The 72,089-nt window shown below is 45.4% G+C and overlaps 1 protein-coding gene across 1 annotated transcript; it reads right to left on the bottom strand.

Moving 5' to 3' along the window:
• Positions 1-25,068: 25,068 nt before the first annotated feature.
• Positions 25,069-69,582, bottom strand: LOC119177874 (kelch-like protein 10). The gene is made up of 8 exons (XM_037429061.2): positions 69,290-69,582; positions 60,563-60,853; positions 48,995-49,276; positions 46,826-47,018; positions 42,090-42,259; positions 38,265-38,373; positions 29,113-29,445; positions 25,069-26,512 (listed from the first exon to the last, which is right to left on the bottom strand). Exons 1-8 carry the CDS (start codon positions 69,580-69,582, stop codon positions 26,237-26,239), a joined length of 1,947 nt encoding a protein of 648 aa, XP_037284958.2. The 3' UTR covers positions 25,069-26,236.
• Positions 69,583-72,089: the final 2,507 nt, after the last annotated feature.

Raw genomic sequence — 72,089 nt, 5'->3', positions numbered from 1 at the left:
GTCAACAAGGGCTCGAGCGAAGCAAGATGGGGTTAGTCATTCGGGGAAGAATGCGATGGGGACAAGACGACCAATATCGCCGCCACGAATTGAACACTCGTATGAACGCACTCCCCCTACTTTCGTCCGTTGTCAGCTTGTTTCCGTGAGGTAGGTGTCAACCACGCCTGTCAAGCCGTAGCACATGGGGCTCGCGCTCGCTCGGCGCCTCGGTGAGCATGTTCCCCTCTATATTCCCCTCCACATGTTCCCCTCTATGCGACAAGAAGAACCGCGTGGTCCGGTCGACTGCATGGGAGCGGGTGGGGACCCCCGCAGAAATTTCCGAGCCCGATTTGCTTCGCACTCGCTTTCCGCGTTGGCCCTGTTCCTTGTCTAGGTCTCGGAAACCTGGCAATGTAGTCAGAGTCGAGTGGCCGAGAAAACACGAGGACCAATTTTCTCTGAGCAACTGTCGGAACTTGTGCAAGCCATTGAACTCTTCATTTCATTATTGCGCGGTAAAAGGCGGGAAACGTGATGACACGTGAAACAAAACTGTTTGCGTGCAGATTGCTTGGCTGTCTTGCTCAACTATTTCTGCTAGCAATTGAGTATATATGAAATGCGCGGGCGGTGTGTTACTGAGCTTAGGTTGAGGATCTTGTTCGATGCGGCGTTTCTTTTTTGTCGTTTTTTGTCTCCGACAGGATGGCCATGTTTTTTTGTAACTGCAAGCCTCAAACAGCATATGTACTTGCAGTACCGGGAGCCTTATCAGGCGTACGTCTTTAGCTCCTGCACCATGACAATTAGTGAGTTCTCGTGTGCTTTGAAAAGTATCCTAAAAATTTTTCGCAAGTACACGGGGACACAGAAGAGAACACACACGTGCGCCCGTTTGTGTTCTCTTCTGTGTCCCCGTGTGCTCGCGCAAAACTTTGAAAATGGATATGTTCCAACTTGGCCGAGTCGCAGTTTTGCTTTGAAAACTAATATAAACTTTAAAGTAATGTGCCATACGTGTAGAAAGAAACATTCGTGCTTAGACAGGCACTTACTCCACCTGCGCAGAAATAATCGAGGTAGTTCATCGTACTACTGTGGTTGCAGCTTTGGTGCGCCTCATGAATTTAAAACGCGTTGTCCAAAAGTGCTTAAAATGGGAGAATGCATCAAAAAAGCAGCTTTCGCTTCTTTTTCTCCTTTTTAGGCACAACCACACGAAGCCGAGAAAATAGTCATGCCAGGAAAAAGTGCACAGGTGACATTTTGTTTTCCTATATGTCCTCGTAGTGTAGTACCTATGAAGTAAAGAGACTGGTGAGCTCCATAAAAACAACTTAGTGCTGTCAGGGTCCGAACTCGCAACTTTACAAGTACTCTGATATGTATTTTTTACAGCATAGCTTTTGTGCGCCAACAACTGATGAAGCAGCATAGTCCGAGTGTGTATTTTCTTATCGTACTGAACCCACCTAATGAAACCGAGCCGAATGGCAGTTAAGCCTACAATGGTACAGGGATCATTTTGCAGTTTCTTAACTCTGTTGTACTTATATAGAGTCATATATACGGCAAGGAATAGAACTATAGGCAAAAAATTACCATTTCCCTTTGTCGGTTGCCACTCCGCAACATTTTAATTACGCAACCTCCATATCTTAACGTATCACACAAATCGAACAAATCAACCCACTCGTCATTAGTAGGCTAAAGTTAAAGAAGGGAACACGCGAGTAGCGGACACCAGTCAAGACTTTGCATGAAGCACCGAGCGGCTGCGACAAGTCATACAAGACGATGCCCGCTGCGAAACGGAGATTGCTACAAAATTATGCGAGTACCGTCCTACTCTAACAGGAAATATCTAGGAAGCTTACACTAAACTCTTACGGGAATTTTCGGAGAGGCAGTGTTAATTTACTTGCAGGGCGCGTGAATAGCTATGGTTGAAAATTGTTGCCAACCTCTGTGACATGTGATAAAAACATTCGTAGTGGTGGTGTTGTGGGCCAGTTGGTATGCGATGACAAAGACAAGGGTTTCATGACGTTACAATGCGAGAACAAGTAGAAAGAAGCACAGGACGAAGGCATCCCTGGCTTCGCTCCTGTGCGTCCATCTTTATGGGCTCGTGGGTGCCATAACGCATTGAAACTCTACACTTTGTAAGCTTAATGGTATACATCTTCATAGAGTAAGAGGGGGGAGAAATTTCTAATAGATTTTCACTTTCCTTTACTGCCTACATAACACCTACATATCATCCTTTGAATAAATATAACAGCACCTTTTATGCTTTCTGTCGCCCAAAATTATTTCCCTTTCTTATCCATTCATGGCGCGGTCAACCAGGCCGTTTGATTCCTTTGCCCATGCAAAACCTCGTCGGTCAGCTGTCAGGCCATAAAAAAGATCGCTCTATTTGTCAGGGAAGATGGAAGAAAAAAGATAGGATGGCCAGCATTCACGGCAGAGTTTTGGAGTGGTGATCACTGATACTACCAGGCTCACACATGCACTGATATGTAAGAAACAGAAGTGAGGAATGGCCACCGCCAAAGATTAGTTGATGGTGCATCATGCGTGTCACAAAAAGGTGGTGGTTTCGCACAGGCGGCAAATTGTGTTATTTTGCCAAATATATGAGCTGCGAGGTCATTTATGCCATGGCGAATTCATAACATGCCCTCACCCGTCCAATGCACAGGCCGTCTGTTACCACGCGAAAGGCACATGAGGATAACAGCCGAAGGTTGGAGGGGGGAGGAAGAATAGATGCCACTGGTAGGAAATGCGTGCTTTGTCGGAGTGGGCCTTGTCGGCGGCAGTAGCACGCGCCATATCTTCAAAGGCGAATGACGGACGTCTTTTAGCTTTGAACATACTAGTATTTCACCGCAAAGTGCGCCGTAGCCACAAATATTATTAAGGCAACTACGTTCGCTGCCGAAACAACTGTTCCTAAAGGTGTGTGCTACGGGCCCTACTTCACAAAACATTCGAATTTGTAACTTTCGCATTGATTAGCTACGCATGTCACAGGCTTCCCCATAACATAACTAACAATTTCGAGAGACTCACAGAAAGGCACTATTGCTTGCACTCAGGCCTACTGCATCAAATGACCGCTTAAGCTTTTGCTCTACTTGACATAACCCAATCAAGCGGCCAGGCAATTAAAGAAACATAGCATAAGTGAAGTTATCGATCTTATTAGGTGTACTGTAGTAGGTACGGCAGAAATTAAAATGAATAAAGCGAACGAAAGCACAACGTGCCAACTCATCCTGGTTCAGGCTCTGCCAACGGAAAGTTTTTTTTGTTCACTATATTTAATTTCTATTTATGACTAAGTTCTACAATGTAGTTCATAAACACAGTTAACCTTATGTGTAGTTTTTGTTTGCTTAACCAATCCGTCGGCTCAACTGAGAGTACTGCACTAAATTTCAAAGCGTCATTGGTGCATTATACTTAGCGCGACGCCTATTCGTAGTGGGAGCTTTGTGCGCCAGTTGGTATGCGATGACAAAGACAAGGGTCTTTGTCATTATCAAAAACTGGTTAGTGATACAGGGAGAACAGTTACAGCAGACTGCCCACTGTGTTGTGGTTTGAGTCATGAAAGCTTTCGATCAGAAAGCAAGCCTTGCTTTTAGAAGCGAAGCTTTTTAGGACACGGGTCGTTCTCTCCTCTGTAGTCGTAGTAGTATAGTATGTAGTAACCTCTAGTTTATGAGTTGCGCAATCGATGGTGTTATGTGTATATGTCCTTGGGTATATTGTAACTAGATGGCGTTTGTGGTTTTCACAGCATATCCACGGAGTGAATGATGATGAGTGGGGCGATGCATCCGTTCGAATGTCTGTTTCCATCCGTCCGCCCACTCGTCCACCCGTCCGCTCATTCATTCATCCGTCCGTTCAAGCTGCCGTCCTCGCATCCGCGCTTTTATCCATCCGTCCATCCATCCATGAGTCTGTCCGTTCATGCTTCCGTGCATGCGTTCATCTGACCGTGCTTTCATCCACGTGTCCGTGGTTCTGTACGTCCGTCCTTCCGTCTGCCTGTTTGTCTGACCATGCTTCCCTCCATACGTGCGCGCTTTTGTCCATCCTTCCATTCATGTGTCAATGCTCCCGTCTGCCTGTCCGTTCGTGGTTCCATCCATCTGTGCGTCCGTCCGTGCTTCCGTACGTTTGTCCGCTCATTCGTGCGCTCGTCCGTGCATCTGTTTAGGCGCCCATCAGTCCGTCCATGCCTCCGTCCGTCCGTACATGCGTCCCGACGATGGACTGACTGACGCTTCGCTCCACTCATCATCAATTACTCCGTGGATATGCTTTGATTTTTTTTAACGCGGAGCTATCGTAGGTCTGGGCGTTATGAGTACCTTGTCTTTTAAACTCTGGTTCCCAGATACGCTCATAGCTGGTTTAACCGCTTCAGTGGGGGACGAAGTGGTGTTTCTAGGAGAGGCTTGCCGGAGAAGTGCACCATAGTGTTGATCATCTGTGCGAGGCCACTCTGGGTCCAGAAAGGGAGACACTGTGGCGGCGAGGCGACTGGCGGTGGCAATAAGAACGGGGGATTATGTTCACTGGCCCTTTCCGAAGAAGCAGTAAGCAGTGCAGTACTAATTTACGTAAAAAGCATTACAGAAGAGACATCTTCCATGTAAAGACACGTGAAGGAAAGGAAGTCCTTGAGGAAAGGCAAGGAGTTAAACTAGTGGTGAAAATGAGGTAACACTAGACAAGTTTGAAGATAAGGCAGAAGTTGTGTTAGAAAAGCTGGTCATGTTTTATACAAGGTGTCTGTGGCAGGGAGGGTACCTTAATCTTCGAGGAATGCCAAAATCAACACAATCCACAAGAAAATAGACTTCAACCTGAAAATCTATATGCCGATCAGCTTACTATCGGTTGTATAAAACTTACCTACAAACATAATAGCTAAAAGAATACAGACGACGTTATAGTTGAAATAATCACAGGACAAAGCAAAATTTTGTGCAGGCTTCCTAACAATACACCACATTTACACTACCAATTAGGTGATACAGAAATGCTCGGATTACAACCAGCGACTAGACAAAGTCATTGTAGATGATGAGAAGGCACTTGTTACGGTCGAGATAGCAGTGATGCAGGCACAGCAAAATCAGGTCATCGTTGAAGCATATACAAACGTACTGCAAGAAGTCTTCAGTGGATACACAGCCGCCAAAAACCGCTATAAAGAAACAGAATTCCTATTAAAGAAGGGTGTAAAGCAGGAAGACATGTTCTCTACAATCCTATTCATCGCGTGTTTACAGGAGGTTTTTGGCACCCTATATTGGAAAGAATTAGGCATAGGTGGTTGGAGTATTTTAGTAACCTGCGATTCGCTGGTGACATTTTGGTGACGAGTATTTAAGGCGAATATTTACAGATCATTCTTATAAGGTTGGAGAAGAAAAGAAAAAGAGTAATTGATTTGGTTCATATGTGGGGCTGAATGCCCTCAAACCAACATATGAGGGACGTCGTAGTGGGCGGCTTCAGAAATTTTGACCACCTGAGGTGCTTTAATATGTACCCATATTGAGTACACGGGCCTGCAGCCTTTTGGCTCCATCCAAATTGCAGCCAGTGCAGCCGGGATTCAATACCATGTCCTGGGAGTGAGCAGCCGAGTAAGTTACTCACTAGACCACCGTGGTGGGGTAAGCAGTAGAGTAGGTCAGAAAAGTAACATGCATATAATAAAAGTAATATGTAACAGTCTTGGGAGCATAACAGCGTTTGGCTACATGTGACGAGACACTGGAAGTTGCAAAAGATTAAAAGTACTTTGGACAGGCAGTAACCGCAGGAAGGTATTTAGGAGCGGCATCTTGCCGGTGCTTACCTACGGAGCAGAAGCATAGAGGTTTACAAAAAGGATCAGCCTAAATCAAGGACAACCCAACGAGCAATGGAAAGAAAAATAATCGGTCTAATTGTAAGAGACAGGAGAGCTGAGTAGAAAAGAGAACAAGTGGTTTGTAAGCATATCACACTTAGAAAAAAAAAACAGAAATGGACATGGGTCAAACACGCGGTGCGTAAGCAGGGCAAGCGTTGTGGTTAAAGGTAACTAACTGGATTCCATAAGAAACCAAACGCTTGAGAGGGAGACAGAAAAAAAAAGGCAGATCCCACGTACAGTGGAAATTGATGATATGCGAAGCACGAATAAAAAATATTGATATATCACTTTAAAATCAGCATAATGTTACGAGGTGGAGATAAATGATGCCGTACATGACGTCTGTGTCATGATTACCATGTTCGGATGTGTCGTTTATCTTCGTCATCTATTCACGTCACGTGATACCAAATTTAGTATATGTGGAGCTAATGAAATGGCCGCAGCACGCTATGAGTGTGGTATGTTGTCATGTTCTTACATGAAACGCGTGTCAGGATGATCGTGTTTGCATTAGTCATAAATTTTGGTTCATTGTCAATTGTGCACTGTAAAACCAGCAATAAAATGTTGGTAACTTCAACATTTCATATCCTCATGGCAACTTTGTTATGTGTCACAAAAGTTTTCTCGCTGTGCAAAACTATGTACGCTAACCATATTTCCGCATATCAGGGTATGATGACATAATACTACTATAATACTACTTGTACACGGGAGGAATCAGTAAACGTCACTGCCTCTATATTATGCTGTAACTGTGATTTTATTGGGAATTGTAGCTAAACAATAATGATCTATGTTGGACTAACGGCCTGGTGCTTTGTGATGGCGCGCACATAAACACGTAAAATCACGGCAAGAACAGGGAGATGAAAGCTTGAAGTGAAAAAAAATCGATAAATGGGGCTTGCGCGCCCGAGCCGAAGTTTTGACAAGTGTACTTGTCTTCTTCCCGGCTAGAACTGTCTATTTCTAGCCTTGAAGAGGACGAATCCACTTGACGAAGCATGGCCTGGGGCACCTCAACCCCCGCTTACATATTTACATGAAGTAACATACAAAATTCTGGGATTTAAAACCTTGATTTTCACGTCCCTACTCACGGTCTGCTCACGGCTATACGTGTGCTACCCAAAAGTAAGGTTCACCTTGAATACGTGATATTCCTTGTCTTTGCGTTATCGTATGTCCGTACGTGCCTCCCTGTAACAACGCTTTTCTGAAAATTCTATTCTCAAGTGCATTTAAAACGGTGATCACGTGGCGTAGAAAGTGTATAATAATGACAAGGCCAAGGTGTTTCCACTATCCCACATAGCCTGAGTTGCTACGGGTCGTTAAACCCTTTAAACCAACGAATGGCACCATTTCACTTTTACTTTTGAGCTTGTGATCTAGTATTACGTTACATGTCATACGTAAGTGGTAACGACGCCAGAGACGTAATGAGCGTACACCTACTGTTAGCGTTCAAGTGCAGTTCACTGGCGTTAGTATCCGGGCTAATAATAATATTAATAATAATAAAAGCAGTAAGTGGGGCCTTATTTTCTGAAACCATGATATAATGATCAAAGACACCGCAGTGGAGGCCTCTGGAACTTTTGACCATTTGGTGTTCATTAATGAGCATCGACATGGCCGCTGCATAAAAACTTTAACTAATGATCTTAGTAATGAGATCGCGCATTACACGGGCCTCTGCCATTTCGTAGCTATCAAAATTCGAGTGCCACGGCAGGAATCAAAATCGCAACCGTCGGGTCAGCGCCTGAGCGCCCTCTAGCCACTGATCTACCGAGATGGAGTCCCGTACTAACAAAGTAATGCTGGTCATAGTAGTAAACTACTAATCTCGAAAGTACTGCCTGTTTCTGTGACGGAAGTATGCAACGTTTTCGCAAACATTTACTACAGCCGAAGTATAGTGAACATGCACCACCTAACTTACGAGACTAGTGTTGCGTAATGTTAGCTAGTTTGGGTTATTGCTGGATTATATAGTGTGATGTTTGACATCGAGTGTGAAGAGAGTGTAGTAAGTAAACCATCTTGTGGTCCTTTACTGATTGCAAAAAATTTCGGTAGCACTTTACGCGTTAATTCAAATCGTAGCAATTGTTCTCTTCCTTTTGACGCATGTGTAAGTGTTCATTCATTTACTCATTCAATAAAATACTTTCAAGGCTCGAAGAGCACCGTAAATTGAGAAATTCGTTGCACTTGCAAACACAATGAAAATATTTGGGGAATCTTATAGAATAATTGCACGTGCTATAGGAATGTCCTCTATTTTCTTGCCCATGCTGACTTGAGGGGCAACGCGGCTTCTAAGTGTGCAATGGAAACCTAATCTCTTTTTTTGTCCACCATCTCCTCAAACTCAAAAACATCTCCTGTTGTCAGATCACTCTCATTTGCAATGTGTGCTTTCACACAATGCCTTAAACATTTAGCGATTGTCTCCATAATAGATGTCATTATTTTTTTATCTCCATGCACTTCAATGAATTGTTTTGTGTTGCTCTAGTAAGATATCCAGTATTGTCTCGCGTCAGTTAGGTTTAGAGCTCATTCAAGCGTGAAACAAAGTTTTGAGAACTCCGTGTAATAATTTTTGTAGTGTCTTCGGCCAACGCGTGCTCCCACTGATTTCATCTTGCGTAAGCTTATGCCAATTGGCAACAGCCACTCAGTGGGCACAGCTGCCGGCAAATACCACGAGCTTTATAGATACAAATACTCCCAGTAATCAGTTCTTCCGCTGAAGCACACTCTGAAACTGCCGGATGAATAGCGATAAGCGAATATTTCTACCAAATGCAAAAGTAAACAATGGCACGCATGCGAACCGTAGTTTACTTAAGCCAACCCTCGGATGTCATCATTTTTATTCGACGTTATCTTTGCAATAAGGTTGCGCACTTCTGAACACGGACGATGTTATGCTTATTTTGTGAGCAGCTCTTCGTGACGTTCAATGCTCGTATTTTGTCCGCACTAGCTGGTTTGTTTAACTATGTGTTCGTTTTCTGCATCCAAATTTCCGAACAATCCAATGCTTTCAAGACGATTTGAACCTTTCAGTGTGGGTGCACTAAGGAAGATACCCCGAGCGACAAAATAAGTTGACAAACTGGATGTAATTTAAGTACAAGCAAAACTTTCCTTTGAGTTGCCTATTGGCCATAATCTTTTTTTTTTTGAGAGCTTGTGCACTACTCTTGTGAGCGTCTATAGAACTTGCCTTTTGTGCTCACTGGAAGCAGGTTGGCGGCTTCGTATACGGATTTGACTTTCTCAAGCAGAAGCCGGTTCCTTCGATGCCGAACGGCAAGGGGCAAAAGGGGGCGGTCGCTGTCGTCGAGAAGCGAGGCTTAGTCAGCGTGCCACCCCTCGTCACCTGCCACTTGTCCCGATCCCGAGCACTCAGGGTACTGATCCCGATATCAGTGCGTGGACAGAACTTCTGTCAGAACAAAGGCGATCCAGAAGAGAGCGCACTGCTCTCAAGGCCACTTGTCCGCCTCCAGGGTTCAGGCCGAATACTTTGGAGAACGCGAATGAAAGACAATTTTCACGGCAGTTGTTTTTATCTGACGGAAGTGGTGTGCTTGTTTGTTTTGATGCCGGCAGCTCTGGCTTGGCGTGTGTACCACGGCACGCATCAAAACTTTCTCAGAGAATATCAATTTTCGTGCCTCCCTCTTTCCGCGCTCCTCTATTCCAGCAGCTGCCTTTCTTATTTACCCGCTTGAAATTGGGATTAAATTTGCGCTCTATTCGTTCATAGCTTCGCTTCGGAATCCAGTTTTAGAGCTGCAGTCCAAGCAAGTAGAGTAAGCGAGACAAAACAGCTGAACAGTTCGTACGTGGATACGCGTCTCACTATGACTTCAAGAAGGCAGAAATACGCGCATTTTTAGTAGAAATAATGACGATATTTGGGAAACTGCGTCGAAACGCAAGAAACACAAAAAACTGTGTGCATCCGCGTCTAGCCTATTTTTAGAATTTTTTTACTTATTAGTGTGCTTCTAAGAAAGAGATGGATCGTTTGTGGGGGCAGCTCATTTTGATGTGTTAAGCTAACTGGGCGAAGCAAAGGCAGTGTGATTTCAAGCAATAAATTGAATAAACAGGAGAAATGAAGTCACCTTTGAAACGTACAATAGATGTTGAACGACACATGATGCTGGGAGTGTAATACTAGCCAGCAGCCACTGAGTTTCATCGCGTAGTTTTGATGTATATTATCAGTGAGATGGCGTATACCAACATCACGCTCTTTTTTTTTCGCCTGTTGTTTTCGACGAAGTCGATAGCTCAGTAGAATTCTCCATCATGCGGCAGAATCACGTGTGTTTATTGCAGCACAGTCAACAAACGTACACTAACTCTTCCGACGAGGGCACACTCTAAAGCTGCTGCACAGCACGACACTATTCCTTTATTTGTGTTGCTCATCACCAACGCAACGAAAACCTGAGAGAATACCAGGACATCGTGCTTATTTACGGCGCCGATGCGGACAAAATCAATACACGAAATTTGTTGCAATTAAAAAAAAGCACTTCATTCCATGCCATGCAAGCCACTGTTTTTTTGTGTTCAGGTTTTACTCATGTAATAAACTTTGCGGCTGGAATATGCGTCTCAATTAAAGGTGCAAAATGTAATTTATTGAACAAGGAAGGCAATGAAGCTTCGCCAGCTGTGCCAGCTATGTCGTTTATGGTGTAGAAATACTTGTTGTGCATAACAATGCCTTAAGCGATTTCACCGCAGAAATCAAGAGTACTGGAACTAACTCACGTCAGAACTAATGAGCTTCTTCAAAACGAAAGAAGGAATATACGAAGCGCAACTTAGAACAACCAGGAAAATGCTGTACACCATTCCGCGAACCCAGCCTACAGAGAAAACGCAATCTGATTGTTTTCCGCCGCTGAAAATTCAGGGAGGTTTACCTTAGAATTTCAAATCAAAAGCATTCACTTTTTCTTCACACAATACACATCAACATTTGCATAACTAAGATTTGTTGTTATCGCACCGCCTTCCTTCCTTCTGATTTGCCTGGCCATTTCTGTAGTCAACGTTCACCATGAAAGCAAATGGTACACACAAACTTGTCTACTGTGCATGCTGCGACGAACAATGTCATTAAGCTTGCGGTCGTTTTCAAATTCAAGCAACGCTCGTTAAATGATGAATGGCTTTACCCAAGTAGAGAAATAAAATAAAGAGAAACCCCAATCAAGATACTGAGAAGAGCACTTCATCTTGGTCATTGCTCGGAACTTTTTTTTTCATAAACTCATTTCCGCTAAAAGTAGCTCGAATCCAGATGAAGGTTCTTTGTCTGTCCCCTGTTGTAACTAGCTTTTCTTATGCGTACTATTTCGACGGGTAATTTCACGTGAGGACTAGTTCAGATATGAGGTACGTCATTCGTTATCAAAGGAACAGGTATGCATGCCGCCTAAAGTAGTCCACTGTGTTGTGGTTAGTTTTTTTTAGGTATCCAATGCATCTCCAATGAATGATCACAATTCTTTGCTGTGGTTATCGCTGGGCATTCTTAGCAGTCTACTTCAGTGCGACGTTCTGTGGCATTATGAAGAGGCCGGGTGCGCATATTCAGTGTTTTCCTGAACCTCCAAACCTTGGTTATTTTAACATACTACTCGTTCTTCCTGTTTTCTGACTGTAATCGATGCCAGTGAGCTAAGAATCAGTAAACTTGCGAGATTTTCAATATATTGAATTAGAAATTTAAAATATGTAAATGATCTCATCCAGTTATGTGATTCCTAGCAATCTAGAGACGGAAAAGTTCCAAGTAATCATAAGCCTTATCTGGCGGAGAAGTGGAGCTGTGTTCTACATATCTGCCCCAAATTCACGAATTATCCCGTTATGCATCTGTGCCTCTTTTATGTAGTAGTAACAGTGACGACATTGCGTTCTTATAGTACGAAAACGGAGAAGGTGGCATACCGTTTGGTCGCATACGTGCAGTTTGGTTTACACCGAAACTTGCAGTACTTATTGGAATTTTCACGCCGTATACATCACGATAGTACTGAATTAGGGCCAAGAAATTAACACTGCGGTCCGCAATATCTAAATATTAATTGCCACATATAACCAATTTTAATGCCCTGCCGTGGTGGTCTAGTGGCTGAGGTACTTGGCTACTGGCCCGCAGGTGGCGGGAGCAAATCCCGGCTGCGGCGGCCGCATTTCCGATGGAGGCAGAAATGTTGCAGGCCCGTGTGCTCAGATTTGGGTGCACTCTAAAGAACCCCAGGTGGTCGAAATTTTTTGAGCCCTCTACTTCGGCGTCTCTCATTATATTATGGTGGTTTCGGGACGTTAAACCCCACATATCATTCAATCAAATCAACCCATTTCAATTTTATAGTGAAAACTGTTATGATAGCTCAACAAGCGTCGCATACGCCGTATGTGGTCTGGTACCACCACTCACGCCGGAGTCCAGAACACCTATCGAGCGAAACGAGAAAAAAAAGCAAAAATAACGGAAAGAATAGAAAACGTTCAGAATGGAAAACACCAAGGTCACTATGCGATTTGATTTAGCATCTCATGCGTGCCAACCCAGTGTGTTAGAACTGGGCCACGCCCGCACTCGCAACTTGGTTGCGCAGGTACCATAGACAGGCTTGATGTCCGAAAAAGAATCGCGTTATTATCAGTAATAAAGCGTCTTAGAACAGCCAAAAACATTCAGCCACTGAACAATGTGAATTGCGTAACATGTGGGTCGTTCATTGCTCCAATCCATTACTAAAGGCTGAGACATAACTTTTCTTCGCCGTCAGTCACAACATCCGAAAATTCCACAACATTGCTTGAGAGTTTGTGGCAGGTATTACGCTTTGCCGATGAATGACAAAGAATGGTGAAGTGAATGCCTTCCTGCTACACCGAATTGATCATGATTTATAACGTAGTGGGTACCCTGCTAGTGCGCTTATACCAGTTACCCAGAGTGTTTCGAAAAGGCTCCGAAAGGCTGTTCTTCCAGCTTTCGTTGCGACTGAGCTGCGTGTTGTGCGCAGGCCTGCCGATATATTCCCCTGGCACCCGCTCTATCCACATTCCTCTGAAAACTTGTGACGTCACTATGGCACCTTATTGACAAGACGATGTCATTACATGGCATCGTCGCTTCGTGAAAGGTTGATAAAAGGCTGACAAAGGTAATGCAAACCCAGGCGAGGAGGAGAAAGCTCTCCTATATGGTGGCAGAGCAGGACCAACTGAGAAGAAAAGTAGATGGTTTTTGTCTTCTGGCCATTTTAGTTAAAAACATGAGGTTAATTTTAGTGCTTTGGTAGCGAGAGCTACATTGGCCGCATTCTCGCAGTTTCTTTGTGGCCGGTGGCCGCACTGAAAGCTGAGACGTTGCCTAGCAAATACCACAGAGTGCAGTGCTATTCGCCGCGCCATCTGACACAAAGTCGGAGAAGAAGACGGCGTCGCGTCCTATTGGCCGCGAGATCGAGCAGAGTCGCCGCCTGGCGGCAACTGGTCGAAGTGGTGAAGTGTGGATTGCTCCGTTCGTCGTCTGCTAGCCACGTCGTGTTTCTATGTGCGCTCGTCATGCACGTTCTCAAAGTGCGGCTTGTCCGGTCATGTCCGCGCGAGTGTACCTGTTTCTACGCATGCCTGAAACGATGTACGAAAGCATTCGGTCTTGCTCGGCTGCTAGTGCAATGAAATAAGATCGGCGGGTGGAACTTTCTAGAGTGTTGCTTATTGTCGTCGTAGCGTCTATTCAGCAGAAAAATTTCAAAGTGGGTGCCGCTTTCTGTTTCAAGGACATCGACAAATGCTCTTAGTATCCTCCCCAACATGAGCACTATAAATGGTGTTTGAATGCAGCGTTTTATAGCCACTCGGTTGTAAAAAAAAAGAACACGCTCGAGGTCATGCACTTGCGCGCTGTTGATAGGTGTACAATTACGGCACTGTAGTGATTGTAGTTTATCGATCATGCGAGGAGCCCTAGTTATGTTTATCAGGCCATGGTACCACTACATAGAAATATTACTATCACATAAACTGGGACACATCGGTACTTAAATTGCATACTTAGAGCAGAGTTACCGTGCGCAACTGTGGGCTTAGATCGAAGAACGATTTGAAGAGCCCAGACATGAAGAATTATTTCAGACGGCATGTCTTATATAGAATTTCGTTAAAATTTCATCTTTCTTTAGATTGTCTTCAGCGTTTGTGTGGCATTTTCAGTAACCGACGGAAAGCAGTAGTCATGATTTGTGTGAAAAAAAAAAGATGCTTGTCTCATTAACCAGGCCTTTGCTGTAGCACTGTAATCAACGTAATTCATCGATGAAAGTTTTCTGCTGAACTCTCATGCAGGATTTTTATATTTTTACTGAAGAACATGAGCGTACACGTTGTAAACGCAGTGAAACGCAAAGTGCGGTCAGCCACTAAGCTTTCCTGACTAGATTATCGACTAATCCTCATTTCATGGTGAACAGAGTGAAAGAAAAAAAAATCATATGCGTATTAGGTGCGAACGGTGGTACTGAACTAATGGCACAGATATTCGGGCTTACTACAATCTTTATTTTTCTATTTTTTGTAGTATGCAGATGGCAATGATGTAAATAAGTAGTTCAGTCACGCTACTGCAGTGCGTAGAAGGCGGAACCCACGCTAACCACGTACAAACAACACAGCAAAGGCGTTATTTAGTGCGAAAGCGTGAAGGGAGTCGCCCAGTGCGAGCATCCCTATGAAATGCAGAATGGCCCTTACACGCTGGTAATGTTAACGTCGTTTAGGCGTCGTGCAATGATTAAGTAGAGAAGAGCGCAGATATGAACAGTAAACTGTAGTCAACGCATTTTATTCACCGACATTCAGCTGGACGGCACGCAACGAAGCGCTGCTAGATGTATTTGTATACGCGCTGCCGACCACTGATTCCCACTTTTGTCGGGACGGTGCTGCCACCTATAGCCCGATCTCGCCGCGAATAGCAGCGGCTGGATGGGATTCATCGGCAGACATGAAAAGTGAATCAGAAAGAATGAAAGAGCCACGCATTTTCATAGGTATGAAACCAAGAGGAGGCAGTGAGCCTAGGGGCCGGAGAAAGAACGAGCCGCATGCCTTGAGCAATAAAAATAAACGGTCAGGCATACGAAGCTGAACAATAAAGATGTAACTGTGCAGCGAACCATGCTCTACAATATGATTAACCGTGTCTCTCGGTGTATGTGCACACCCAGGCATAACTAAGTTAAGCGGCAACCAATTTTTATTTCGGAGATAAAGCTTATACATTGGGACTAGCCGGGTCGCGCGGGGTCTCCTCTGCGTGTTTCCTGGACCAAAGTAACGTTTTCATCATGATCATCATCGTCATCATTATAGTCATCTTCATACGGCTTTGCGTCAGCCTTTAACTGAGCAGGCCCGAACGGAACCTGCTACTTATGCTATGGAAGCATTTCATGTCCAAAGCCTTCACGCCTTTTTCTTCAGTGGATAACCTTCACTTACAATTCATGTTGTCTGAAGGAAGGTGGTCCACGAAAATAGTGCCCAGCATTTTGCATTTAATTCATTGTGGGTGCCTTCTAGCTGTCAACATATAACGTGTCGTAAGATTTTTCTGCCGTTTATCCGAACTCCATAATCGCTTCTTCGTTATCGAGGCAAGCGCTAATTTTCTTCGCTCCGCACTATACGATAGGCGAGGTGGTTTGGCATTCATTTTCATCGTTCTGCCCATCGATACAGGCATTCTGATGTACGCATAAAGTGGGGAAACATAGCCCTACGCTTGCACTAACGGCTTCATTTTTAGACAACAGTTACCTTGTAATGGAATAGCTCTTCGCAAGTGAACGCTGTTTGAAATGTCACGACAGTGGAAATGGTAACGAAGTGCATCACCCTTTTTTTTCCACTGCTTCTACAGGCCGTAATATTTGCGCTGAGCAATCGTCACTACTTTTTCCTGGATATTGAAGCATGGGCCGTAGAATGAGTAAACTATGATCCGAGTGCTTGTACAAATAAGTGACTAGTCAGACCATTTTTCTATTCGGTCATCTGCTTCATGTTCAATCCTTAATTGATTGTTTTTCTTAAACTTCATCGCGGTCGGCCCCAAACCATCGTATGAAATTGATTTTCAAGCAGCGTATATAGAAGTTTATTTAAATTTCATGAATCTTTGATCTTTAGGTCTTCTTCAGTGTTGTAGACTTATTCCACATCATATTTCACGCGACCTGGACAAGCAGAGCCTCGACAATTGTTCTTATCGTTTTTGTTCTTCACGTATACTCGCATACCCGCAGCGAATGGAGGCCTGCCTCGCTGTGATTGATGTGCCCCTACGATACCAAGCCCCGCGCATTGAACTATCTCCATCGGAAATCTTTGTGCCAACGCCCTCTTACGTAGTGCTTAACAACGATGCAGTGATGAAGTGTTCCTCAGTATTGTTGTTTCTAGAACGAAAGAGAGCGCTAACAGAGCTTCTGCGCATCGCTGGTTTAATTAACGACCTGTGATAATACTCGCGCGTCCATTCGGAATGTTAAATCATTCACGCATAGACATTAAGAGTTTCGCTGCAAGACAAACAAAAACACACATGGCTGGCATTTCTTTCAATAGAATAGGTAGAACACGACAGTGAAACTTGCCTTCACAGATGTTATTTAGTGTTTATTGCGAATTATTTCGACACAAGGACAAAGAAAAGAAGGTTATAACAACCAGTTTCAGTATCCCGCGAAGAATGGCAAGCAGCTGTAAACTTGCAGCTCGCTCCTTGCATCAGAAAGGTTTGCACAAAAAGAACATAAACAGGATGAGAGAGCAAATGGACAGCCGTCACAGCTTAACTCATAAAGCGTGCTGCTTAATGACAAAGGAGGACGCAAAAAACGAGCACACAATATGTATATACAGAATGAGCATGAACTGACATTATAGCCTGACGTTTAAGGTACCTAAACCGTGATACGATTATGAGAGACGCTATAATGAAGAGCTCCAGAAATTTCGGCCACCGGAGGTTCTTTTATCTGCACCTAAATCTAAATACATGGGCGATTGTGAACGGCGACAGTTACTTTTGGTCCTTAGCGGCTAACTTCATTCGTAAACACGGCCGCTGCAGCAGGCGGCGTGACATATGTGCTCTGTGCCACTACTTTAGGGGCAGCCTCACGCTCATGACGCCATGTCGCTTATCATAACGAGAACACGCTAAAATTGCCCATCTCTGATTGATTGATTGATTGATATGTGGGGTTTAACATCCCAAAACCACTATATGATTATGAGAGACGACGTAGTGGAGGGCTCCCGAAATTTTGACCACCTGGGGTTCTTTGACGTGCACCCAAATCTGCGCACACGGGCCTACAACATTTCCGCCTCCATCGGAAATGCAGCCGCCGCAGCCGGGATACGAACCCGCGCCCTGCTGGTCAGCAGCCGAGTACCTTAGCCACTAGACCACCGCGGTGGGGCGCCCATCTCTGATTACCGCCGATAGTAAATGGTGTTAATAGCTCCCAGTTGGTACGCCAAAGAACGTTTGGTTTGTGACCGAATCATTTCAAAGCCGCGCGTTTTGAGCGAGAGGTCGTAGTTCGACTCCTACTGACAAAACTTTTTGCTGAAAGTTTTTTTTTAATGCGAAACATTTCTTAGCAAACTTCGGCGACTTTGAGCGTATCTATCTATCTATCTATCTATCTATCTATCTATCTATCTATCTATCTATCTATCTATCTATCTATCTATCTATCTATCTATCTATCTATCTATCTATCTATCTATCTATCTATCTATCTATCTATCTATCTATCTATCTATCTATCTATCTATCTATGTATCTATCTATCTATCTATCTATCTATCAATCTATCTATCTATCTATCTATCTAACTATCTATCTATCTATCTATCTATCTATCTATCTAGTTGCCTACGACTTTTAGCTGTCCTGGCCGTTTCGATAATGGTATCGATACCAAACTTGGTATGATCTTACATGACTGTATGACGAACATAACTGACATGAACATAACATGACTTGCGGTGGTTTCGTTGACATGGCATGTTGCAAAACTGACATGGTATGGCATGATTGCATGGCGAACACAAGCAACAGATTGTAACATGAAAATCATGACATGCGCGTCATGTAACAACATGACTACATGCCACGCTCATGATGTGCTCGCGGCTGTTTCGCTAGCGTCACATATACCAAATTTGGTATTACAGTACGTGAATGGATGACGAAGGTATGTGACTGGTGCAAACATGATATTCATGAGGTGCGTGTCATGTAACAACATGACTACATGCCACGCTAATGATGCGCTGGCAGCTGTTTCACTAGCTTCACTTATACCAAATTTGGTATTACAGGACGTGAATAGATGGCGAAGGTATGATACTGGTGCAAACACGATAAACATGAGATGCGTGTCATGTAACAACATGACTACATGATACGCTCACGATGTGGTTGCGGTAGTTCCGCTAGCTTCACATGTACCAAACTCAGTATTATACGGCATGAACGGACGACAAGGTAAACGACACATCAAAACATAATAATCACAACATGCGTGTCATGCAACATGACTACATGCCACGTTCATAATGCGCTCGTGGCCGTTTCACTAGTCTGGCGACCTTCCGTCACGAAGCTAGACAGGCGCGTAGCTGTCTGGGTAACAGCGACGGCGCGAAATGCAGAGTGTCGCATTCCGCACCGGTTGCCGCCAGACCTTGCCGACAGACGCTGGTCGTACCTAGCGTCATCTTATAGAGTGCTTGAGGTTTGCTAGAGTAGCGTCGCTGCGCCCAGCGTGCACGGGCATCAACGCTACGCGCGCTCGCCACCGTTTCGCTCCACATATACCAAATTTGGTATTGCATGACGTGAATAGACGACGAAGATATATGACACGTCCGAACATGATAATATTGATATGCATGTCATGCAAAAGATGACTACATGCTACGCTTATTACATGCCCGCGGCCGATTCACTACTTACCCATATACCCAATTTCGTGTCAGGTGACGTGAATGGCTGACGAATGCTAATGACACGTCCAAACATAATAATGACATGCGTGTCATGTCAAACATGACTACATGCTACGCTCATAGCACGCTCGCGGCCATTTTGGTAGCTCCACATATACCACATTTGGTATCAGCTGACGTGTATAGATTACGAAGGTAATGACACGTCCAAACGTGATAGTCGTAACACAGAAGTCATGTATGGCATGATATAGCTCCACGTCGTAACGTCTTGCTGATTTTAAAGTGACATATCAACCTTCCTCATTCGTGCTTCGCGTGTCACAGATTGCCACTATGCGTGGGATCTGCCATTTTTCTTCACGATATAATTATATTTTACAAACACCGTATCCGTAACGTAAATACTCCAGTGGAGCCGGGGTGGACACCGCCATAAAACACCTTACAGTTAAAAAAAGCTGAACAAAAAATCGGTTCACTTATAGCACGAGAACCGGATTTGTACAAGTGCCCCTGTGCTCCAGCATGGATTAAATAAGGAGTAAGATGAAGACAGCTTGCGATAGCCACCCTGCGAAAAGTGAGAGGCCGCATCAACTAAGTTAGGCATCAGACGTCCCGAATGGCGATGGTAGGAGTTATTGTGTCTCGATTTCTTAAGCAGTGTTTGTTGCGCTAACTGGCTACGTATCGAAGTCTGCTCTATCCGAAAGTGAGACACATGACATTTCTTTTAGCTTTAAGCCTTCTAATGCAGTGCTTCAATCTTGGCCGAAGAAACGCAATGAAAAATATAACTGGCTCTAAAACCAGTTCGCGGGAGATCTAATGTAGCCTCGCAGTGGCAGGCGATTTTCTCCTACAGACAAGATCGAGGGACCTATAACGCAAAGTTAGTATTGAGCAATATAAGTTATAACTGCGACTTAGAATATTAAAGATGGTAGTCTTTCTTGGGAACTTAGACGCAAAAAACTTGGTCTGTCTGTCTGTCTGTCTGTCGGTCCGTCCGTCCGTCCGTCCGTCCGTCCGTCCGTCTGTCTGTCTGTATGTCTGTCTGTCTGTCTGTCTGTACTAGTGTCTGTTTGTTCACTCTTATCGTCACCTTAAAGTACACCGAAGTGACCTGCCGATACCCCAAATGACCGACCCCATCAGCAGCGCCCACCGATATTGCTCAACGTTCAGCGTTCATAGTTGTATGATTGTCAATTAAAAAGCAATTTTTGCGCATATCTGACGCACCATAACAACACGTCAATATTTCGTTTGTATATGTATACATATCACCTGAAAAATGCGCGCTGGGGGCGTTCACTCGCAAAGCAATGACCCCTTAGGCAATCTCAATCTGCGGGAGACCCATTTCTTATGTTAGGACCCACCGGTTTCTGGGCATCATTATTGATAGGGACCTCTGTTGGAGTCCACATGTGGCCTATATGAAGAAGCGGCTGACCGCTATTTCCCAATTGTTCAAGTTCCTGGCAGGAAAGACGTGAGGGGTGTCAGTAGACGCAATGATGGGACTCTACAGAGCCCTGTTTATCGGTTCCCTGAGGTATAGCTTGCCCGTGCTTAGCAATACCTGCAAGACCAATGTCCGTGTTCTACAGGCGGTACAAGCCCAAGCCCTGAGAGTGTGCCTTAGTGTGCCAAGATGTGCGTTAACAGAGACAACAATTACAATTGCTTGGGACTATCGAATACAAACTCGAATTGCTGTAGAAGTCCTGACAACGCACATCAGACACTATGCACGTGCTCCCTGTCATTACCCTGCACTGTTGCCTTCAGAGAGGCTCCAAGCATGGTTCGCTGAAATGATTGTGAATTACAACGAAAAACTTCCCTCGGGTTTCACTTCTGCATCTAAACCATCGACACCCCCTTGATGTTTTATTCGACCCACAGTGCATCTTAGTGCACCAGGAATCCAAAAGAAATCTGAGCTTTCATCGCCCGTGCTGGAACCACTGTCTCTTCTTCTTTTGCACGAGAAATATTCAGACAATGTACATATATATCTACGGATGGCTGCACGAACCACCAGTGCTCGTCAGATGCAGTAGACGTCCCAGCAAGAAGTGTTACCGTCAGCTTTAGGAATGGCCACTCCACGGCATCTACAGCGGCGGAACTAGCTGCTTTGTGCGCAGCATTTTGTGTGGTCAATCTGGAACCACCACAACAATGGTTGATTTTCAGCGACTCAAGGGCTGCCCTACAATCTATGCTCTCAGAATTGTGTCACGGGCCGTACGAACAGCTTGTTTTCAAAAATTTGATGCCTTCTCCACACTTCACACTTGAAAAGGCATCATGTGGTGTTTCAGTGGCTGCCAAGCCACTGCGGCGTCATAGGGAATGAACAGGCCAATAATGCCACGCGGGCAGCTCTTGAAGGAACACGAGAAAAAGCAATACCACTTTCGCGGACCAATGCAGCCAGTAATCTTCGACGACTCGCGCGTGAAATAACGTTTTCACTATGGTGCCCACCAACCAACGAGACGAATCGTCAACACCACCTGCCCTCTTTGATGACTCTCCGCATGCCCACTGGGATCGACCGAAGAGAAGCCACCCTTCTTCATCGCTTATGGCAATCGGAGTGGCATTTATGAAATCCTATTCGTTTGTTAGGAATGGCCGACAACGCTCTCTGCGATGCCTGTCGTTGCGAAGAGACGCTACACAGATCCTGTGTGACTGTCCGTTGTGTGACATCCAGAGACAGTCACTGGCACCCGTTCTTGCACGCATCGACGACAACCAAATGTCTGTGGACACTAGTCTTGCAAGTGCGCTAGAGAAGGCATTGCAACAAAAGGCGACAAAAGCTCTGTTGAAATTCCTACGTGACACGGACTTGAACAAGCGGCTGTAACAGCAATGTCACACACCGCGAAAGACAAGACTGGAGTATAACTGAGTGTGCGCGCGTGTGCTGCCGAATGTGGTGTGTTTATCTTTCTTCCCTCTCTGCTCTGTATCTTTCATCTCCCCCAGCCCCCTCTCATGCACAGGGTAGCAAACCGTCTGCCTATTGGCTGGGGAACCTCCCTGCCGTTCTTTTTCTCATAATTTCCTTCCTTCCTACCTTGTATGTATATCCTGTACTAGACAAAGCAATCATGAGCAATTCTAAGGACCATAGCGTTAATTCCGCTGCGCTGACCATGCAACGCTTGCAGGAAAGGCAAGTGTTTCCAACGCTTTGCTAAGACGACATGATGGTGGCACCTAATCCTAGCCTTGCGTTCTACAGCTTATCACCTGTGACACGGGCGCGCACGTGCTTCGTTTTCCAAGATAACTGCCAGATGGCGATAATGTCTCACGTGTGCCGTGACTTAATGTGCTCGTTCGCCTCCGCTGCTGCTCTAGGCACTCTAACGCAGCGCCTCCAGAATACCGTTCACCAATTTTCTTCCGCAGAACATCAAATGAACGTTTCGTTCACTCTCTCCAGACGCAAGACTACTGACTTTAGACGACATTTGCAGGGTAACATGCAGATACGGGGTCAATTGAAATCGAAGCATTTTTAGCAAACTTCGGTGATTTTTAACGTATCTATCTATCTATCTATCTATCTATCTATCTATCTATCTATCTATCTATCTATCTATCTATCTATCTATCTATCTATCTATCTATCTATCTATCTATCTATCTTCTATCTATCTATCTATCTATCTATCTATCTATCTATCTATCTATCTATCTATCTATCTATCTATCTATAATGGTATCAATACCAAACTTGGTATGGTATTACATGACTATATGACGAGCATATCTGACTAGTCAGATCATGAAAATCATGATATGTCATGAATGTCATGTGTTACATTTCATGGTCTTGCTGCTCTTGCGGTGCTTTCGTTCACATGACATGTTGCAAAGCTCGTATGGTATGACATAACTGCATGGCGAACACAAGTAATGGGCCCTAACATGAAATTCATGTCATGCGTGTCAGGTAACAACATGACAACATACCACACTCACGACACACTCGGGGCAGTTTCTTTAGCTTCGCACATAACAAACTTCATATTACGGGACGTTAATGGATGACGAAAGCATGTGACTGGTGCAATCATGACAATCACGAGATGCGGGTTATGTAAAAACATGACTACATGCCACGCTGGTGGCCGTTTCGCTAGCGTCACATATGCCGAAATCGGTATTTTGTGACGCGAATGGTCAACATAGTAAATAACACAATAATACATTATAATCACGAAATGCGTGTCCTGTAACAACATGACTACATGCCACACTCATGATGTGCTCACGGCCGTTTTGTTAGCTTCAAAAAATGGCAGCATATCCACGGAGTGAATGATGGAGAGTGGGGCGAAGCATTCGTACGTCCATGCGTCCGTCTGTGTGACCGTTCATGCGTCTGTTCGTGCGCTCGTCCCTGCGTTCGTTCATGCATCCGCCCCTGCGTCCGTTCATGCGTCCATCCATGCATCTGTCTGTGTGTCTGTTCGTCCATCTATTCAACACTCCAAGTCCCACCATCTCGCATATTTTTATCATATATTCCCCATATAGAAGCACCGCCATTCAGTGGACATTCCAAGGACTAAACGAGAGGTGGCACACGCACACTTTTTTACGGCTTGCGCTTCGGGTCTACTTCCCACCTTCAACCACCTTGAGTTCATGGTATATACTAGTTCACTGTATTCATGGAACTGCGGCCCGATTCTCGCTAAACCTTTCTAAAACCAAGGAGGTTACGCCCAGCGAGTATAACGTAGCAACCTTTTCCTGTCTGATAGTGCTCAATGTACATGCCAGTGGCTGCTAATGTGAAATGAGAGACAAGAGGATCCAGCTTTTAATTTCTTACGGCTTGCGCTTCGTATCTGCTTCCCCCCTTCAACCACCTCGAATTCATTCATGGTATATACTAGTTCATTGTATTCATGGCCCTGCGGCTCAACGCTCGCTAAACTTTTCTAAAACTAAGGAGGTTACACCCAGTGAGTATAATGTAGCAACCCTTTCTTGTCCAATAGTGCTCAGTGTACATGCCAGTGGCTGCTAATGAGGATCGCAGCGTGCGCGTTGACTAAAAGCCGAATGCTCCTGTTTCTCATTCCCCATTAGCAGCCATTGGCATGTACATTGAACACTATTTTTTATTGTTAAACAACGCACAGAAGAAATCTCTCACCGGCACCACCTTGTAGGTCAAATGTTATACTTATTTCGGGTATGTGCTACTGGTGGTTACGTACCACGAGGGACGCCCAAGCCACGTCATAAGGAGATTCGCCCCTAATATGCCAATTTTGGTATTACGTGGCGTCAATGGATCACGAAGGTATGTGATTGGTGCAAACATGATAATCATTGGATGCGTGTCTTGTGAGAACATGACTACACGCCACAGTCACGGAGTCAATAAATTTCGACGTGACCCGGCGCGCGTGAGCGCCGGCGTTCGTTTCACCGCGCCACACTGGCGTTGCCACGCCACGCGCCGGTCCTGCCATGTACTCGCAGGCGCGTGCTTCATTGCTTTAGCTCATGCGCGTTTAAGCGCGTCCGGCGTCCGTCCGTCGTCGTGAAAAGAGGCAGGCGCAGTGCTGTCTTGCTAATGCCATTGGTGCCAAATGCAGCATGTCACATTTCGCGCCGGTTGCCGTCCGGTTGCGTTTTGCTCGCGTTTTTCTAACGTAGCGTCGCTGTGCCCAGCGTGCGTGCGCGTCAATGTTACGTTGAAGTATATTGGGCTCTTCGTGAAGCAGTCGAGGCCGTTTCGCTAGCTCCAGATATACCAAATCTGGTGTTACGTGACGTCAATGAATGACGAAGGTTAGCGACACATGCAAACCTTCCTCGATTCGTGCTTCGCATATCATCAATTCCCTCTGTACGTGGGATTTGCTAATTTTTTTCGTAGCATGCGCAGTGCACGTTTACAAGTACAATTCAGCAGCACGTAAACATGAAAACATAGTTGTTTAATGTGTTCGAGCACGTGGCCGTGTACACTGTTGCAGTCTAATAGTCACGATTTAGTGTGAAAAGACCAACAGGACACACAGAGCCACACAACAATGGGGCTGCTACCAACTCTAATAGAAATCTGAAGTCTCTGAATACATATGCTCTTTCAAACATTTAGGCATAAACGTGACATCCGACACGCTGGGGGGGGGGGGGGGGGCATATGAACAGTGCCACCGAAAAAAAGGCATGTTTCGCGGTGAACAACACAACAGATGTCTGGCTAACCTAAGCACTACTAGTTTCTTTGATAATAAAAAAAACTATTCTAAATTTTCTCGGGTCGTTCTATCTTCTACCCAAGATCTTCACATCGTGGAAGGTTGGAGTGTATGCGTGGACTTCTCATTGTGTAGAAAAATTTCGAGTTCATTTTATGTTCTTGATGAAATTATTCGCGTGCTTCCACATTGTTATTGGCGTAGCAGCCAGTTTATACAAATTGTGACCTAAAGTTTCTTTAAGACAGCCCCCCTACCCTGTATAATATACCCTATATGGTTCATTTTGTGAAAATGATCTCCTCGAAAACACCAAATGTTTGAGACCAGTCCCTTATCTGTTGCTTACCCCAAACACACTGTTGATCGCAATAGGCCTGCGGGACATTTGTTTGAGACCTCAGCCCTCGAGAATCTCCTGGAGAGCCTGAAGTGATCACTACTATATTAGCAGCACGTGTCAAATATTGTTACAATTAACTCACTGCACACATTTGTTACAGAACAAAGCGAGTTAAATATGCTTTGAATAAACTTATTCTAATTTCAGAGGCAGTAACTATTACAGTCTGTTCAAGTGTAAAGCAAAATAATAAACTTCAAATAAAGTAATAATAATTATAATAAAGATACCACTTCGACAGGCGATAACTATCTCCTACCAAATATAATTGAATGCATACTAATTTCGTGTATTGTACACAACTAGACACAATTAGCGCAGTCGTGATTTAGCGTCCATCTTATACCAGAACGCACGATTTAGGTTCACGAAATACGTTGCTATAAAAGACGCATAAATAATAACGTTCATCACTCCAATGGAGTTTCCTCGTGTGACTACAACAAGGGTGGGGGGCGGTGGCGTCGGTCTTTGCGGCTGCGTTCATGGGCGAATTTTTCTTTTCTTCTCGGTCCACTTTCACACGTTCTTATCGCGGTGGGCGTGACGCGCTCGATGCTTGAGGATGTCGAGCATCTTCAGGCGCTTTTCCTCCATCAAATTATCGCGGCGCTGGTGGACATACTCCCGGATATTCGGCAGGCCAGAAATAACGCAGGCGGCAAGCGCCGAACGGGACTCGTTCATGTCCGTGGCCTCATACCACTGGTCATTGGCCGGGTCGTAGCACTCGGCAAGGTTGGTCGTGCTCTCACCGTTGAAGCCACCGATGGCGAAGACCAGGTTGTCGATTATCTAATGAAAGTAGAACATGAAGTCGAAAAAAGAAAAAGCAGTTAGGGTGCCTGCCTAACTGGGGATGGCTTCACCAACATATGCAACAATATAGTATTTACATAATCGTAAGTCGACCTAAACATAGGTAGACCATCGTGAGATAAGGCGGCAAAATATTATAAACAAAAACAAAAAGAAAGCATATTGAATACCTCAGATCTCATTCTACATTTTCACTTTGTAAAGGTGACTTCTTGGCAGCGCTTCAAAGCTACTTAGAAGAGCTAGCTTCACACAATAGTCTGGGATCTTTCCTTTTCCAAAAAACTCTCCGCAAATTGTTGGGGATGGTGAGGCTCCCACACAACAAATACGTCATAATGTACAGGCACGGAAGGAATGTATACATTGTTTTAAGAATGCCACAGTTTACCTTATTTATGGCCTGTTTCAGTTTAGGTTAAAACTGACATTTACAACCGAAGGCAGTTTCAGTTTCGATTGTAAGTTGGCGCTCTAACTTCAAATTTGAAATTTTGTGAAATAGGCCGACATAGTCATCTAAATAGCGTACTCGCACCTAGAAATTGCGCAAGCATGAATGCACACTCGGAAAGGAGAGACGTATTGGAAAAGCGCTAGTTTACGGTGTTTGATCACCAGCGAAGGCCGCCAAACAAGTGGGAATCCGTCCGTCCATCCACCAAATCAATCAACCAATCAATCAATTAAATAATCAATCAATATCAATTAGTCAACCAATCTATTTGTGTTGTGGTGATCCTTGAATTTTCTGGTCAAGTAGGCAGTTTCGTCGATGTAACTGCAGCTGTAGTCTGCTCATGGCCCCTTATAGACAACACCAAGTTCTCACTTGCTGTCTACGTGATTCTTCGCTTCATTGCCCGGCTGGTGACACGAGCAGACAAGTTATGCTCGCAAACTACGGAGCTCTCAGCCTGCCTCGGACAACAAGTAAGCCCCTCTTTCCCGAACAGTGGCTGCGCGCAAATCAAGCGTGCCCTTTCAGCCCTGCCGGACTTTGTTGATGGAAGCGGACTGCGTGAGCGAATTTAGAAAATTCGCGCCAAGTGTTTTTGGTAGACGATCTGTGTCCTTCCGCCCCTTCCTTTTTGGTCTCATCGCTCGCTCTCTGCTTCCTCATTCATCTCTTCGCTCAAGTGTATTATCCCCCCTCCCCCAGTCTCCTTCACCTGTGAACCACTGCTGAGGTGCCGCACTTAGCTGCAGACAGTTGCGGGGTTCACTTGTCTTTTCAAATTTTAAGAACCACTTCCTCCCTTCCCCACGCCTCTTAGCGTTCATAAGCTGATTTTTAAAGCTTGTTGGGTGGCATGTGTGCAGTGCGAAGTTAAATTGTTCATAAATCTGGCTTGGCACTTTGCTGACCCGAGAAACATGTGGGATGGCGGCACGCCTTCGAAACAACCCGACCTGGAATTTATTGGGAGGGATGACACGATCTTTTACATTCTTATATCGGGTACCCGTTCGTCAATAATTCTCGATGTATTATTTGAAACACTTTCTTCATTGCGTTTTCACTTGAGCGAATGCATTGTTGCGTGCGTCTCTAGGGAAGAAACTAACTGATTGCTTGTGACAGGCTGGGTGGCACGAATTGAAATTCAGGTGGTGCGCAGTAAGTGTTGCTTTTGTGTGCACAATGAACCGCAGACTCGTTTCGGTATGGCTCGCCAGGGTATCGAGGAGAGAAAGGCTGCTGCCACACTCATATTATGCTGCAAACTGTATGGCAGGCTCCATATAGTCGAAAAGATATACGAGAAACAGGGAATCGTCCTTATCGACAATGCAGCAGCAGTGGTCCACATAGAGGACGTATATCTTGGTCTTGGTAAAAAAAGTCGGCGAGCGCCTTCCCTTCAATGACGCCTACGACGAAATTTGCCATAGCAAGCAAGACGGAAGCTCTCAAGGCTACGGCTGCGTCAAATGGTATGCAGCGGCCTTTTGCTACTACAATTTAAGCGGTTAAGTCTTCGAAGAGGAGACTCGTTAAACGGGAATATAAGAATCAACATGACCAACTTCTACAAGCCTACCAGCCGTCTCACGAACTAACGTGAATCTTGTCATAGAAAGGCTGTTTACAATAAATCTAAGACGCGATACTGCAACAGCCCGTATTGGAATATTGGAATACATAAGTAAGAAAGGCGCAAGTCTCCTTTATTGCTTTTATATCGCTAGAAAACATGATCCACGTTGAACACACGGTCAACGAGTAGAAACGGTAGGTGATTCTCAGGACGACTTTCATGTGTAAAAAATGAGGCTTTCGCATAAGCATCAGTAACGTCTAAGAATACAGAAACCTTATTCCTACGCCGTATGTTATTGTTAGGTTGCATATAATTTGTAAATTTATTGACGTATGATCACAAGCTGAGAACCACGGCCTTGTCATGTACCCGGAGATACGGTCATTCTCAAGAAAAGACGATATAAGATAAAAAAGGGGCAGGATTCACAGAAATAAAAAATTCAATTATTTCAGTCGTGCAGCTAATTCGGTCGGCCAATATATATATACACGAAGTGCTATGCAAAGTGCTGACGTTGCTACTACTCACGGCTACTGCGAAGTTGCTTCTGGGCGTGTACATGTTAGGAAGGCCGCTCCACATGTTGGTCTCCGGATTGTACTTCTCAGCAGAGACCAACCTGCTGGTGCCGTTAAAGCCGCCGATAACGTAGATGTAGTTGCGGAAGCCTATACAGCCCACACCGCTGCGCCGGAACCGCATGCACGCAATCATGGTCCACTGGTCAGTCGCCGGATCATACCTCTCGGCCGAGCTGAGGCACTCGTTGCCGCTGAAGCCACCCGTCACGTAAACGTAGCTGTCGTGCGCGGTGGCGCACGCATCGCTTCTTTGCATGTTCATCGGCGAGATCATGGTCCACTGCGAATGAACGAACGAAGACTGATCGAGGGGTCGTTTCTTGTTTGATAGACACAGTCTAACGAGTCTAAATGACAATGAAGCAAAGAAATGCTTAGAAAAGATGAGTTGTATTTTTGAACTGCGGTAAAGTTATCGAGCCACAAACGAAAATTCATTAAAAATCATTAAATGCATTTGCTGCAAGTAGGGCACGAATGTGCGACATTCGGGAAACTCATATCCAGTGCTAACAGTTGAGACATACAAGTGATGTCTTCTATATCATCTTAAGCTGCATTATTTTACCATGAGTTTTGTATCCAAAGCGAATGATCACAGATGGAGAGGGAACCGATAACTGACGTACTCGATTTGGTTTAGTTTGGGAAAACTTTATTGTGAAAGTCCGAAGGCGTGCGCCCTAGCAGACAGCGGGCCGCTTCCACAATGGAACAGTAAGGCCGAGACCTAGCACCGCATCGTGGGCCCTCTGGACAGCCCAAAGTTGCAATGTTATGTCCGCACTCCGGAGAGCGGGTTCCCTTGTTTCTGGACGATGCTGTATTGGTGCCGCGTACCAAAGGGCACTCCCAGATCATGTGATGTAACGTGGCTAAACCACCACATTTTATACACGAGTTGGTTAAATAAACCTCAGAGTAAAGCTTGTGGAGAAAGGCAGGGTTAGGGTACGTTTCTGTTTGAAGTAATCACAATGTAAGGGCCTGCGCCCTGTTTAACTTCCTATGCGGAGGTGGAAAGATTTTCCTATCCATAGCAAAATGTTTGGCAATTTCATTGTATATAATTGGCGGATACCTGTTTACGAAACCTCCAGTTCGTCTTAAAGGTCCTCTATGGCCGCGGGCAGCTTACCCTCGCGCCCTGGAATGCCAACTCATTGAGATTGATAATTCCTCCGTTCATGTTTCCTATATGAGTCGGGAACCATGTAAGGGTACGGGTTGCAAGCGACGTTTCGCGAAGTATGTTTTCGACCTCTCTGCTCACAGCTCCAACACTGAAGGCACGAATGGCAGCTGTATAATTGCTAAGCATATGTTCATGACGCTGATTTAAAAGAGCCAAGGCAATGGTAACTTGCTCAACTGCATTAGCAGTTCTGGTGCATACCGACGCCGCATTATTTGTGACCCCTTCATGGTTGATTGCCACAACCGTGAATCGGTCTCTCTGGTCATCATATTGTGCTGCGTTTATGAAACAGGCACCCCCGTCGAGATCCGCGACTTGGCGGAGATGGGCCCGAGTGCGCGCTTTCCTCCTTCCATCATTTCGTTGGGGATGCGCAATCCGTAGGGCAGGTGGGACAACGATGCTTTTCTTCTGGTCCCTCGTCAACCCTTGGTACAGAACACCAATCTGAGCTGGTTGCATACCCATAACCACAAGAATAATCCTCTCTGCGTTTGAGCCAGACGGCCTATTTACCTGTGCCCTTTCTTGCGTTTCCGCGATTTCTTCCATTGTATTATGAATTCCCCCCTGCAGGAGACAACCGGTGTGGGTGTAGTTGGGGAGCCCAGTGGCATTCTTTACCACTCGTCTAATTATTGCAATAAGCTTGTCCCTTTCCGTTCTCTTCTAAGCATGCATTGCCGCCACATATGCAAAATGACACAGCAGAAAAGCATGTATTAGCCTGACCAAGTTTTCCTCTGATAGTCCTGCCCTTTGATTACCCAGCCGCCTTGTGAGCCTAATAACACTATCTGTCTTTTTGCTAACCTTTGAATTGTGATGTTATAGGTGCCCGTTGCCTCTAGTGCCATACGCAATATCCGAATGAAAGCGACTTTGTGGATTGATTGTTCACTTTTGGTACGAAGGTGGATGTCTGGGTCTAGTGGTGGCATAAAGCCTCGCGGTCGATGGCCCTTCCTAAACGAGTTATAGAGGGAAAGCTCAGACTTTTCCAGACAGCAGGAAAGGCCTTTGTCCTCCAGGAAACTCTCGGTAGGGTCGATGGCCTCTTGTAAGGCAGCCTCTACGGTGCCATCACTTCTTCCTGTACACGAAATGGTGTTATCATCGGTATAGATTGTGTGACCAACATCTGAAAATCCAGAAAGCTGCCTGGAGAGACCAGCCATGACGACGTTAAAAAGTAAAGGTGATAGAACCGATCCCTGTGGTGTGCCCCTATTTCCCAGCATTTGCATATTTGATTCTAGATCTCCAACATTAAGAATGGCTTTTCGACCACTCAGGAAGGATCTGACGAACGCATGAAATAGGAACCTATAAATTGAGACTAGAGATCGCATGCAAAATAGAATCATGATGAACATATCAAACGGCTTTTTTATATCCAAGCCTAGGATCGCCCTGGTGTTTCTGGTATGATTATCTAAAATGTGAGTCCTAATGGTTTTCATAGCATCCTGTGTAGATAGGCCTGGCCTATAGCGAATTAGGTAATAAGGGAAGAGATCATTATGTTCTTTGTAATCCCCATTCGGTTCTTCGGTTCTAGATAGCGTGTTCAGCCACGTTTGTTGACGTACTGCCAGCGAATATTTAAAAACAACCTTGAGAAGAAAATAATCATCGACTAGGGTGTATGGCGATGGCTCTCGCTCGCACGTTGGAGTGGGTGTTTCTAGTTGAATGCTTACTCTAAATTGATATGAGAGCTTGCATGATGTACGTTCACATTTGATAGTTATAGCATATTGACTATTGATAGCTATAGTAGATATTCCAACGAATTCACATGAATGTTTAGGGATAGATATCTATTCCGACCACTAAAGTCCATGATCATTAAATAAATAAATCGTTGCAGTGAGAGATGTTTGTGATAGCTGTAGTAGTTAACGGCGAGAGCAGAATCAGAAAAAGTGGTGCGGCATCCATAGAAGCCGTTACTGAATTGACGCTGAATTTGGTCTAAAGATTCTAGCTCGCGTCTGCTTGCGATTGAACGCCCCTGCACGACTATAAAAAAACGCAAGACATTTCATGTGTACACTGTTGGCACAGAGCAACTTTTAAATGTCAAGCATTTCTTAGAGAACTTCGGTGATTTTGAGCGTATCTATCTATCTATCTATCTATCTATCTATCTATCTATCTATCTATCTATCTATCTATCTATCTATCTATCTATCTATCTATCTATCTATCTATCTATCTATCTATCTATCTATCTATCTATCTATCTATCTATCTATCTATCTATCTATCTATCTATCTATCTATTTATCTATCTATTTATCTATCTATCTATCTATCTATCTATCTATCTATCTATCTATCTATCTAGCTATCTATCTATCTATATATCTATCTATCTATCTATCTACCTATCTATCTATCTATTTATCTATCTATCTATCTATCTATCTAGCTATCTATCTATCTATCTATCTATCTATCTATCTATCTATCTATCTATCTATCTATCCGCCGACGACGACTTTTCGCTCTCCTGGTCATTTCGATGATGGGATCAATACCAAGCTTCTTATGGCATAACATAACTGTATAGCGAGCACACCTGAATAGTCCTAACATGAAAACAAAGCTATGTATGCCATGAATTTCCTCGTTTACATTTCATGGTCTTGCTGCTCTTGCGGTGGTTTCGTTCACATGTCTTGGTGGAGAACTGGTATGGTATGAGATGACTGCAAGGCGAACACAGTGCCAGACTCTAACCGGAAAATAATGACGTCCTTGTCATGCAAGTCATGAGTGATGACTACGTGCCACTCTCATGGTCCGCTCACGGACGTTTTGCTAGCCTCACGTATACCAAGGTTGGTATTACAGAAAGTGAATGGATGGCGAAAATATATGGCTGGTGCAAACATGATAATCATGAGAAGCGTGTGATGTATGAGCAAGACTACATGGCACGCTCATGATGATGCGCTCGTGGCATGGGGCCAGCTTTGGCGCTTCCTTCTCAGGGGAGAGGATGAATAAGCCTTAGGAGTGCTGGAACACTGAGGGCGTCCACTGACGTATTTCCGTGATGAACATGAGGTTGTAAAATATAAGCGAATTTTAATTAAAAAATACTAGCCCACATCTCGCCCAAAGGAAACCCTGAGCAGTGTGCGAAGCAGTGACGGGTCGACGTAGAGTTCTAAATAGGGCGCTCGATCTTATACTGAAAACATGTGCATGAGTGTGCCGGAGGTGAGAGACCTCACCTCCGGCACACTCGTGCACATATTTTCATTCATGCGGCTGCACTGTGTGTGTTAGAGAAAGAGGAGTTAGCGCTTTTAGTATTGAGAGCAGCGCAGTGCGACTAGCGGTGTCCACTCATACCAGAGCACGCGCCAGAGTGGTTATACACGCGCATTCTCTATCTTCTTCCTCCTCGGACCTCTCCGAGGCTGACGCAGCATCGGTATTGGCGAGATGCCGTCACGTGAGACCACTCCCCGTGTCAGTTTGTTTACAGTCACTCGCGACGCTCATGTTTGCTCTAGAAGGGCAGACTCGTCGAGGTAGAGAGCATCTGTTTTAACGTACACGCTCTTGTGATTACGAGCGCGTAGGGCTGTGAACCACTTTCCTTTGAAGAATGACCGTCGGTGTTGGTTTACTTGAGCGGTTGTGGGGTTTTCTGATGCCATAACTATTATAGTAACAGGAAAGCTCTTCATGATACGCCCGTTAAGAGCAACAAGTTGTGACAAAAGACATCATTTTATTGTATTCGACAGACATATTAGACTCAACTGTGCGAAGTCAGTTGGTGCGAATCACCCACTTTAAGTATGCGTTGAGTTTTTCTTAATTCTAAACCCACTCTAACGCTGTAGACATATCATAGGTATACTTTGGTGCAGTGTACCGCCATGTGTCAGTCAGGTTTTCATAGTTATTTTGCGGGAATTCCTTTTCTTTTTGGCTCAGAATACATGGCTACGTTTGGTGTTCGATGGTTTGACATGTGTTGTTTAGCGTCCCAGAACCACACATATGATTATGAGAGACGCCGTAGTAGAGGGCTCTGGAAGTTTCAATCACCCAGGGTTCATTAACGTGCGCCCAAATCTGAGCACGCGGTAAGTTTAGTGCTTGACGTTCAGCGCGGGCTGATTTGAGTTTTCGGTATGGGCTTGTGCGCTTAGAATGCACTCTTAGAGACAGTACAAATTGTGATTGTGAAACTTCACAGAGATGTCACGCAGTTCTTTTAAATAAACAAATGTGAAGTCAGCAAACTCACAGAAATATTTGTATTCTCCGTTGGTTTTTGTGGTGTGCCCGTATATATCAGAGTAAACTGTTTTCTCTGGCAATTTCACGTTGATCAATCAGCTGGGGGCTTTGCGATATGAGGGGAGGTATGCAAAGCGTGCATGCCTTTGAGTCGGGCATGCATCGTCATTGAATCTCAAGTATACGTGCAACTTTGCACAATGCTTTACGTACTCTTTCGTATGAAGGTTTATATCCGCGATTGGAGCCGCGTGGTCAGCTTATGTCCGATGCGGTGAAGCATTGCACAATAAGTGCCTAAGTACATATGGGAAGGCACGTATCACTTTCTTGATATACCGAGTCTTGCGACAGAGGGTCGGCCATGTTTTCTTCATGCAAAATGTCATTTTTGAGCAACAATACAGCAATAGAATTTACGTAGAATTACTTGGGTGTGTTAGTGCCGCATGACTGTTCTTTGAGTGATCACGTGTTTAACGCGGTTTCCAAAGCCGTCGAAACATTCTGTCATGTTGAAAGGAATTTGAAATGCACGGATTCTTGCCCTAGAAACACGGTTAACCCGACTTGCATTCAACCAACCACAACACATGCATGTACTGTTGGACACATTGCAAGCAAGTTTGATAGACTTCCGAAAATTCAACACATAGTAGTCAGATTTGGTTTGCGTTGGTACGCTAAAATAATGGCTCCACGAAATCAAAAAGAATTTGAACTTGTAGTTGCTGCCATTCCATTAAAAAGAAATTGCGGCATAAGCAAATATTTAAATAACGAAACAGAAAAGGGAAGAGCCATTTACTTAGAAATGCCCGATGGTGTGTATGAACGCGCCGATCACAAAGATAAAATCAGCCCTTGTCGTGTCTGAACGAACCGCTACGCATATTCGTTTTTCGTTAAACAGATGTGTCAGTGCAACATTTTGACAATAGAAGACGCTTGCAGTGCAGATGAAGATAGATATAGCGCGGTAGCATTGAAGAGCTCTTTTATTTTCGCTTTGTTGCTTGTTCATATGCACGTACACCGAACCACAAGAATAACAGAAACAAGCAGTGACATTCTGACTCAAACTAAAATTCTCGAAGTGCTGCCAAGAGTACTAGACAACCACTCAGGTACAATCTTCTGAGTTTTCTGCTGTTCAAAAAACTTGGCCATACTTTCGCGGAAATACATTCGTGCTGGCCATGCATCCTGATCGCAAAGAAATCCCGCCACTTGGGCCTGCTATAAACAGTGAAGGCCCCATAGTATAATTAAATAAAAAGGCATTCCCTCTTTGTCAACTATGAGCAGAAATTTTATACCGTAAAAAGTTGAAGGTAACTCCTTTTTTATTGTTCTTTGAAGTACACCCCCAAAATATACTCCAATACTGTAAGAAAGCATAATCTTTAGTTTCCCGTTTTTCACAGATAAAGTAATTTGTCCCCTAAGGCGAGTAAAAACCATGGTCTGCTTCAATGTCCTGGCATATATTGTACGCGTGTGAAGCTTAAAAAAGTAGGACTCGTTTCCCTGAAAGGCGGTCATGGGCGTCGGTTTTGGCATCGGTAACAGCGTGGGCGTCGTTGGTTGTAGGCGAAAAATCCTCATCGTGTGCATGACTGACCAAATTATGAAAGATGCAATAAAAAGAAGTAATATAGTCTTTCGGGTCCGCATGCGGAATGAACCCAGGTTGTTTGCGTGGCGAGCTAGTGTTCTACCACACAGCCACACGTTTGCTTCCAAATACAATTAATATAACTTCCTCTGCTTGGAAATTCAGTGAATGTAAGTTTCATGCTTTACAAACACACGCATTCCTATGCTTCACAATACAAGTTGTAATATAGCAGTAATAATACGTGGTACATGCGTATATTGTCGTCGGTCCTCAGAACAAGTGATTGTCATAATGCATTCATGGTTTAAAGCTGCATACCCAATGTAAGAGGCCCACACATTACTGCGTTTATTCTCTTCAGGACATGAACAGCAAGTTCGAAAACACTTCCCGACATAATTGCCCGTGGATGGTAGCATGCTACCCATTACACAGAACGGAGCCATATGCTGAAGCTTCACTGACGCAAAGCACCTTCAACTTTTCGATTACAGCTTCTTGAGTAAACTAGCACAACAAAAAGCAAGAACTAAGTGGTTGCAGTACGTCTTAGGTGCAAGATATCGCTATCGTGTTGAACTCTTAAATGCGAAGCTTTAGGGACAGTCCCCCTCCCCGTTTTTATTCAAATTAGTGACCCCTTGCTGTAGTGACTCTAGTAAAAGTGGGGATATTTATTAAAAGTGACAGGCCTACGCAGAAACAGCATAACAGTAACAGCAAAAACTGTCATATGTCGAATCTGTTGTAAACTGTGTTGGAGCTAGTACGCTTGATATGTAAGGTTTAACGTCGCAAAACTACCATATGATTACAAGACATGCCATATTGGAGGGCTCCGGAAATTTCCACCGCCTGGGATTCTCTAGCGTGCACATTGTTGCCATAAAAGCGATCGTCACCGCTTGTTCTAGTTCTGGAACGGTTTTAGGCTCTCCCATAGTCGAGTTCTCGAAATCGTTAACCACTTTTTCTAAACACACGCAGCCAAATCTGAGCACACGTGCCTACAGCATTTCCGTCTTCAACGGAAATGAAGCCACCGCAGCTGGGATTCGATCCCACGACCTGCGGGTCAGCAGCCGAGTACCTTATCCACTAGACCACCGTGGCGGGGCTACCCGTTAGACTTCCTTCTGAGTTAAAGAGTTGGTAACTCTACCTGGAGACAATGTGGGCCACATGAATCTCCCCTCCGACAGGTTTCTGTCTTCAGTTGTCGTGAACATTCAAGTAGTAATTAATGGCTCCATTATAGAGTCAGCTTTTTATGGGCAATCCTTCAATAAAGACATCCGGGTCGAGAAGGCCCGTGCGGCTCATAGTGACTTATTACAGGGCATATGCGCGACAATTACGGATTGATTCGCTTCTAATGCACTGTTTTACTGGACCCGAAATTTCTGACACACCATGAATTTGCAGTTACTCTTCAGTCAACAAGCACGTTTTTACCCTAATAAGCGATGGTTCTTGCTCTGCACGCATTGTTGTGTGGCACATATTATACAGAACCATTTGACGCTTGCAGCAGCTAACGTATGGAAAGGCCTAATTTTATGTCTCAACCACAGTCTGTAAAGGTTTCCGATGTCACTATAGCGCTTCTGCGGGAGTACGCCATTACCCAAGCCAAGAACTAAAGGCCATGCACTGCTAGGTACTACATTAACATCCAGTGACCCCTGGCGGAGAATCGCTTTGGGCCATATTTTAGAACTTCTTGTTGATTAACTACAAGGTGGTGATCTGCCATGATGTTACAGTGACTACGGTGCCCAGCTGCGCATCCGAAGTTAATGTGTTTGATCCTTGCCAGGGCGTTAGAATTTAGATTGCGCAAAGCGTCTGTGTACTCGGCAATGTCAGCGCTATAGTTAAAGAGCCCGAGGTGGTCGACATTTCCGAAGGTCACCATTACGGTCAGCCTCATGATGATATACTGGTTTTTGCACGTAAGTACTAATAAGTGATATGCGTATTGAGTGAGCATAGACAAGTTATTCACCTGATTTGTGCGGCGGTCGAACTTCTCTGCCGTGTTTTGCCTGTGACGACCATCGTATCCACCCATGGCGTAGATTATTTCATCCAGCACCGCAACACTCACGTAGCACCTGGTGAATGTTGGGAATGTTTATTTCATCATGAAGTATCGAGTACAAATATAACGGGCACAGTGTCTGGTGTTGTTAACTATAACTGTGTGGCGCAAATGCAGGATAGTGACCAGTTAAACATTGTTATTAGCAAAAGATGGTTAGCCTGCAACGTTGGTCTTGAGCAGGCAGACATTCGGTGCATTTTACGGCTGATGGTTGTGCCACTCGTGAAGGCCTCTCTTCGACAACCGCTGATCGATCGGGGCCCATTGCACGAACTCTAACCACAAAACAAGCTTCTAACAGTCTCAGCACGGCTTCCGGACCGATAGATCAACGTCTTGAGCACAGAAGCCAGAATAGATGCACAACTTTACAGAAAGAGAAGTTTATTGTAAGGACACTTTTAGATAAAAAAAGCGCTTGACACAGTCTGTCATTCTGTATACTTCTAAAGAAGTACAGACGTATGGCTTTAGCAACGCTACAATGAGACTTTTTTCAAGCTACCTATATGGTCAAAAACAAAGTAAAGGTCTCCGTTTATTTGCTTTACACTATTACACTACTGTTGGGGGAGTTTCGCAAGGATAAGATTGGAGCCCAAACTGCTCTCTTGCCATAGGTTACTGAATGACTTCCCTTAAGCTATAAGGTCATGAAAATCTGGTATTTATGCCGTGATACCTTACTTTTATTCTCAGGTAAATGTCTTTGTGAATTGCAGATACAATAAATGGCGAGCTATAAAGCGTATCAACATCGCTTGCTCTAAATAAATAAACACGGAACAGCGACAAGACTAAGTACGTGGTATTCCGCTCCCATTATGCCAAATGTGATGCAACAAGCTTGAAAATTCAGCTCGTGAATGGAGCAATAGAGCAAGTACAGAACGCATTAGATTTAGAGGTATTATTGGACGGCAACTTGCAATGGTGATCACACATACCTTGTATATTCATCAAATTAGCTTCCACTTGCTTTTTGCTAAGAAAATAAAGGAAACGGTTCAATCTTAGCATATTTTATTTGTTTACTTTTCAATATTTAACTGTACCAGCATATATTCTTCTGAATAGTGGTGTGGTACATATAACACATACTTAGATGCTATCATTCACTTGCAGAAAATGGCCTCTCGCATTAGGACATACGCATGACCACACATTGATACTAACTTGTTTTACAATCAAATTGGTATACTATCATTCTCCATGGCATGCGAAATAAAGTGGCCATTCTCATAAATAATAATTTACGCGGACACCACTTGTTATCTGAAAAATTGTTGACTACACCTAATCTAACATAAGGAACACAACAAATATAAATTTCAACCCGCGAATTACTTGGAACACGTACGGTCAATGACTGTTCAAGTTTGATGCCTCGAAAATTGGGAATGCAGTACCTGTTAAAGTAAAAATGGCTAATTATTTAACCCCTGCTGTGAAAAAATTGCAGTTTTAAAAAATTGAGATTTGATTTTCCCACTATACTTCTGATGTATTTCGTGCTGTGCTAAACAGTTTTTTTAGAATGCACCCTTTGCTTTGATTTGTTGTGAAGCTTACGTATTTTGCCTCACCATTGAGATTTAGTTCCTGAGAATTAAACATGCACATGATATTGTAGCTGCTATTTGTATATTGACTATAGGCGTACACTGGACTTTTGCTGCGGGCCTAGCAGTTCTTTGTTTAGAATTACAGTGTGGATGAAAAATAAATTGTATTTGTTTGAATAAAATGAATTGAACCTTCTCTTCTACTGTAATTTCTCCTTTCTCTTTTGATCCCGCCTAATGCCTTTTCTTGTGAACCACTGCTGACGCGTTTCACTTTTGCGGGAGACAATTTCGTCGTTCGTTCATTTTCTTTTAAAACAACTACTCCCTACTTGAAAGAAAAATTGAAAGGCGCATGCTCAATATGCGCACATTGCTGGCTTCTACCTTCTTTACCACCTAAGGGCTCCCTTTGAGTATAATCGGCATGAGTGTTGCTTTGCTCTCTCATCCTGGGACCGCTCTCTCATCCTGGGCTTTGTACTAGAATATTTTGTGGTACAAAAACACATGAAAAACACAGCGATTGAGGAAAACAAAAGTGCTCCTGCGAATACACATTGCGCGACTGACTTCATATACGCAATTCCGCCATCTTGTGGGAAACTTGACGTACACGCCAAACGTTATGTGAACGACTGCGCAAGGAAATGCACAGACATACAGACATGCAGATGAGCTTCATTAGTGTCCTGGGAAGAGGCTTTCTAAGAACCCACCGAGCGCATTGACACACGTGGTAGGGTAAGGAACTAAATGTTCCCGTTCGCTTCAAGGGCTCCGTGGATTGACGGATTTGCTGCGCAGGGCAACAACTTGCAATGCATTTTCAGAAGTCTGTCTCAATGACGTGATGCCTCCTTTTCGAAACGGATACACCACCACATCAAATGAGCAATGGTGATGAGTTGATTACTTGCCGAGCAGTTAGAGAATAATAAACTAAGAAACATGAACTGTATGTTAGAAACAACGGGAACGTGTATTTGCCTCAGCATTGACATGCTTGCATGTGGCTTCAATATTTAGAAGTATTACGATACTCGGAAGGAGTACTGGTACCAAAGCCTGTGAAGTGATGGACGTTTTCTTTTTATATATCTGTAACAGGCACTCCTTGCGTAAGCAGTGAGTCTATTTCGTTATTTCATATTGAGTGGAAATTCTTGCGTGCCTTGTAACCTGATGACTCGTGACCATGCTAGCACCTGTGCCGACACTTGTCTGCTTGTGCGTAAAATTGAACAGCTGTGAAAAAACATGAATCAGTTGAAAACATGCGTCAGTCATTGACTGTCCTATGTGTACACCTACAATTTCGCGCAAGGCATTTTTTTACTGACACACAAAGAACCTGTGATTTTTCGCCCCAGTCAAATTTATTACATAAGTGGATCAGTGTGCACAGGCAAGCACGCACTAATGCAGCAGTTAGTCTACTGAACTATGCCAACTACTGCGCAGATACGCGCAAAAACTCTTGTCACACATTATTCTGTCACAATCCATGGCTGGGCCTTTTTCACGAGAGTAGCCTAATAACATCCAAATTAAGGGATTATTCGTGATACGCCGTGGACGCTAAACACCTGGGTGTTTCATGAATGGCTGAACGCGTATTATCGGCTTATTTCCGTCGAGTGTAACTAGGACTGAATGAACTGGGAATCGGCAAGCTTACGGGGCTCTACGGAATCGGTACAACTGCGAAGAATTTATAACCTGCCTCGATGCCTCCACTGATAACCGATCGTGAAGATATAGGGCGATAAACATAGTCACACGGCTTCATATACATGCAATGTCCATCCTACGTACTTTCATTATGCATCAATGAATCAAAAACACTTGAAAGCATATTGACGCAGTGCGAGAAACAGCCTACTTTTCACCGGCAGGTTCTCAGGTCCGATTTGAGAACAATGAAAACTCTGAATACCAATGAACTAACTTTGCTTTTGGGCTAGTTTTTTTCGCTATCAAAAGTACCAGATTGTGCGAAATAAACAAAGAACCAAAGTGCAACCCTGATGCACAGGACGAGTGCTTCTCCTCTGAATTAGTGCCATTTTCGCTCCCTCTGTTGTACCTACAATAGCAAGCATGGAAGGTAACGAATACTGAATCGGCCTTTTGCAGCTTTTCCTACGCAGAAACGCACCTCTTCATATGCATGGGTGTGATGGTGCGCCATGTCTTTGTGTTTGCATTGAAGCATCGCACGCTGCTGAAATACTCTTCGCCATTGAAGCCCCCGATGACGTAGATTTCTTCGCCGATGGCCACACACTTGTGATACGCCCGAGGACCATCGGGATCCACCTCATCGACCTGTGTACAAAGAAGAGGTGCGACAAGAAGTTGTTTTCGACATTTCAAGTCAATAGGTCGGGCTAGCTGTTATTTCATTCATACCCCACAAAGTTTCCACCGCTCATCAATTCAGGCAATTTAATTAGCAGTGATTCACAATAGGATAGCGTTCTATACAGTGAAAAGTACTGGAATTCGATTCATTGCGCCAACTGGTTTCATCAAGACTCTCGGTGCTTGAAACCAATAGGCGCTATAGGTGAGAATTATTATCGCTTTATGGGAGCAGCCTTCCTTAGGCCAGAGCCTAGGTTCGGCTTGATAAAGCGACCACGATAGCGCCTGAACTTTCAATGCAGGAGCCATTTCGGCTTCCTTGTAAAGTCTGTGACGCAACCAAGCCCGCAGTTGTTGTCAAGACTACACAGACAGGTGATTGGAGGGGAGCGGGCGTATATGCATGCGTTTTTGCACTTGGGTGCAAGAGTAAAATAAATTGGTGTATTTTCACCGGCTTCACTGGAGCTGACGTGGGATGAAATTTCAAAAAGTAACAGGTTAACGAGAATTGTGACAACGACGTTGAAGCTTTTCTGTCCGAATAAGTTGTTTGATGTGGCCTGGGTGGGCAAGAACCTGGCGCCACGTGCGTTATTCTTCAGAGAGCAATGGCGAACGATTTCCGACGTTTGCACTCACCAGCGTTCGCTTTTATTTTCTGACGGGCTCGCCAATGAGACATGTTTTATTGAGTAGCTTTTCAATCGCACCTTTCATTCCGTGTCCTCTCACCCTCCCGCTTTATCATCACACCATTCCCTCGTGCACCGCAAATGTAATTCTGCAATTCCTAAAGATAAAAGAAGCGACACCCAACCAGTGGCGTACCAACCTTTCGTGGGTGGGAGGGGGGGAAGCTTACTTTACTCGTCAGCTGATATATATATATATATATATATATATATATATATATATATATATATATATATATATATATATATATATATATATATATATATATATATATATATATATATATATATATATATTCGTCATAGCGTCACACGAGTTGAAAGGATGAAGAACTGACCGCCGCTCATCAACCCCACATCATTCACGAAGCCACCGGCAATACGCCTCAACTGAATATCGACCACAGAAGAGGTGATCCCAGGCGCATGCAGTTACCGGCATCATGACAGAACCATTGACTGACCTTTCCATCCCCAAGTACACCGGAGCAGCGGACGATGGACCGGTGCAGGACTGGTTCTACCTGTTCGAGCTCCACGCTACCGCTGCATCATTGTCGGAACGGGAGATGATCACGAACTTCACTGACTGCATCTCCGGTGAGGCATTCAAGTTTTACCTCACCCACATCTTTGAAAACGACGAGTCATGGCAAAAGATCAAAGAAGAGACGATCACCCGTTTTAATGATTATGACGAAGACCAACTTATTGCCAGCCATCAGGAGAAAACCGCACACTATCGTCAATTCCCTAAGCAGTCCTCAAGCATTCGAAAGCTCAACGTTAATCGACAAATGCCACAGGATGAACTGGCACATGAGTTTACTTTCAGAAGACCATGCGTGTTTCGAGAAAAACCTAACCATCAAGCGCGCCTCCTTTTTGCACGAAAGTCGGCATTTCGAAAGTCCTCGCTCCAGCATATGACGCGAGACGTTGCTTACGAACCTGATGCTCGTAATTCTTTGTCTCGCATACGCGGTCGACCACGCGGTTTTCCATCACGCGGCTCTTTAAGCGCTTCTATCACTAACCATTTGAATCATAAGGACGCCGCGACCACGGTAGACGACCTGACGATTCACAAAAATACCCTGCCAAGCCATGCTCCTTTCATACGGGTTCATTCATCACCATGCGGTGCACACACACTAGACAGTCGAAACAAAGCAGAAGGCTCAGACAAATCGAACGTCGGACGCTGCCAAGCGCAAGAGCCCTTCGTAGTGAACAGTGCAGAGGAAGCCTACAAAGAATTTTTGTCGATTCTTGTGCACCACCTTCACTTTCTTTTCAGAATCATGACAACCCAACGACTACCAACTATTTATTGGTCACACCAGCTATCAAAGAAAAGCAGGCTCGTGTTACTAAAGGAGTGCCACCTCGTCAGATTCCGCAAAATCAACAGTGCCATCAAGAACTCGAAGAACTCCGGAAACTACGGCAGGTACATCAAGCACTACGACGAACTAAAATAAGATCACAAGATTTGCGGCTTCAGGATGGTCGTAAGGAACGACACAAACTAAAGGAAATAGCAAGTCAACATCTGAGCTATATTCGTAGAAGGAAACGTCAAGGAAGTCTTCTATACCAGATATGAAGGCATCATGTACAATCCTACCGACAGAGATACCACCACAGAAAACCATGAAACAGACTGAACGCTACCATTTGCAAAATGCAGGAACACAGACATCGTATCATCAACTTCGGTTCTGGAAGCTGGAAGCAATGCTTATGTCTCAGCCACAACACAGAATACAGCGCCAGCGACAGAACATTCCGCGCCTACGACGTCCGACCTTGAAAGGCTACAAGTACGTCCAACCTCGTTCGCTCTTCGCAGCTGCTGAAGCCGTGTCATGGTCAGTGCAGTTGTGCAAGACGTGGCTATCTTTTCGAGAACGCCACAGTCAGCCTCTCCCACCAGGACTCCTGCGTTAACCGGACTGCTGCACTCTCTCCTGAAGTCTTTGAAAGTTTACGGAACTCCTCTGCAGCATAGAACCAATTGTGAATTTTGACATTTTTGACTTTTAAAGCTCTCCTTGTTTACCTTTTCTTGTTCGTAATTCATGCTTTCTTTCGGGGGGGGGGGGGGAATCGTGTGACGTATAAAGCGATGGTTGGTAGAGGCCGAGAAGGAAGAACTGCTTTGGAATAAACATGGCGTATGAGCCAGGCCACGTTTCCTATTCATCATAGCGTCACACACACACACACACTCAAATATATATATATATATATATATATATATATATATATATATATATATATATATATATATATATATATATATATATATATATATATTGCCATCAGCATACAAATATGCTGATGGTAATTCGTTAGGAACGCCTCAGAGCCACTACCTCAGCGACGTCAAAGTTCGTTCTCGGAACTAATAGCCGGAGGGCATCTCCTTTTAGATGCACTTCTAGGACGCCAAGCGCCAGTCACCTTAGCAGAGCCTATAACTATAGCACCTGGCGAGATGAGTTGATATGATTATAACAAAATATGTTCACTTGCAGGGCATTTGGAAATTCATGCGCATATACATCTCTGTGAGCTCATCCTTGATAAGATAGACGGAAAGAGAGAAAACTAAGCGGCACTGAACATGTGGGCTTGTTTGCTGTCCAAGTTCTATTTTGATCTGTAATTGATTGATATGTGGGGTTTAATGTCCCAAACCACCTTATGACTACGAGAGACGCCGTAGTGGAGGGCTCAGGAGGTTTCGACCCTCTGGGGTTCTTTAGTGTGCAATCAAATCTGAGCACACGGGCCTACAACATTTCCGACTCCATCGAAAATGCAGCCGCCGCAACCGGGATTCGATCCCGTGACCAGCGGGTCAGCAGCCGAGTACCTTAGCCAGTGCATTACCGCGGCAGGGCATATTTTTATCTGTAAAGGACAATCCAAGTTAAAGGAAAACCAACTAGGCCGACTCCAATAATGCTAATAACCATGGTCTTTCATATTATCCTGGGTCTGCTGGGTCAAGTTGCGGGGAAAGCTTACAAGCTTAGCTTGCCGCTGTGCTCGAGTTCAGTGGTTTATTCATCACCACTTTTCAAGAGCTCCAAGTTATCGTAAGCAAGGTTGATTAGGTTCATCGGAGACTAAAGCGGAAACGTTTTTTATTCATGGCGCTTCTAGAAAACATTAGAACATAAAAAAAAACATTCATCACACTCACCGGCTCACAGCATATTTGACAGAGCAGCCTTGATGAAGAAAATGGTTTTGTGAAGCAGCAGATGCTTTGACCGGTCCATAGGAAGTTTGCTTATTCCCATTCATATCCTCATTGACCAGTCACATAAAAGTAAATGCATGAGCAATTGATGTATTTCTATAGGGCATCTATTCAGCGCTAGCCTGCTCTGTTATGCCACAGCGCAAGGCGCGAAAGCGTCGCACCAACGGGCCGCACCGCAAGGAGCCAACAAATAAAATCGGCGCAGAAGAAATGTTGAAATATTAAATCGTAACATTCCCTCGTAACGCTATAATTGAGTGAATACTGTCGTAAAGAAAAAACTTCGCCTTTGTTTCTCCAGAGTTTAGCCAACAGTGGCTACTGTCGAAAGTGGAAGGGATCAGCCCCCAACCCCCAACTTTTCTCAGTGGGGGGGGGGGCGGGGGGGCTGGCGCCCTTTTTGCCCTCCGGCTTGTACGCCCATGCGTCCGACACTATGCAACCCAAAGCAGGAGAGAGAAAACAAATTGATTCGTTTGCCTGCCGTGACTCGGAATGCCTACTGCTCCTTGATGAACCGAGCGAAGCAACTGCCATTCTGCATATACTAACCTTGATCCACCTGTCGGCCTTCGTGTCGTAGCTTTCAGTGTAAGTAGTGGGGCCTCCGTGCATCCAACCACCAATGACGAACATCACCTCATGCGGGATGCGCGGACGAGCGAACATGGGCGTTGGCACTTCATTGTTGTGCACTACCACGTCAAGGTCATACAAGAACCGTAGTGTATCGATCACCAACTGCCTGTGTGTGCGAGAGAAAGAAAGACAAGTGGCACTTACTATATAGCCTGTCCCACGAAGGTTAGCGTTTCATAGCATTTGAGTAGTTCAGAGATCGAAGCTGACAGTTAAGTCACGTCTGGTTGTCCATCATGAAAAAAAAAACCGTTGTGGTCGCTATGGTTTACACATTACTCTTTCGCATCACACCAATACTCCTTAGAAGCGTCACTGGCGCTTCAGTTCAGGCAATGCTTAATTACCCTGTATTATGGTGTTGTTAATCAACTACCAGAAGACCATAAGGGCTAGGTGTTTTTCCTCTCGCGTTACTCAAGAACACCTCTGTGTGCTACTTACCACAAGTACGCCTCCTCGTACTGCATCCGGAATAACCAGTTCGTGTTCGTTGAGCCCACAAGCCAAATATTGATCAACGTGTTTTAGGCAGTACAACACTCAATGAGCTCAGTGGCTCTCAGACTGTTTTACAACCAGGCAAAATTGTGGCAGTTATACGATATATAAAGTGACTACATCGAATGATAACATGCCCTAAGTTAAACGTAGTTGTAAGATATACGATGTTATGTACACATTACCTGTCACATAACACATAACAGTGGTTCAGATCATGGCCTTTTAATAGCTGGTGAAGATCTTTATGCGAGTAATATTTTCAGAAGACGACCAAATAATACAAAAAATAAGACCATTTACTTTACCTACATTCATGCTAATGCAAAACTGTTCGGCTTACTTAAAGATAAGTTTGACTTCATATATTTTCTTGTTAAAAAATCAAGGATTCGATGTGCGAGGCGTACTAACCTGAAGATTTTGAAGGCGATTGCTTGTTCCTGTCTTACAAAGTCATAATGCATGTGTAGAAAATAGTAAGGAGTGTTAAAATTTAGACAGAACATTCTTTAACCAATAATCACAAGTTTTGGAATACCATTTCAATGTTTCTTAGATATATTTGTGCAAAATTAAGCAGACTGTGCCTTGGGAATGAACTTTTAAAGTTTTGACGAATAGACAGACTTTCGAATGCACGTAACAATCTTAGACCATTGAATACTTCGCTACGTTAGTGTGTGCTAATAATACCCTTTTTTAGTGTTCAGTAATGAAAATGAGCATATACAAGCCAATATTACAATAGCAGCTTTATTCTTGCCAGTAATGAATGGCGTATTTTATTTATAATTCATGTAGAGGGAACAGGTTTAGTGCATAAACCACGTATTCTCAATAAGTACAACCCCAAGAAATTTCATTTTTAATTGGGGTGCAATGTAATTTCCGCGAGATTTCAAGGCAAACATATAATGAATGGTTATAATTATTCATGTGAATAGCACGTACGTTGTTTTCTTGACGTTTAACTGAAACCGATTTGTTTGTTACCACACTGATAGTTTGCATCCCCACTTTTTTTTCTACATACTGGAAGGCTTAACAATCGTCTCCACTACAATAGCGTAGCCAGCGTACACCAAAATCTCTTGAGTGCGTTGTATGTTAAGTACGTTGACTATATCGTTTTTATGTAGAAAAGTATTCAGAAACAGTAATCATTATTTGGCACTTACTTAAGTTTCGTATATTCTAATCATTTTTAGATTACAAATAATTTGGATAATGATAATCAGTGGAGTTCTTCTATTAAGCGCTTTTATTTTTATACTTACACATTGTTGTACCACTGCATCGAATCAGTCCGCGCATGTGGCAAGAAAAATTTTAGATTCAACGCACAGTGAGTGTCACTACGCGGCGACACGTCACATTCACGAACACTAGCCATGTTGTTCTAGAGTCACTGGAACTTGACTCAGGTGGTTCGTGATTCGGGAGATGTTATGAAGTTCGCTTGAATTGTACCAATCAATTTGGGAATGCCAGCCGCAACTAAGCCACCACCGTCAAAAACACGCTGAATACGCGTTGCCTAAACATGTTCCGATTTTCATAATAGACTGCGGCACCCACCTGCAGGATTCGTTGTCTAAGACGAGCTTGTGGGACTTGATCTTTTCGACGAAAAAGTTGGTATCCACAAGACCCGTACGAACGCAGCGCAGCAGCCGGGCCATGTGCTGCTGCCGATTGTCCGAGTCGTGCTCGATCCAGCGCACGACCGCTTTCCACACGGTCTCCTCCTTGACGACGTTGAGGTTCTCGTCCGAGAAGATGGCCTCCACTTCATCGATGTCTAGACTGAGCAGCTCCTCGCTGCGCTTCGACACCTCGATGAAGTGAAGCATCAGGTAGCTAATAAAGAAACCGCAGCAGTGATTGATACCCACGTGCCTCTAAACACACGCAGAGCGTAATGCGTTGAGCCTTTCAATAAATGCGATATATCTATATGACCGAGCTCAATCTGGTGTAAGTCAAGACCACTCTTAGGGCACATTCACAGCTGAGAAGTGAAGCGAAAACGAAAACGACAGAATGCCCGGAAAACCGCACTCGTGAAAAATATTCTAATTTGTTCTGCCCCTGACGCCGGCACTGCCATTGCTTCCTTCAGAATTATTTCGATTTTGCTGGCTTTAAGAGCATCAAATTTCGTATCAAATTCCAGTTATGCAGGTTTTCACGGAAATTACTGAAAAGTAATAGATCGCGCCTTTTGAAACGTTGTTTCGGGAAATAAGTCAGCAGAAAAGACACAAGTGAATGCACCGGCAGCGACAGGGGCGGATTCAGCTGGCTGTACACAAACGCGAAACACGTTGGGGCATGACAACTCGCTGCTGCTGGACGATGCGGTTTCACGTAGCGCGAGAATTGGTCTCTGATAAATTTTTTTTTCGTTCCAGCCTCACAACATGATTTTGTGGCCACTTGGGCGGCGAAGCGAATGAATTTACGTTGAGGTTTGCCGCTTTCGGTCACTTCGAGGCCAAACGTGAACGCGGCTTTACGAAGGTATATTGAAACTAATAGCGTAACTTCCGTAGAAACCCATGTATCCAGTAGTTGGCGGTTCACTGCCACTGTGGCCATTTACGCATGAAGGGAACAACTAACAGTGAACAAATGTATAGAAATATGACGGCCCAACCAGAAGTGGTAGCGGCTTCATGCATTATACCTACACGGCGCGCAATCGAAATTTCCCCTTAACTGGTGATATTTACCGCACCACTTAATATAACCAATTGTATTGCGACTTAGGGCTCTCTAAGTTCGTACGCTAGAGAAAAGAGAGACTGACAAGAAACATTCAGGAAGCAAAGGTGTTTTATCAGCCAAATGCTGTACTTGCATAGAGTGAAAACATCGCAGATAAATAGGAACACAACTGTTCACGAGCACAAAGCATAACAGTTCGAAAACTTACGTTGCCTGATCGTAGAAAACGACTACAGTGAGACAGTAGCCTTTAAAATATCGCTTAGGCTACCGTACAGTACAGCGTCTTGTTGCAAAGCGTGTCGCATTCACCGTCCCCAAAGACGAACGCACTCAGGCCGTGCGCCAGCGAGGGTTGTCAGCAGTCACAGGAGCTGCTATCTACTCATCATGTGAGCTAGTTCAGCGCTAAAGTGTCACACCAGTAAACAGCATATAAGCAAATAAACTATGGAAGGTGCGCACGAAACCACCATGCAATATTGAGCGAAGTCTCATTGACCCGGCAATACACCGCACTAAACTCATGCTCTGATAGCAGATTGCCTGCGCATGCCCCCTCCCTATTTATGACACTCTACCGAAAAATGAGGGAATCAACCATTTAGCCAGGTGTCAGATAGACCGTAAAGTGAATTTGTAGTTTTCTATGACATACATAAAATTACAACTATTTCAAAAAGAAATTCTAATATTTTTAGTTTTGGGTATTTTTTTTCTCACCTAGCCGCACTTCAATCGTCGACGGGCGTTGATGCCTGCGGCAATGAGTTTCCGACCTTTTTTTCGATTTCGCAAACAATGTGATTTAACAATGGCGTCTCTGCGCGCGCCCACTACTCCCTCTCTCTCCTACGTTCCCGCTCTTTCCCGTCGTAACGCCGACGCAGGCAGCATCTCCTATCGTGCGCTCGCTTCCCCTCTCTCTATTCTAGGCTTCCCTCACTGCGGCGTTTACACCAACCCTGCGCATGCGCTTCTCCCCTCTCTCTCATCTCCTACGCTCCCCTATCTCTAAAATCGCAACGACACAAGCCGCGTCTGCCAGCTTTCTTCATATAAAAAAATTGACCCCGAATCTGCGTATTACACTGCAAATGTTGTCGAAAGACGATTCTTGCGTCTGGAGAGAGTGAACGAAACGTTTATTTGATGTTCTGTGGAAGAAAATCGGTGAATGATATTCTGGAGGCGCTGCGTTAGAGTGCCTCGAGCGTATAGTGGAGGCGAACGAGCGCATCGAGGCACGTTAGACACGAGCGCCACCTGGCATTTATCTTCGAAAACGAAGGCGTGCGCGCCCACGGAGAAAAATGCGCGCCTGTCTCGGAGGTGATAAGGTGTGGAACGCAAAGCGACGGGCAGGGGTCACCACCGTGCCGTCTTAGCAAAGCGTTGCAAATACCTACCATTTTGAGCATAACGTTGCACTGTCAGTGCAGCGCGATAAACGCTACAGTCCTTATAGTTGCTTGCGTGTGCCTCTTCTAGTAAAAGGCACACATACAAAACATCAACGTGTTGTTGTGGCGCCTCAGATATGCGCGAAATTTGATTTTAATTGACAATCGCACCACTATGAACGCTGAATCTTGAGCAATATTGTGGGTGCTGTGGATTAGGTCGGCCGTTTGGTGCCGTTTGAGACATTGTTAAGGGCGGACAAACAGACAAATCTACAGATAGACAGACAAACTCAAATGTTTTTGTCGAAGGTACCCAAGATAGACTGTCGTCTTTAAAAAATGCTCCCACCTTTTCGAAAGGAATCGTGAGGAAATACGAATGCATTTCTTGCGCCGACAGGGTACTGCTGCCGCAAGGCATTCGCCTTCACCGACTTGTGAGGACGCGGGCGCTTCGCGAAGTGATCGGACGCGACGCTCATCGGCTCCGTCGATTTTCGGCTGGAACCGTGCTCTCTTCAATGTGGCTGCTCTAAAACTTGTGTGACTGCATCTGCCAAGTCAGCAAGATTCTGGGGACACCGATCTCACCCAGGTACGCCCAATTTTCGGCCACTTCGAGCAACTTTGCATCACAACGTAGCGAACGAGCTAAGCCTCACGGCGGCGGCTCCGCCGCTGCTGGATGCGGAGACGCCGCTCGGTCAACTCCTCAACATGGCGCTGCCTGAACAACGTGGCTACGACCCTACGACTCTGTCGTGGTCGTATATCCCGACAAATCCATCAGACGACGGCCCATCCACCATTTCGGTGGAGCAAGCCGACATTTTTCAACTCGTCGAGGGTCGGCGTCGCCGCCGAAGAAACGCGGAAGGAGCGTCTGCACTGAAAACTCCTCTCAACAATTCAGCCACTGGAGACGCTCGTGCTCCATCTCCTAAAGCTCCACAAAAGACTTCACCAGTCTCCAAGTGGACGCCGAAACCAACGGTCAGGATGAATCCTGGCGACTACGTGATCGTGCTCAAGCCACGCATCACAGTAGCCCTCAAGGCAGCGTTTCAACAAGGTGAGCTCGGCGCTGCCATTTCCCAACTCATCGGAAGGCAGCACATGAATGACATCAGCATTTCTCCCAATTGGGAGCAAAACATCATCATCTGTGGCACGCAGAATAACGAGGTGGTTCAGAAACTGCTGTCGGACTTTCAAATCAACACCAGCAAAGGACCACTGCCGCTTCGCGGTCACCTCAAGCTCACCGGTGATGTGTGTCGCGGCGTGATTTCTGTGCACAACCTCGAAACCAGTGCGTCTCTGAAACATAGTGTGCAGTGGCGTGGCGGTGAACTAGTCTATGCGCGCAAGCTGGGGAACTCCAACGTAGCTGTGTTGACTTTCGCGGGAAGGAAGGTTCCGCGTTTCGTCCACTATAACGCAGAACTGACTCCCGTCAGGGAGTACAAGAAGACAGTGCCAGCGTGCTACCGCTGTGGTGCACTGGGGCACCGGGCGGATATCTGTCCCAACCCGGTCACCGAAAGATGCAGCCTTTGTGGCCAAAACGTGGGCGCTGGTCCTGAGGGGATGGCCCCCCACGAATGCAACCCAACGTGCATAGTTTGCGGGGGTCCGCACCTCACCAGCTCCCGCGAATGCACTGAAAAATTCATCAGGCTTCAGCAACCAGGGTCCAGGACATCGGGGACCCCAACAAAACCAAAGCACCGGTCAACTGGCAAAGTGCCAATTCCTGGCAAAGCAGCAACGGCAACGCTACCACCTGGCGCGGCGGAATCTCCAGCTCTCGGCGCTCCATCTGGCAACGCTGCACGCAACCAACCCAAGGTGGGCAGTTGGGTGGAGGTCGCCTCCTCTCCCTCCTCTCTCTCCTCTCCACCTTCTTCTGCCACAAGCACTACCGAAACACAAAAACTCAGGCATGAGCTCGCCCTTTTGCGATCTCAGAATGAAAAACTAGCCAGCGAACTTGACTCGCTCAAAACCGATCTCACTACTAAGCCCTCGTTGAGCGACGAAGAGGAAAATATAACAGACAGGGAGATTCCTACTACTGTAGAGAGTCGCGTCGCGGCCCTGGAGACCCAGGTGAATGCAATAGAAACACAATTGGCCGACCTCCCCAAAATTATCCACGACACCATCGCGCGTCATATGGAGACTGTCATCGCACACGTGACACAAACAGTAACTCACATTATCCAAAAGTGGATACAAGACAATCCACGCGTCCTCAAGCGCGTAGGGCCAATTAGGGACGTTAATCGCCCCTCAAAATTTAACAGAGTGACTCCAGATGAGTCGGACTTTTCTGAAGACTCCAGTACGTCAGCACAGGGTGCTGGTGAACTGAGTAATCTTAACAACACAACCCCACCCTCTATCTCCGAACATGGCCTCCAACCCTAGGTCGCGAGCCAGAGCAACTCAGCCGTTGTTACTAACACAGTGGAACTGCAGAGGTCTCAAGAACCACAAGAAGCGGGCTCATTTCCGCCTCTATCTTGAGACCTTTGAGTTCCTTGTTGCCGTGGTTGCCCTTCAGGAACCCGGCTCGGACGTCAAACTCACAAATTACACTACATTTCAACACAACCCGGAGACATGTATACTTGTTCACAAGCAATATACCGCCCAGGAAGTCACACTCCCCACAACACCGCCTTTCCCATACACAATGGTGTCGGTGCTGCCTATAAAGCGATCTGACCCACCTGTTCATATTTTAAACATTTACTGTCCCCCAAAGCTTAAGAACGTCACGTTCAGCGAAACTTTCACACAAGCTATGCAGGTGGCAGGACGGGACCCCCTCCTGATCGTCGGCGACTTCAATGCCCCAAGCAGGTTATGGGGTTACCCACGAGAGGACACGCGTGGAAGGAAGCTTGCGGAACTTCTTTCTACACTTAGACTCACCCTCCACACTGATCCCGCCAGCCCAACACGTGTAGGCAACTCTGTTCAACGAGATACTTGCCCGGACCTCACAATTACACGCAACATACGCCATGCCGACTGGCTGAACACACAGGACACTCTCGGTAGTGATCATTGTGTATTAAACACAACTGTGTACATGCGTCCCTTAAAACGCCCACTTACACAAGCTCGTATCCCAGACTGGACAACTTTCCGCACCACTCTACCTATTGTAGACCCTCTCCAGTCGGGATACGACACCTGGTCTAAATCACTGACGTCTACACTGAAACAACACGAACAGCTGATACAGCTCACGGAAACTCAAACGGACGTGGACAACCACCTCCTCCATCTTTGGCAGGCCCGCCGCAGCCTCACCAAACGATGGAAAAAACAGAAACATAACAGACGCCTCAAGAAACGCATCCTAGAACTCACGGAGCAAGCTGCAGAATATGCTGCTCAGCTAGCCGACACTAACTGGGTGGACAGGTGCAACACGGCTGCACGCCAGATGTCTGGTCGCAACACGTGGCGCCTGTTTCGCGCTCTCATCGATCCAACACAAACACGCACGGAAACTCAACGTCACTTACATAAGGTCATGCACAACTTTACAGGAACGACAACACAGCTGGCAAACACGCTCAGGGACCGATACCTGTGCACCACCAAGGACCCCCGGACGGCCGCATACTCCTACGCAGGCAAAAAGAACACGCAGTTGGACACCCCGTTCCAGCTCCACGACCTCCAGGCGGCCTTACGCAAGATGAAGCGTGGCACTGCACCAGGGCGTGACCAGGTTACGGTCAAACTGTTGGCCAATCTTCCCGACGCAGCCTACGCCACGCTCCTCAAATACATCAATAGCATTTGGGACGGAGAAACTCCTCTCCCTCTTGAATGGAAATCAGCTCTCGTGACCTTCATCCCGAAGGCAGGTAAACCTATTGACGTGGAGAACCTTCGCCCCATCTCCCTCACGTCTTGTGTCGGCAAGCTGATGGAAACGATGGTGCGCGACAGACTCTCCGAGTTTATAGAAACACAGCACACTTTTGCGGACACCATGTTTGGATTCCGCCCTCAGAAGTCAGCCCAGGATATACTTCTACAGCTCCACCATGACATATTAGATCCTGTTGAATGCCCCCACAATGACAAGGTAGTCCTGGCCTTGGATCTTAAAGGAGCATTCGACAACGTGAAGCATGAGGTAATCCTTGACCACCTTAGTCAGACCAACTGTGGTTATAAAACATTCAATTATGTTAGACAGTTTCTTACAGACCGTCGAGCCTACATACGCATACAAGATGAGGAACATGGGCCTTACGTCATCGGCTCGAGGGGAACTCCTCAAGGCGCGGTCCTCTCTCCCCTCCTATTTAATATAGCCATGCTTTATCTTCCCCCCAAATTGGCTTCTTTACCAGGGATACATCACGCTCTTTACGCGGATGATATCACGATCTGGGCCATGCAAGGTAACCTGGGTCACATGGAGTCATGCCTGCAAGCAGCAGCGACTGTAGTCGACGACTACGCAACCTACTGCGGACTCCAGTGTGCCCCGGCTAAGTCAGAATTTGTGCACGTACGTCCCTCCCCTCAGGACACAACTCAGCTCCATATCAGTCTTCCCTCGGGACCGATCCGTGAGGCCAAGGAGATCCGCGTCCTTGGCCTCTTCATACACCACCAACGCAAGGCCGACACCACAATAGCCAAACTTCGCACGGTGGGAGACCAGGTGGGCCGTATGGTCCGCCGGGTCTCCAACAAGCGGGGCGGATTACGAAGCAGGGATGCAATGCGGCTTGCCCATGCTTTCGTAACGAGTAGAATACTCTACTCGACTCCCTACTTGCACCTGCGCAAACACGAGGATGATCAACTCGAGGTCATCCACCGTAAAGTTATCAAGCGGGCTCTCGACCTCCCTATCACCACGTCCAACCAGAGACTTCTGGCCCTAGGCGTGGTGAATACCTACCGGGAACTTCGAGAAGCCCACCTCGTTAACCAATACGCGCGCCTTGCACAGACCCATTCCGGTCGCCGCCTCTTGGACCGAATACACATCAAACACGATTACTGTATTGAGGAAAGGGTGAGAGTGCCAGAACCTTGGAGACGCGCCCTCCGGGTCCGACCCCTTCCCCGCAACATGTCCAAAGAAAACCACAGTGGTCGCCGCCAGGCGCGCGCGGAAGCGTTGCAGCGACACTTTGGTCAAAGGAACACGTGTGCTACGTGGACGTTGCCGGCCCGCACCATGGGGGGTGGTATACTGCCGCAGTCATACACAACGCAAACACCGTAAACGGGCTCACTTTCAAAGCCTACAGCGCAACACACGCGGAGGAGGTTGCCATTGCTCTGGCTCTCACCTATCCCTCTTCTAAACATATCATCACCGACTCACGAGGGGCCTGTCGGAACTATCAGCTAGGGTGGGCTTCACCGCTTGCTCAGCGCATACTGGAACCTAGCTGCCGATACGTTAATCCAACTCCGCGAAATCTTGTTTGGGCACCCGGTCACCAAGGACTCAGGGGTAACGAACAGGCCGATCAGGCCGCCCGCGCACTCTCTTCCCGGGCTATCTCCCTGTCTTTGGAAGCCTACTCGCAATCAGACAATTCGGCCCTTTCATTCAAAGATATTACCAATTACTACAAGGAGGAGCACCGGCGCTATCCAGACCCTTGTAAGGGACTGCATCGCGCTGACGAGCGCCTCCTTTTAAAACTGTTTACCAATACTGTACTGTGCCCGGCGGTGCTAAAACATTTCAATTCATCCTTTGATGGCACGTGCCAGTTCTGTGGTGAGGTGGCTGACACCTTTCACATTGTGTGGGCGTGCCAGTCTAATCCATCTATCCCCCCCAACCCCAATCCCACGAGAGAGGACTGGGAGGCGGCCCTGCTCGGCTGTCAAGACCTGAAGGCCCAAGAGGCTCTGGTTCAACGTGCGCGGGCGGCGTTGCTTGCCAATGGAGCCCCGGAATAGGGGTTCCACCTAGTGCTGTGAGGGTAGGAGGCCAATAAGGCCCCAACCCAATCACCTCTCTGTAACCATTTAATGGTTATTAAATGTTTTCACCACCACCACCTTCACCGACTTGTGCCATCGCATTGAGAGGCGCCCAGCCAGCGAACGGCTGAGAGTGATGAGCGAGTGGATGGGAGAGTGGGGCACTAGCGTTCTCGGTTCGGCATTGGTTTTGCTAATATGCTATGCTAACTGTCAACCCTAGTTTACGACACATTTCCTTGGTTCGCGTTTTTACTCTATCTAGACGAATGTCGGTACAATATTTGAAAACAGAGCCAATAGCTGTGACCCCCTTTTCTAGGTACAAGCAATTAGGAAGAAATGTGAAACCTCGCTTTTTATCTGAAGGCCCTACACAAAGTTCATTGTCTCTCAGAAACTTGGCCATCTTCCGCAACGGACAGCTGGCGCTGGTAGGCTCACCCGATAGAAGCACGTCAACGCCTTCTGATATGCACCGCTATTGAAACAGCCAGGAGAGCTAAAAGTAGTAGGCAGTTGATAGATAGATAGATAGATAGGTCGATAGATAGATAGATAGATAGATAAATAGATAGATAGATAGATAGATAGATAAAGAGATAGATAGATAGATACATAGATAGATAGATAGGTAGATAGATAGATAGATAGATAGATATGCTCGAAGTCACTAAAGTTCGCTAAGAAATGCTTCGCATTTAAAATATTACAGCATGCCCCGCCGCGGTGGTCTAGTGGCTAAGGTACTCGGCTGCTGACCCGCAGGTCGCGGGTTCAAATCCCGGCTGCGGCGGCTGCATTTCCGATGGAGGCGGAAATGTCGTAGGCCCGTGTACTCAGATTTGGGTGCACGTTAAAGAACCCCAGAAGGTCAAAATTTCCGGAGCCCTCCACTACGGTGTCTCTCATAATCAAATAGTGGTTTTGGGACGTTAAACACCACAAATCAATCAATCAATCAAAATATTACAGCATATCCACGGGGTGAAAGATTACGAGTGGGGCGAAGCGTCCGACATTCCGTCCCTCTGTACGTCTGTCCATGCTTCCACCTACTCTTTCGTTCTTGCGTTCGTCCGTGCGTCCGTCTGTCTGTCTGCTTGTCCATTCCCAAGACTACACTAGATTGATTGATTGATTGATATGGGGGTTTGAATGTCCAAAAACCACCTTATCTATATGGGAGATGCCGTAGTGGACGCTCTGGAAATTGCGTCCACCTGGGGTTCTTTAACGTGCACCCAAAGCTGAGCACGCGGGCCTACAACATTTCCGCCTCCATCAGAAATACAGCCGCCGCAGCCGGGATTCGATCCCGCGACCTGCGGGTCAGCGGCCGAGTATACTTAGCCACTAGACCACCGCGGCGTATCGGACAAAACGAGAGGTGGCTACCTACTACCAATGAGGTTTAGAAAAATTGCTGGAGTGGAAACTGATGGTATGCTTTGCAGCAATTGTGAAGCCAGGTTTCGCCCTCCAAACAATTCAGCAACTTGCTATTTTCTGGGAGTGCCCATTTAGACATCAAGTGGCTTTGACCTGTTGGTCTAAAGGCTACGTAAATCGATACATCAAAAGATAGTTGTTTCTGATGAAATAGCCGAAGTTGACGAGTATTGGTGACTTAATCTCCAATAAAATTTGCCTTGAATTCATTGCTTGCTAAAGAAAACTGGTAACACAAGGACACACTTTAAACACTATCTGACCACAAAAGTTTGCCACGTTAAACTCGCTGGGCGTGCGAAAAAAACGCTTCTTCTCCAGCGTAACTCTACCGAAAGCTTGTGGCAAGCACATGTTTTTCCACGGGACGGCTTCATGCTCTCCCATAGTAGAGTAATATACTATAAATCGTTAACCCATTTTTCTTAACACTCTCGTTGGCTTTAGCAAGGTTTAGCGATTGTTGGGCCACAGTTCCTCACTGGACGGCTCTATGCTCTCCCATAGTAGAGTACCTAGAACTATAATCGTTACCTAATTTCTCTAAATACATACGCCCCCTCTAGTACGCATGAATAAGTGGCGTTCTGTAAAAAGTGACCAACTTGATTCATTTTATTTTCTTTGACAAGTAACATTTGAATATCGAGTGATTAATTAGATTTTGGTGCTCATTCGTAAGATGTATACACTGTCTTTACTTGTTTTCGATGTTTTGTTTGTGTATGTACAAGCGTACAATAAACTTCCCTTTCTCAATTGCGGAAAGCGAACAGCTCATCATGCCCCTAATGAATGATCGCTGCCGCAACCACCATCTTACAGTGGTTGCGGCTTCACTAGTGGGTGGTAGTTTCCACTTCAGCAATTTTTTAAAACCTCCTTGTATCAAACGCTATAGTAGACTACATCGCGTAGTAGTACATAGACATATGAGTCACCAGCTTCGTTTTCCCGTCATTGCCAAAAAAAGTTATCCGTTGTTAAATGAAGTGTGGCGGCCGTCATACAAAACAAGACTTCTTTCACGCCTTATTTTGTATTTGCTTCATATTTGGTGCAAGGCAAAAATCGTTAAGATGAATTTGTTGCAAACTAGGCCAAATAAATGCCTCTTCTATTTTACATTACTAGTTGTATATGTAGCAGCCACGTGGAACCGGAAGGACCAAGCATTGTCCAATTAAACTGTTACCTATTATTTTCACGCTACCTGCACGTCATGCGCTGCAGATCCCACAGGCACTTAGGTGAATTTTTCGCCTGCTATATCCCTAATATGCAAGCCGTGATGTACACCCAAGTATAAAAATACATAATAGGCTAAATTTTCATCAAAGGTATACTCTCCCATAACCAAGAAACATCACGGGTGGATGAATCCTCCTGCTGTTGTTCGTATTTCAAACTATACAGTCACGAGCTGGATTGGAGGCGTTACACAGTAATAAAGCAGGAATTCATATTTGGCGAGGAGCCAACGTCTTGTAAACGCTTCCTTTAAGGAGGTCATACCACCAAACTAAAACTTTTTCTGTTCATAACGGATAGCCATCCCACTCACTTGTACGCCTTGGAGCTGAGGTCGAAGCAGTTGTACAGCTTGCCGATGTTGTGAATGGAGATGCAGTTCTCGGGGACCATGATAGACAGGAGGAAGTCACAGCAGTCCTTGACCATGCCCATGACGCAGAGGTAGTCAGCGGCCTCCAGCAGCTGCTCCACGTTCTCACATCCCACCCACGTGACGCGCTTGTAGGCGAACTCCACAATTATGGCCATGGTCTCCTTGGAAACGCCGGGCACTAAGACCTCCTTGCGCCGGACCTTGTTGAAAGTACTCCCGAAAAGTGCCCTAAAAGGTACTTAGTTTTGTGAACGCCATTAAAAATCACGCTTGCTGCAATTGCTTGCATACGCGCTAGGTCAGTCATGTCTGCAACCTCATTCACATGCCGTGCCTACTTTGATATTGTCGAGATAATTAGACTACGGGTCAGTCGGTAAACAATTTCAAATACCAAGTTTTGCAAACATTAAAGATGACGTACTCCAGCACTTGTCCATGACGCTTGTATTTCTACTTTACATTCTTATTAGCGCTTCAACAGACCACAGGCAAGTAGCTTAAGGCTTTGGAAAAGTGGGAAAATTACTGTAATCTGCCAAACCAGTAAACGAAAATTCGGACGATGCGAGAAAAGAGTCATTAGCATAGGCATGTGCACGGAGACTATGAGGGCGATCGCCCTGCCTAATGACCTAAGAAGTGGGGGAGCGGAGGGGCATGGTACGAGGTGCAAAATCTGCCCCACGCTTCGACTTAGTATGGGGCTGCCCTGGGTTAGACCTTTACACCCCATGATGGGAAACCCAGCGTACTTCTACGGAAATGGGGGTACCATGAATCGCAGATACAAAGTCAGTAAACTGCCATTTTTCGTTAGAGCTAGACCATTTTCGTTCCTGCTGCTCCAACGTTTACTAAGTTTTTTTTTTAAGATTGGCGTTTGTAGGGCGTAGGAATTGCTCATTGCAGCAGAGACGATGATCGGTATTATTTCTGGAGCAACAATTTGGGAAAATGATAATAACGTTGAAGTGCATGGATTTCAGACGACTCACTGTACAGAAATCTTGACATTCAGCAGATTAGCAAGACATGTATATTTTCTATTTATTCTTCAGGACGCAAGCTTAATATGAACAAAAAGGAGCATGAAAAGCCAGCGTATGCATATGCACACATGGGTCCGGCCATGATTCCCAGGACACGCTCGGACCTTTGTGAAGAATATAACACAGAACTGCCCGGGTGATTCAAAGTAAGACCCCAAACCCAGCCGAAAATTTAAAAAAAAAAACGAACGAAATAAACAAAATGCCTCCACGGTATGTCCAGCACAGTAACAGCGAAAGCTGAGCGAGCGACCTTTCAAGAGCCTGTTTTGAACACTTTCGAAGGAGCTGCTATAGAATACTCTTGCATGACAACCACTACTCCATCAACTATAATTTCAGTGTCGTATACGGAAGCGTCAACTGTGTCTTCATCAGTCATTCTTCGGAGAAGTGTTGTAGCCGCTACACACTTCTAAGACATTATGGGCATTTTTAAATACTGTGGATGATGACAATGAAAAACTTTCCCTAAAGCATTTGTAATGACATGGGTCATTCAATGATTCACTCATTAGGCCAGTGGCGTTGGGTGATGCCTGGTTGTTACTTCACTGTTACCGCACTATTACAGATGGCAATGCGATCCCTGGCCTGACATGAAGCCTACATAGGGTCAATTAGCAGTCAAGTTTCAAGCTCCAGCGTAGATCATTGGTGGAATACTGGGCTGCAAAGCAAAGGGCAGGGTTTGATTGCCAATCTGCTTTTGGTCTTTACGATTATTTTGTTTTTTCTTATTTTGCGTGACAGTGGTTAAGGACACAACGAAGCTGAAATCAGCCCTCGCTGAGATGTTATAACAGCTTTAGCTGCAATAATATAGCCTACCCGGCACAACCATCCATCGGGCCCAAAAAGTGCCCGAGCTAATAATTTAGGTGGTGTTGCCCGAACATTGATAGCAAGGCGAACAGTGATAGCATTGATAGCAATCGACAGCAAGACGTTTAGGTGGTGCGTATCAACGCTTTGTTGGCGCACACTACGCCATCGATAATGGTGATAGCTGAGCTGCTCAGGTGCGCCAGAGGAGGAGCAGAGGTGGCTGTAGAGCGCAAGACGAGAGGGAGATTAAGAGCCGAGTCATGCCGCGCTTATTTTAGCGAAGCGTTTCGCTTTACTACCTGTTCAACAGGAAGCCGTCGTGAAGACATGGAAAGTGAATGCCTTTTTAAAAAAGATTTTACGTAACGAAACTGTTTACCTTTAGCTCACCAGTTTCAGATAAATCAAATATCCCCGTATTTTTGTACCAGAAAAAAAGTTATGTAGTTGTCCTGCATCAAACTCTTCGCATAGCTTCTCAATATTAAAAAAACCGTTTTATGAGATAAAAATTTGGCAGATTTCACTCACCTCGCGAATCGATGGTATGTTAGGCATGTGGAGGGAAGGCGAATGTGGTATTTGTTTCTATTGATTGAGATGTTATGAAACCATGTATGTTTTATATGAGCAGTTGTTCCCGGTTGCGTAACGATGCCAAAAGCAACGAGGTTATTAGAGCTTTTTAACAAGCTATAGAAACACGGTACGGAAATACGACACGGTTCCTTTTTGTATGCGCGTACAATGATCACAGATGCGCACTCGTCAGCCGATTCCATATCGCCACGTTTTGGTAACGTGTTCCCGTAACTAGCTAGAAACCTCTACTAGCAACACCACAAAGCGGTAAGTTCATATGAAGCAACGGTGTTTGCGCTGGTGCGCGCGAGCATTGTAGCCGTCAACACTGCTATACAAATCTATTTCAGATGATAGAGCCAAACTAAAATTTGCGTTAACCCGATATGATGGCTGTATTGTAGGAGCACGTCTGCAATGTTTATAAAATAGGATAGCCAGACCTGCCAGAGGATTGACGCTACACGAACATTAGGATCTATTTGAAAGTTATATCAGAGGCCTGACGTGGCTCTGTGGTGGAATACTGGATTGCCATGCAGAATGCAAGGGTTAGATTCCTGCTAAAATATTGACAGTTATGTTGGCATTCGTTTGGTCAACTCTGCCTATGACAGCTTTTTTTTAACGGCCCCGCAGTGGTGGTCTAGTGGCTAAGGTACTCGGCTCCTGACCCGCAGGTTGTGGGCTGGAATCCCGGCTGTGGCGGCTGCATTTCCGATGGAGGTGGAAATGTTGTAGGCCCGTGTGCTCAGATTTGGGTGCACATTAAAGAACCCCAGTTGGTCGAAATTTCCGGAGCCCTCCACTACGGCGTCTCTCATAATCATATGGTGGTTTTGGGACGTTAAACCCCACATATCAATCAATCAAGCTTTTTCTTAACGCCCAACCATTAAAGTGTGTTCTCGCCGTCCTTAGGTAGATATAAAATGTCGATCACTTGCGTTACACACCCGCATACCAGTGGCACATACCGACCCCCAGGTTTGCTTCTTTAAAAGTGTTTGACGACAAACGTGACGAGATTGTGACATTCATTTTATGACCAGCGAGTCGTATTCGACAAACCATCTTACCTCCCCCCCGTACAAATTTTGGTGTACCATGAGTTAAAGGGGTGATTATGAGAGCACCTAGATCTATGCGGCTAGATAGATAGATAGATTATAGACAGAAAGATGTGCAGATAGACGCCAAAAGTGCTTGCAAAACACGAACAAATGCTTCAAACTTATATTGTGGAACATACATGTATAAACAACAAATGTAGAACAAAGTTGAAGAGAGGCTAAAAAGAACAGTTCTTGAAAAAATAACTCCCAAGCATTTCCCCGAGGGTGAACATGGTTAAGTGCGAATACACGGGGTGATGCTATGAGGGGTATTTATTAATTCGCACTATTATATTTATTAATTACACTATGGTGCCTTTATGGTGCAATGGTTCCTGGGAATCGCAATTTGATCACACGGGGGAGTTTACGTTAACTCACTGGCGAATGCCAACGGATTTTAACTTTACTCCCCCTCACGACCCGCTCTCGACGGGAGACTGAGAGAGAAGGCGGGCGCGCGAGAGAGAGGGGTGCGCGCGCAGCTGCAGCGAGCGAGCAGAGCGGAGGAGCGAGTGAAGGGGGAGGGGTATAAGGCGCGTTACTGACACCGATATCAGCGTCGCGTCCGTGGCTTACTCGGTAGAGCGTCGCGCTGCGGCCCGCCAAGTCCTCTTTCTTTTAAAGATAGAGAGAAGACTGCGGACGCCGCCGACGGCGGTGGATGGTTTGGGGTCGCTTATAAAGTGTATTCACACTTAATAATAGTAAACTACTGCTTTGAATTCGAAGATCACCATATTCACCACGACAAGGAGTTTGGTAAGCAAGCAAGCATGCAGAAAACAAAAAAAAGTACAGGTAGCGATGTCAGCTTGATATTGGCGCCATGTCATGTAATCAGGCTGTGTCTGCTGAGGCCTATGTAGTCCCTTCTAAGTAAAAATGAAGTACATTGACCTATGAGAGTGTCAAATAGCATATGAAGTTTTGTTGATTTTCATTGGGCCAAGGTCTTCAAAAATATGGCAAATACAGTTTAAAATATCTGACGTCACATGTGGAGATCGCGGCGCGTAATATTAAAATGACACGTTCACCTTCATTTTCTCCTCCATGCATAAATTTATGGGAGTAAAATTATAGAAATGAGTTTCGCCAGAGCATAATCAGTCGAGACTAATGCATTGTTTAACTTTAGTGTCCCATTAAAAGCAGAGCAATGTCAAAGCCCGTCGCCACCGATAGGCAGGGCCGGGCCATGCCATTGCTCACCATTTGAACGAGCAGGGTACCACTTTTGAGAAATGTGCGGGCGTGCGCGTGCGCGTGCACACACACACACACACACACACACACGCTTCACTGCGGTGGTCCAGTGGCTAAGGTACTCGGCTGCTGACTCACAGGTCGCTGGATCGAATCCCGGCTGCGACGGCTGCATTAACGATGGAGGCGGAAAAATTGCAGGCCCATGTGCTCAGATTTGCGTGCAAGCTAAAGAACCCCAGGTGATCGAAATTTCCGGAGCCCTCCACTACGGTGTCTCTCATAATCATATGGTGGTTTTGGGACGTTAAACCCCACAAATCAAACACTCCCCTCCCCTTCTTTTTATGACTCTGGCTTCGAAATTGTCACTTGAAACTTCCCCCCTCGCAGTGTTTTTCCTTTCTTCAACGATCTCTGATCTCGAAAGATATGTGACATGCAATTACGAGGAGACGTCGTCGTCGTTCGCGTGTTACGTAATTACGCGAACGTAAACAGGCAGGGTTTCAAGTCGTGTAAGATGGCGTCATCGCTATTTTAACGCGATAGCGTTAGAAAGCTTGTGTAGCAGAAATTCCGCCGTTACTCCACTACGGTGTCTCTCATAATCATATGGTGGTCTTGGACGTTAAACCCCAAATATAAATCACACACACACACACACACACACACACACACACACACACACACACACACACACACACACACACACACACACACACACACACACACACACACACACACACACACACACACACACACACACACACACACACACACACACACACACACAAGCTGTGTGAGTGCATAGCAGGTGTTCCTAGTCTTGCGCGTCTGGTTGGTGCTTTTCAGGAGGGTAGCTCTTTAGGCCCGCACTCCATTGTCGCTGACTTAGAAGCTCCCCACCGCATCACGGCCCGCAACTCTCTCCCTCCCGTCTCCCTCTCCCTCTTCATCGGCTGCTCTCTTTCCTCAAACTGATGAACGTGTGAAAACATCGCTTTGCCCTGTCATCCATCCTGTAGTTGGTCCATTGCCTGGGTAGCTTGAGTGACGCTGTGCGCGCCACTCTCTCTTGCTCAGTCGTTTCCGCTATCGAGCACAGCTGACGCTCAACCCTAGGTTGCAAACTATGAGCGAAATGTCGCCGAAAGTCGCCATTTTAATGACACCAGTATTTCTTGGGGACCTTCGACACAAAAAAATTGATCTATCGTCTGTCTACCTGTCTGTCTACCTGTCTGTCTACCTGTCTCTCTGTCTACCTGTCTGTCTGTCTGTCTGTCTGTCTGTCTGTACATTTATCTGTTTGTCCGCTCCTAACGGTACCCTTAACGGCACCAAACGATACCCCAAACGGCTGACCCCATCCGCAGAACCAACCAATATTGGCTCAAGATTTAGCGTTACTGCTTTTTCGATTGTCAATTAAAAAGATATTTTTGCGCATATTTGAGGCACCATAACAACACGTCAATATTCTGTATGTTTGTATTTCCCTAGAAAAGGCATACATAAGTAATTCCAAGCACCGTAGCGTTTATCACGTTGCGCTGAGCATACAACGCTTGCACGAAAAGCAAGTGTTTCCAACGCTTTGCTAATAAGACGACACGGTGGTGGCACCTACCCATCGCCTCTCGTTCTACACCTTATCCTCCCCCAGACAGGGGCGCACGCCGCGCGCTTCGTTTTCAAAGATACCTGCCAGATAGCGCTCATGTCTCACGTGTGACATGACGATGCGCTCGTTCGCCTCTGGTGCATGCTCTAGCCACTCAAACGCAGCGCCTCCAGAATATCATTCACCAATTTCCTTGCGCACAACATCAAATAAACGTTTTGTTCACTCTCTCCAGACGCAAGAGTATCGTCGTTCCACGACATTTGTTGGGTAACATGTAGATACGGGACCATTTTTTTCTTCAGACTTGGCCAAATGTGTCACCACTTTTCAAACGTGTGGCGCGCATGGTAATCAAAACTGCCAATTATGATAGCCCCGTGGTTACGGTAGCATGCTTAACCTCTAAAATGTGTTGAGGCGTTTCAATGCCAGTCACGTCATCCGCTTCGCCATGAGAGCACTCAATAAGGGCATGCCTGCAGCAGCAGCGTCCCTCAAAGCTATGCCTCATAACGAAAGTTTGCGATGGTTTGCGTTGCAGGCAGGACAAAGCAGACACTACAAAAAGAGAGGTATGAAATGCGTAGCCTTTATGAATTTCATATATTTGATTTGAGAGGAATCATTTGTCTAATAATCGAACAGCCTAAGTACAAAACAACATAAATAGGTTCCGCGCAGTTCTGAGTAACCATCGCAATGGCCACACCACGCTCTCTGTGCGGTGATGCTTACGCTATATATTCGCCTCACTGCAGTATCTGAAGGCTGCCCAAAAAAGCCGGACCTTTTGGCCCACCCGAAAAGATTGTTAATAAGAAATGTTAACTTGCATACCAAGCTAGGGGGTTCTACAGCAGTGAAGAAGTCGACAAGCTATTCACGACACTTGGCACTACGGCCGATAAATGTGGTCTGTCTGTCAATGAGGCACTCCAGAAGTGAAACTTTGAAGAAGGTTAAAACGCTCACAGCCCCTAAACATTGTTTTAGAATACCACCGCCTTGCGGCACGCGAAGTCCACTGACCTGAACTTTCTTGAGAGGTTGCTGACGGACGCAACAGTGCCTTCATGACAAATAGGTGAACTACGAGATACACACGAGAAACAGAGCAGACGTACTAAATTGCGTGTAAACTGCACGTTCTACTGTAGGGTGCAAAACTGCGAAAAATAAAAAAAAAACGTTTTGGCCATTTTTTTGAACACACATAATATAGAACAAATGACTCGGTTGAGACCTGAGCCGAAAATTACCAAAATTGTCATGTCGCCATTCATGGTATTAGGTCGCCACGGCCCTTTCAAGTTCGCCAATTTGTCGAAAAGTAGCCACCAGTGGCAACACTGATCTCGCCACTCGCTCCTAACCCTACCGCCTTCATGAAAGCCAGCAGCGGTTGGCGTCTATCATAATCATATTGTAGTTTTGGGACGTTAAACCCCACATATCAAGAAAGCTAGCAGCGGGGTCAGACGCATAGTCGTTTGTGTCCCATTCCTATGAGGCTCATTGGTTTTATTTGTATACGAACAAGTTCTAGCTTTTGACAAGTACTCATCGGTAACGAACGTTGCCAAGCATGTGTTCTGTTCAACGGAGTACGCTTTCTTGTTTGACGATCAGATTTTCGTAAAAAGCCACAATATGGCCTTAGGCACCAAGATAATGGAGTTGAAACTAAGCTTACTGAAGCGATAAGGGTGCTAAAACCACTTTTTTCAATCGGGACATCTTTAAAGACTAGGGAGAGATAGCTTGGTCTATCGAGAGCTGAAATGGTGACGTAGCCTCAGAGGAAAGATTCTGCGGCCCTTTATTCGTCACTAACACACGCACATGCGTGTGCAAACCCGCGAGTGCAGCACGTGCATGAATTTCTCATGTCCTATCTATACAGGCTAACTACGGATTACGTGAAGCCGCGAAAAAGTGGCGATAATAAAAATTGCATAGAACGAATGTGGTTAATATGCGCGAGAAAGGTTAGAAATTTTAAGCAGTGGATCAGCGTGGAGGGTAACTACTTGGCATGGAAGTGTGAGGTCGTGCATCATCTTTAGCAACTTTTCGGTTTATGAAAAATTAATCTAGAGTGCACATAATTTCCGTTATATGCCCTGTTACTAAACTACTCCCCGTTAGAAGAGGTGATGTAAGTTCATATGCCATGTTACTAAACTACTTCCCGTTAGAAGAGGTGATGTCAGTTCACCGAAAAGAGTAGCATTTTCAGGTAGTGCACCTGAAGTAGTCGCTGCAGTTGGCCATGACGACCCTGTGCACAGGAAACTGTCCGCCATCCGCGGTCTTGAGGAGACCGTCACAGAGCTTGCCAGCACCGCGCATGTCCCACAGTGCTTCCAGGGTCTGCTGGCTCAGCATCTCGTCGGGCCCATCGCCGAAGCTACTCGCCATGTTCACAGGCCACGACGCCGCCGCCGCCGCCGACAATCCCGGCCTGCCGTCTTCACAGCCCAACAGCTGCCATGCGTCGACGCTGCTGACCTGCCACGAGCAGAGCTCGCGCATTCGCATCCTTCTCTTCACCTTGTTCTTCGCTGATGATTGCGATGACGATATTGGTGATGAAGCGGGCAATCATGCGAGTGAGTCTATGAAGAAAGCAAACGAAAGCCCATATCGATGAAAAGAAATTATGAGTTTCTCGGCAGATTCAAGGCCCGGGTTCCGGACTCCCAACACGGAACGTGAATGCCTTGCATCTCTGACGCGTCATGGTTTGTCCATGACGCGTCAGAGAAGCTGGAAGCTTTTTAGCTACGCATAGCGGCTTCCCAGCCCCGCATGCCCTAAGGTAAATGCTTCACCTCTCAATTCACCAAAACACTTTCAGTTACGTTGTCAGGTCTGCCGACAGTTGTTTATAACTCCTAGTCGGTGGCAATGGAGGTCACTGTCACACCTTGGCATGTACTCGCAAAAGATTATCAACAAGAATACGCACGAGCCATTTCATATTAGTGACCAAGTAAGCGAATAACATATTTATTAAAAAATTGGGGACTTGGGCAGGTTGCGTGACTTACGCAAAAAACAAAAACAAATACCGCATGTTTATTACGCATCAACGAAGACGACTGAACGGTGAAAGCCCCCTTCTTTTTTCTCTGAGCCCATGTGATGTGCTGTCCCCACCTGCTTTCTAAAATTTTATGCACTGAATGTGGTTTCGCACTGCCGTCAAAGCCGGAAGCATGTCACTTGGTTGTGTATTGCCTCTGTGATCAGACAACCTTTGACAAAGTTACGATGCAATGTAAAGACGTCATCATTTGTCAAGACGTCACTGACATCACAGTGACGTCATTAAAATGTCGCGTAATTTAGGAATGTGACATGTAGTGATGACGTCGTGTCATGATGGTTTTTCGCATTACTAGTCGGCAAGCTTGATGTCGGGAAAGCAATCACGTTAATAGAGTAATGAAGCGTTTTAAAACAGCGAAGGAACAACCATGCATCGCATACTGCAAATAGCGTAAAGGGTGGGTAATAGAATACTGCAACAAATTACAAAAGCTTGTTCCTGATCACCTAATAACTATGGTGCATACCCACTTCAGGCATAATGCCTCACTGTCGTCTACCACTGCATGAACAATTGGCACAAAACTCCTTGCAAGTGTTTAGCGGGTACCGCGCTTCTGAGAAGAATGACGAAGAATAGCATAGCGAATGCCAGCCTACTACCCAGCAATTATGGTTGTTAATGTCATAATGGGTACCCAGCAAGTGTGGTTGCAACAGTTTCCCAATGAGTGTTTATGAAAGGCTCTGAAAGGCCACTATTTTAGCTTTTTCTGTGATTGTGCTGCGCCTTGTGAGCAGGCCTGGCGTTACAGCGCCTTTGCTGTAATAGAAATTATGTATTTCACGCTCCGCGCAAATCCTCCGCATAACATTGGTTGCCACGGTTCTTGACGTACAGTTTTTTTTTGCGATGTAATTCTACGTTGCACGACGAACACTTTTGTAAGAAAAGCTGGGCTACCGGAAAAGGATGGGAAAACAAAGTGTGATTAGAAGTAGAGGATGAAAGACAATAGAGATGAAATAGACTGTCAGTAAATTTTTTAAATAAACGTTATGGCACCTTCATACAGCGCCATTTCGAGAGGCAACAAGCTATTTACATGGGACAACCGTGTGTTGGATGTCAGTAATTTGCTCTTGATTATTTATGATGCGCTTCACACATCACATGCAACTAGTACAGTAGCACGTATTCATAACGGAAGAAATCTCTTTGATCAATTGTCTCCTAAGCATCACAGATATGACTGAGTATGCACCTACGCAGACAGACACACGAGCAATGAGATTTGGTAGCTTCAGGCTACCTTTGTGGAACTAAGCCGAGGCAGCCAAAGTGGCATGTTAGCCGCCTATGCCTTCGTTCACGTAAAAGTTTCTTGTTTCCATTAGCCGTGTCAAAACATTGTCTGCTGTGGTATGCCTGTCAAAATTGTCTACTCTTTCAATTAGGTTATGTAATAAGGTTCTCTACGCATTTCTTAGAGCAACTGTCCTGGCCTAAATTTTTGGCTGACAGAACAGGAGCGAGAAAAAGAAGAGAGATTGACGGAGAGAAGAAGCGAGGAATACGGAAAGACAAAGAAACGGAGAAAAAAGAGAATGATACAAAAAGTGTGAAAGAAAAGGAAATAAAGACAAAGATAGAGGAAAAGAATAGACAAATAGTCAAAATTTTGGCACGAGGCCGAAGCAATCAATGCGATAGCAACACATCGCATTTCTATACAAAGTAAGGCTGGGAGATTCAGGAAACATACCAATTGCAATAAACATGGTCGATTTCTCTTGACAGTCATGCCGTAACCACAATATCTAAAGAGGTGTTGCGAATAGTTGGCTGCGTGACGGCCGACAGGAGGTGAAGTCTAACTTCGACATCGTTAGGTATCACGTGCTTCAGCTCGCGGCTCCATTTGCGCATAGCTGATGGACAAAGCAGACAAGGTGACGATGAGTAAGACGGCATTTATGTACAGTATAAACAG

The sequence above is a fragment of the Rhipicephalus microplus genome, chromosome 1, assembly GCF_043290135.1.
Source record: "Rhipicephalus microplus isolate Deutch F79 chromosome 1, USDA_Rmic, whole genome shotgun sequence".
In the NCBI taxonomy this organism is placed as follows: domain Eukaryota; kingdom Metazoa; phylum Arthropoda; class Arachnida; order Ixodida; family Ixodidae; genus Rhipicephalus; species Rhipicephalus microplus.
Note: the sequence above shows the minus strand (reverse complement) of the source record. Positions and strands in the feature narration are given on the sequence as shown.

Excerpts from the sequence above, each read along its gene's own strand:
- LOC119177874 (XM_037429061.2), bottom strand. The coding sequence starts at position 69,582 with ATGCGAATGCGCGAGCTCTGCTCGTGGCAGGTCAGCAGCGTCGACGCA. Across the intron at positions 60,854-69,289 it reads AACTGCAGCGACTACTTCAG|GGCACTTTTCGGGAGTACTT; the intron begins GTGCACTACCTG and ends AGTACCTTTTAG. Across the intron at positions 47,019-48,994 it reads TTAGACAACGAATCCTGCAG|GCAGTTGGTGATCGATACAC; the intron begins GTGGGTGCCGCA and ends TCGCACACACAG.